The sequence below is a fragment of the Malania oleifera genome, chromosome 7, assembly GCF_029873635.1.
Source record: "Malania oleifera isolate guangnan ecotype guangnan chromosome 7, ASM2987363v1, whole genome shotgun sequence".
NCBI classification, from domain to species: Eukaryota; Viridiplantae; Streptophyta; class Magnoliopsida; order Santalales; family Ximeniaceae; genus Malania; species Malania oleifera.
The window spans coordinates 97,200,427-97,272,515 of record NC_080423.1 but is presented as its reverse complement, the minus strand read 5'-3'; the positions used below and the strand labels follow the sequence as shown (position 1 = coordinate 97,272,515).

The 72,089-nt window shown below is 34.9% G+C and overlaps 2 protein-coding genes and 1 long non-coding RNA gene across 3 annotated transcripts in view; 2 read left to right on the top strand and 1 right to left on the bottom strand.

The window, feature by feature from the left end:
* The window catches only part of LOC131159268 (uncharacterized), a 21,013-nt gene extending 18,182 nt beyond the window's left edge, over nt 1-2,831 (bottom strand). Inside the window, exon 1 of the long non-coding RNA XR_009137766.1 lies at nt 2,663-2,831. This is a non-coding gene — a long non-coding RNA (uncharacterized LOC131159268). The remainder of the gene's footprint in view (nt 1-2,662) is intronic.
* A 30,081-nt stretch (nt 2,832-32,912) lies between these two features.
* Nucleotides 32,913-41,966, top strand: LOC131160949 (probable glutathione S-transferase). The gene is made up of 2 exons (XM_058116819.1): nt 32,913-33,248; nt 41,537-41,966. The coding sequence occupies exons 1-2, from the start codon at nt 32,913-32,915 to the stop codon at nt 41,918-41,920; spliced, it is 720 nt and encodes a 239-aa protein (XP_057972802.1). The 3' UTR covers nt 41,921-41,966.
* An 8,484-nt stretch (nt 41,967-50,450) lies between these two features.
* LOC131159265 (probable glutathione S-transferase) lies at nt 50,451-55,217 on the top strand. The gene is made up of 2 exons (XM_058114012.1): nt 50,451-50,957; nt 54,597-55,217. Exons 1-2 carry the CDS (start codon nt 50,556-50,558, stop codon nt 54,978-54,980), a joined length of 786 nt encoding a protein of 261 aa, XP_057969995.1. The 5' UTR covers nt 50,451-50,555; the 3' UTR covers nt 54,981-55,217.
* Nucleotides 55,218-72,089: the final 16,872 nt, after the last annotated feature.

Below are 72,089 nucleotides of genomic sequence, written 5' to 3'. Positions count from 1 at the left end.
TACCTCTGAGCTTTCGATCTTTGCTTCTTCCTTGTCTCTCACTATTAGCTACCAAAGCTTGCTCATGAGACGTCACAATCGGCTTTCTTAATGTCTCAGAATCTTGAAGTGATGTCATCACATCATACAACTTTAAGGTATCCTTCCCCACGAGCAATGCAGTTATCAGACTATCAAATGAAGCTGGTAGAGACGACAAAAGTAGAAGCGCCTTATCCTCTTCATCAATTTTTACACCAAGGTTCAACAATTGGGTTAAAATCTTGTTGTAATCATTTATGTGATCAAAAAGACTGCTTCCCTCGTTCATTCGAAGTTGATAAAGTTTCTTCTTCAAAAACAATTTATTGGTAAGGGACTTCGACATATACCTTTGCTCCAATTTCTTCCAGAACTTTGTCTAACACCGAATATTTGACTTCATTTTCCAGACACAATCGGATTGTGCTAACCGTCTTCATCTCCAATTCGATCCAATCATCATCTTTGAAATCATCTAGCTTCTTCCCGATCAATGGCTTGATCAAGTCTTGATGAACCAAAAAATCCTTTATCGTGCTCTGCCACAAACTGAAGTTGTTCCGCCCATCAAACTTCTCCACCTCAAACTTTGAAGTGCCAACACCTGCCATTCTACTCCGAATCTCACAAAACAGACACCGTCAATCGCTCCGAAATGGCCAAAAACCTTAGAGATGGTTCAAGAAAAACCGACCCGAAATGGCTCCGAAAAGCCTGGTCAAACTTTAGGTCAAACCAGTCAAAAACAGTCAACTCTCTGTTAACTTTAACGAAATATTCCCTCCCTTAACGGAATATTCCTGACGGCATTAACGACCACTGATGTCGTTACTGATGTCGCCTGCTGACGTGGCACCGTGGGGCCCACCTTTTGTGGGGTTCACTTGCTGACGTGTCATGTGGGGCCCACCATGGGTCCCTCCTGATGACGTGACATTGTATGGCTGCTGATGTATGTGGGGCCCATGCTGACGTGGCTGCTAACTGTACAGCAGGCTCAGCTCTGACGTGGCTTGACATTTGCTGACGTAGGCGCTGACTCAGCGCTTACATGGTCGCTGACGTTAGCGTCTTCAACCTCCGAACGTGCGCCAGTGCGTGGTAGCGCGTGACGCTCTTTCCCAATCAGCTACCGACGCGTGAGGGCACGAGGCAATGCGGTCTTTCTGCCGTTGGTGAGTGTGCGCGCGTGCGGTCTCTTCTAAGCTTCATTCGAGCTCTGGTTACCGCCGTTGACTTCGTCTCGACGAGAGGAATGTTTTGGTGGCTCATTTTGCTTTGATCCGGCGATTTTGCTCCAACGTCACTCTAATACCATTTGTTGGGAAGTGATCTACGAGCAACAATCGCACAAGCAAAATACACGCAACCACAAGACCAGATTTACGTGGTTCGGTCCACTGTGACCTACATCCACGGAAGCATACACAATCTACTATAATCAATAGAATTACAAGGAGGAGGAGGAGGAGGCTACTGCCCTCCACTCTCTCTCTCTCTCTCTACAAAGATTCACTGCCTCACACAACACAGCCACGCCTTTTACAACACACACAGCTCTCAGCCCACGCACACAACTCCCTGCTGCACACACACACAGCTCTTTGCTACACACACACAGCCACGCAACTCACCACACATGCCACACACAATTACACACATATATATACACATATGGGAGGAGGATAGTCAAACAAGGCAGCTGCAAAGTCAACATGGTAGGGCAGCTGTTTGGTGGCCGTTGGTTTCCAGCGTCAACGATCGCGGCTGGGTGGTGCGGCTATCGACACCAATACGAGCCACACCCTAACAACCCCTTCTACCCTAAGGTCACATTTGGTTCACAGAATGCCTATTCCTATGAATAGAGTAGTAGTTATAAAAGATTAGTTACATTTAGTTATACAAGAAATGGTTAGTTACAATTAGTTATACAAGAAATGGTGTTATTAGTATAAAACAAATAATAATGTGAAACTCTTTATAAATCTATAACAATAAATAGACAAGGAACAACTATTTTCAAATTTCTCCCCGGGATCCCTTCTTATCATATGTTGAATGAAATAATGAAGAATATACGAAGGATAGCTATTTCCTCAATTCCCTAATTTTAAAGATTCCATCTTATTCCAAGGAATAGCTATTCCACCAAACCAAACGACTCAGGTGCCATTATGCACAAACTACTAATGCTGCCACATTTATGAAACACATATAATTTCCCATCCAAGAAAGCTAATTTTCTTAATTACTGAATCATTGTTGAGAAGCCCAATTCCTATATAAACCTATATTTATATGCCACTGCATCATTGAGGATTGAGGACAGTTTCCACTTTCCACTCTTTCACCCCTAAAAAATATGCATTTGAAAAGAACAATCAACAATTTAAAAGTTACAGTGATTAGTACATGCACATTCCACATAATCTCGAGTCTTTACTGAACGTCATCATCATCAGCATAACACCACTACAATATTACTTGGGCAAAACTAAATTCAGAAGAAAAAACTATATTTGTTTCCGCAACAAGTGGGTGGGATGTGAGGAAATGCAAGAGGGGATAGATTATAGATGTAAATTCAAGTTGAATCCTAAGAGCAGTTTCAAATACTAAAAGAAAATCTAAAACCAACCATTCCATCCGCCCGGGGGGGGGGGGGTGGCAAGGGAAGGGGAGTGTGGAGAGAGGATAAGAAACCCTGAAAGAACTAACCTCTCACAGTCGCTCCACTCATTTTTCGCCTCTCCCACCATTGAGAAAACAGAGACGTGCATTCAAACAAGGTTTCTTCTTTCTCCGTTGGGATTTTTCTCGTGAAAAATGGCTTAACTACGGGCATTTTTTGTTAGGCTTTGTTTGGCATGTGTGACTTTTCAAAAGAACTTTTAATAAAAAATAATTTTGATATTATTTTAAAAATATATTACTCCATATTAAAAAAAGTTAATGTTGAATGGTTGATTCTCCTACGAGAAATGAGTTATTATTAGAAAGGAAAAAAATGACTTTGAGCCGGTGTTTGGTAAAAAAGTTGAGGGTGTTTAAAATATTTAAAATGATTAAAATATATATGTAATTTTAAAAAATATATAATTAATGATTTGATATTTTTGTAATATTTGAAAATAATTATGGATAAAAATGGAATAAAATAATTATTAGAGAAAAAACTACCTTTTAATTTTTAAAAATTTCAAATCTATGAGTTTTAAAAGCTTCCCAAAAAGATAAAAATTGACTTTTAAAAGTTAGAAAAATTGATTATTAAACACATTAAACCTAGTTTTTACTTTAAAAAGGGAGAAATTGAGGCAAAAAAGAAGGGTCAAACTCACTATTTAAAAAAAAAAAAAAAAAAAAGGAGGTAGCCTGGTGCACAAAGCTCTCGTATGTGTAGGGTCCAGTGAAGGGACAGATCACGATAGGTCTATAACACTTAACCTTACCTTCAATTTTTACAAGAGACTATTTCCACATTCTGAACATGTGATCTCCAAGCCACACAGTGCCAAATTTATCGTTGTACCTAAACTCCCCTTTAAACTCACCCTTAAAAGCTCATAAAAAAAAAAAAATGTTGACTTATAAAAAATTGAAAAAGTTGTTTACTAAATTTGTTCGATTCAACCTTTAAAATTAAAAAATAAAAAGAAAAATAAAAAAAAAAAGAGGCCAAACTCACCCTTACCTATAACTCTATCATGGTTTCTTGTATAATAATATAACTACTAAAGTAAGTATTGGTTTTTTGAGTCCGATCCCTATTTTGATGCTGACAAACTACCAGTATCTTATGTGTGCATTTAGTGTGTGAATAGGTTTTCATTTCAGTACGGACATAAGATACGAGAAAATAGAAGCCTAATGGACTTAAAAATTATGTCTTTCAGGCGAATTCCATATAGAAGAGTAAAGAAGAAAGAAAACATTTGTTCATTTCAATTGTAATTGCATTTAGTTTTTTATCTTTAATATGTAATAATGCATGCATCTGCATGATATGGATTGAATGCTCAGATGACCATAGACTGACCTTAGGGCACCTACACTTCATACAAAACCTTTTCATAAAAAGATAAAATCTTTCAAAGTTTTTAATATAACTTTGGGGTCAAATTACGGCTTACAAAGACTTCAGTCGCCCAAAGGTCAACTAGCGTTGGGTTTTTAGGCTTAATTAAAAGCCTCAGGTGACCGAACATTTTATGTGTTATAGCCCTCGGTTGACCGAACTCACTGTTGGCTAAAAATTTAAATAGTTGACTAAAGCCTCGGGCGATCGAACTAAAAATGAACATAGCTTCTACGATTGACCAAACCCTGGTCTCTAATTTTTCCACTGTCCCCGGGCAATTGAACCTCTAGTTCAAAATAATCCCAAGTGATCGAATAGCCAAAACCAACAACCCGAACCAAGCACCGGGCACCCAAACCTACGAAGGTTGGGAAATCGCCTTGGCTTCAGCCCACCGGTCATTGCCCACGGGCAACCGAACCCGAAAAATCACTTTTACTCTTTGTTAGTGTTTGGGTGACTCACCTTAGGCACTGGGCAACCGAACCTCTCAGGTTGGGTTTATTTCCAGCGCCTAAATATGCTTAATTTTTAATTAAATATTTTTAAAAATACTGAACTTGTCCCTAACTGTAACGACCTGCCTATTTTACCATAAATTTTTTTTTCACAATAACATAATAAATCTGGTAAAACATAATCAACTCGGACTCATGAATACCAGGGATATACTTGAAATATAACGTTGATACCTAAGCAGCGGGAAACGTAAAATTATATACATATCAAATCATCCATCCAACACAATACCAAAATTTTACTACAATTGTTATATGCATACACACATCCCAAAATCCAAAAAGTGTCCTAGGGTCGCCACCCATAAATCTGTCGACCCTAGCAAAATGACTTACCCTTTAGACAGGGTAGAACAGTAGAACTCTAACATTGCAGAGCTCTACCCGCTCTTCTATTTGGGGATCCTGAAATGTTTATATAGCTGGGGTAAAACACCTCTCAGTAAGGGAAATAAACTAATATCAATATGTGGTAACATGAGTATTTTTGTGTTATACATATAACAGTACATAAACCATATCTAATCAAGTCGTCTGTTTCATATCTGTTTAAAACATAATTTATCATAACATGATATAATATACTGAGTTTCTATACATGAAATCATCATATATAATTGTACATGAAATAACACCCTGGATGGATAGTTGGTTGGTGTCATGTCTTACCCTCACATGATTAGGTTGTGCGGCCCGAAGACGAGACCTAGCAATGGCTGGCCCACCACGCTAGATCAACATAAGTTTGTCAGTACGATGGGTATGCCCCTCTTGGTCCAGACACCAATGGGATGCATGCACTACCTTAAAACCACATCGACTGTCAATCTCCCACTACCCCTTACTACAAGTGGTAGCACTAACATAAACATGATCGTGATCATATAGCTACGGTACCGTGCTTCATGAAAGCCTAAACCAAACCATCTGGGTTCTGATAACATATAGTAAATCTCAAATAATGATACATAATAGTTTCATAATAATATCAGTCAAGATAATATTTTCATGAATTTTACATATCATAACATAAAAATCACGGCCCTTATACCAGCAATTTGTATCTTATAAATCACGGCCCTTACGCCGCCATAGTAAAACATAAAATCCACGGCCTTTATGCCGGCATAGCATATCATATGGAAATCACAGCCCTAAAGTCGACATGTCATATTAAACCACTGCCCCTAGGCTGGCATATATTTGAATATACATAGTTTGAAATCTCTGTACTGTTTCAATACCATACTTAAAACATAATTCCCTTATCGTTTTTAATATCTTCTTGAAAACAGTAATAACATGCTGATTCTGAAAACATAATATTCTGATATTACGTAAAATCATATAATTTTATACCCATGCCAGACAAAAGTAAATATTGTTCTATTCATAAATATGTATATAATCATATTTCCTGCTGAACTGTATTAAAATCATATTTCTATTAACAGCAGTATTTCCAAACTTAGTTCTATAACATACATAATTTCCTGGAAAATAAAAGCTGAATATTAATAAATAATTTCATGAAAATACTGACTTAATTCATCCCCGTACCTTACTTATGAAAAAGCCCACAAATTACTCCAAAATTACACTCATGTGTTCCCCAGTTCAACACCTTGAAATTGCATTTCCCCCAACAAAATCTCAGTATAAACTCATCTAATATTTTCCTCAACCTAAAAATACCAAATACCTTAATAAATATTAAAATAATCAACTTACCCAAATTTTGGGATGATTCTCAAGTTAGCTTAACCCACAAATCACTCCAACATATTTGTAGAGAATCTTCACAGGAGTGACGTGGTGGCTTCCGATCGTCAAACTGACGGAGAACGGGGCCGAATTTCTAGAGAGAAAGGGGAGAGAGTCGTAGGAGAGAGAGAGAGAGAGAGATTCTGTAATTTTTCCCCGCTGAAAAATGGGTTCTTGGGCTTATATAGAAAACTTGTCCACGTGACCTCCTCAGCGAGTCACATTTCCTCATCGACGAGTCAATGAAGGGAGCTTGTAGACGAACACCTTCTCCTCGTCAACAAGTTTCAGGGTCCGGAAACAGTCTTTTCAGTAACTTCTCGTTGACGAGACGTATGTCCCCCTCGATGAGCCCAAGACCCCTGCTCGTCGACGAGAACTTCTTCACTCGTTGACGAGACCCTGTTGAAATCCTTAAGAAAATTTTTTTTTCTCTCTTTCTCTTATTATTTGATTACTATAATTCTTCGAGTCTCTACATTCTCCCCTCCTTATAAAAATTTCGTCCTCGAAATTTACTATCTGTATTGACACCGTCCTTTAAAAGAAAATGGACTACTTATTTTATTACTTACCCTCACTTGTGGCGAAGGAATACCGTGGTTACATTCTGGGTCCTGGGAGATTACATACACATAAAATAAAATTCTCCCACAACCAAAATACTATCTACTACCTATTCTATAACCTACAATACCACTCATACATGTCTCATCTTGTTTTTCATAAAATTAAATCATACTACATTTACATTACCCATATACCTAGTCCTGATCTCCACTGAATAAGTGCAGGCATTTCTGTCGTATCTGCTCCTCGAGCTCCCATAAGGCTTCTTCTATCACATGATTTCGCCATAGGACTTTCACTAATAGAATCCTCTTATTGCGCAATTCATGTTCCTTTCTATCCATAATCTGCACAGGAGTTTCTTCATAAGCCAAAGTGTCACTGAGTTCTTACTCGGCATAACTGATGACATAGGAGGGGTCTAGGACGTATTTCCTCAACATGGAAACATGGAATACGTTGTGAATTCTAGATAAAGTTGATGGTAAAGTTAGCCAATAAGCCACTATTCCACTCTTTCAAATATCTCGAAAGGGCTAATGAACCTAGGGCTCAACTTACCCTTCCTCCCAAACCCCTTAATTCCCTTTAAAGGCGTTATCTTCAAAAATACATGGTCCCCAACTTCAAATTCCAACTTCCGGTGGCGAGTGTCAATGTAGCTCTTCTGATAGCTCTGAACTGCACTGATCCTGTCTCTAATGAGCCAAACTTTGTCATATGCCTGCTGCACTAACTCTAGCCCCACAATTTGCCGCTCACCTATCTCATCCCAGTATGGAGGAGAACAACATCTCCTACCATAGAGCGCCTCATAAGGTGTCATGTCGATGCTGGCCTGATAACTGTTATTGTATGCAAATTCTACGAGCGGCATATACTGGGTCCAACTACCCCCAAAATCCAACACGCTCGCTCGCAACATATCTTCTAATATCTGAATCACCCACTTAGTCTGGCCGTCCGTCTGAGGATGAAATGTCATGCTAATCCAGAGCCTCCTAAAAGCTCCTCCAAAATCGTGATGTGAAAAGTGGGTCTTAGTCTGACACTATAGACACTGGCACACCATGAAAACGGATTATCTCCTAATCATAAATCTCTGCCAGCCTATCCATGAAATAGTTGACCTTAATAGGAATAAAGTGAGCGGCCTTTGTCAATCTATCAACGACCACCCAAATAGCATTCTAACCATGTAGTTCCGATGGCAAACCCATCACAAAGTCCATAGATACATGATCCCACTTCCACTCTAGGCTGTAAAGTGGCTGCAACTGGCCCGTCGGCCTCTGGTGCTTAACCTTTACTTGTTCGCACGTCAAACACTGTTGTACGAACTTGGCGATTTCCCTCTTCATGCCGCTTCACTAGTAAGACTCTTGCAGATCCTTATACATCTTAGTACTACCTGAGTGAACCATGTACAAGGACTTGTGAGCCTCCTTTAAAATCGTCCTTCTAATATCAGCGTCTGCAGGCATGCATAACCTGGAACAGAACCTCAAGGACCCGTCATCAGAAATACTAAATTCATCTTCTTGTTCGTCCTGCACCTCAGCTATCAACTCTACTAATTCTGCATCATCTCTCTGAGCCATCTTAATCATTTCCTGTAGAGTAGGCTGCACCACCAGGCTAGCGATAAATGCCTGAGGATCACTCTCTACCAACTTTACACCAAGTCTCTTTAGGTCTATTTGGATCGGATGCTGAACCTCTAGAGCTGCCAGTGCTGGTCCTACTGATTTTCTGCTCAGAGCATCAACTACCACATTTTCTTTCCCTAAGTGGTAACTAATAGTGCAGTCATAATCTTTAATAAGTTCTAACTATCGTCTCTGTCTCATGTTTAGCTCCTTTTGAGTGAAGAAGTACTTCAAAATTTTGTGATCGGAGAATATCTCGTATCTCTCACCATACAAGTAATGCCTCCAAATCTTCAACGCATGCACCACTACAGCTAATTCTAGATCGTGGGTAGGGTAGTTCTTTTCATACTCTTTCAACTATCGAAAGGCATTAGCTACAACCCTACCATGCTGCATTAATACACAGTCGAGCCCTTTCAAAGACGCATTACTGTAAATTACGTAACCATCACCCCCTAACAGAATGATCAAAACCGGTGCAATGACAAGCCTCTGTTTCAATTCCTGGAAGCTTTGCTCACAATCCTTATGTAATGCCCCGAAGAATAATGATATTTAAATAATAAAGAAAGAGGGAAATGAAAATAGAAACAGAAGGAAGCAGTAGCTTTCATCGACGACATTACATTTTGGATGGAATAACCCGGAAGTAACACATAGGGCCTTGTCGACAAACTCCCTGTCGACGAACACAGGGAGTTCGTCGACAAGCGCATAAGGGGACCTCGTCGACGAAGCCACACCATGCCTCGTCGATGAGAAGATACCGAGAAGAGTTTTTGGATAGTCTGAAATTCGTCGATGAGAAAGGAAGTTCGTCGACAAAATTATTAAAGGACTCGTCAACAAATCCGACTCTATAAATAGTGAAAACCCAAATTTCACTACAAAAAAGAAGGTTATTAGTGACGGTTTTAAATCGTCACTAATACTCACAAAACCGTCACTACTAGTATTAGTGACGGTTTTCTAAGTATTAGGGACGATTTTCAATTAGTCGCTATACCTGCCGTTACTAATACTTATTAGTGACGAAATTTTTAAACCGTCACTAATAATAGAGTATTAGTGACGGATTAAAACTGTCACTAAAAGCTTAAGCCCGTCACCATAGATTCTATACCGGATCGACCAAAAATCGTCACTATTGCTCCATTATTAGTGACGATTTTAAAACCATCACTAATGCTCTATTATTAGTGACGGTTCTAAAACCGTCACTATTGCTCTATTATTAGTGACGGTTTTAAAACCGTTACTAATGTTCTATTATTAGTGACGGTTTTAGAACCGTCACTATTGCTCTGCAGAACCATCACTAAAAACATAGTATTAGTGACGATTTTGAAACCGTCACTAATACTTAAATTGGATAATTATTAGTGAATTTAATTTTTTTCCAATTATTAATTCCTGTAAAAAATTATAATTAAATTACATTTTCTTATACATAACATTAAACCATAATTGCAATAAAATTCATAAATTATTTAAAATTGTAATTCAAATTTAAATACAAATATATTATACAAATTCAAATTCAAATTCAAATACATTTATACAAATTCAAATTTAAATACAAATACATTATGCAAATTCAAATACATCTCATCTGTTCAGATAACAAAAAAAGTGAAAAGATGCATCCGTAGCGCACGACATCGTCCTGACGTTGTCACAGTTGCAAACCCTACAAATTAAGAAAGTTAAAAAAATTAGTATACGTTTTTTAAAAAATTTTGATAGCATTTCTCCTGTAAATATGACATTTTCCATAGAGATATGCTCCAAACCTAGGTGTTTATAATAAACAGTTTACAATAATCCAACTAGTAATGAATTTTGCGAGTGCACAAGACCTTCATATAATAAGCATTAAATAATGTAACAATCATATATTCGTGACATATGAATTATGTGACAAAAAGTAAATCAACGAACTATTTTAAAACTCGTTCGACCTTCTATCATGTAGGCTTGTAACTCTACAATCACCCCCCTATATGTAATTACTAAAATTAAAATAATATTGATTTATTGTTGTGTTGATTAGTATTCATGGACCTTAAAATTAATAGATACACTATATTTTGGATTATCTGAATCCAGCAAGCTTATTGCGGTGCTTGACAACACCCAGTGGATTATACAACTACAAAGAAGACCCTTCAATATATTTAAGTTCTAAAAACCAGAAAATTTTTCTGTCCTAAGAGTTTGACAAGGCTAAAATTGCAGCCAAGCCAGACCCATGTTGAAAATACAGGAAAGGCAAGACCAAATAAAAACCAAGCAAGGCTTAGTTTGACAAGGACTATTTTTTCCCAAGCCAAACACATTATATGCTATATTGACATACCCAATTGGCAAATATTTTCTGGACAATAAAGATGATTCAAATAAAATAAGAGTATTAATGATCATACCTCAAAGACAACAGGTTCATTTTTTGAGCTGGGCATAATGCACAGCGGCTGGGATCAATAAGCATTTACAGTTTCAACATACCTCTTGATTTGAATCTAACTCATATCCATTCTTTGCAGCCAATGCTTTAGCAATTCCAACAGATTCCTTTGAGTTCCAAAAGTAATGGTTCATCAAAAATCAACTTCACAAATTTAATTTAAAAAAAAATAAAAATCATAATGGCCAACCTAACTTCTCTTACCAATATAGCAACACCAGTATTAAGCATTGCGGTAGGAATCAAAGACTTTGCATAACTAAAATTTTTGGGGACAAAAAATTTTGGGAGGCCCTCAGGCATATCTCCAACCTAAAACAACAACCCAACATTTACTAACCTTTATATTAAACTTCAATTAAAATGAAATTCCAGAACAAGTTTGTATGATAAAATTTAACTGAGACAAAAACAGTAAAGACACATATGAACAAATAAATAAATAAACAATGAAATAACAAATGAACTAAAACTACACAAGGCTGGTTTGAAAGTCTGCCAGGGGGCACAGAGTTGGTAAGGCCACATGTAACAATTAGAATAAGCCACATAAATATATGTATTTTTACTATAAGCAAAGATAGGGCTTAAAAACTAGTCGTTGAATTGGTATCTACATATATCCCCTGAGTGGGTGGTGTATGAAAAAGAAGATTAGAGAACGGACCACTTGTTGGCAGCAATAGCCACCATTTCAGTAAAAGAATCATATCAGCTTAACTTATAACAAGCACAAATTATTTGTATCTTGATATATGAACATCTTTTATATTTAAATCTGGAAATCTTAACTTATATGATTAATTGACTATTCAGGTTTTTTTTAATAGAAAATTGACTATTCATGTTGTTGTCACTTTTGCAATTTATACCTTATTGTTAAATTGAATACCCAATAGTTTAAAATGAGTTAGATTCATGCTATTCTCACCAAAGAAATGGAAGATGGATGAAATATTTTCACAAAAGTTGTACCCAAAGCAACAGCTGTAAGGGGACCGGTTGCTCACAGGAATCGTAAATGCTTCCTTGATTTTCCCCGAACATAAACTTCAAAATTAAAATTAAATAAAAAATTAACAAGTACTTAGTTTATAAAAAAATACAATCATCTCATACCAAGTGCTTCATAATCAAAAGTACTGCAAGAATGACAGATCCCATCACAAAAGGGGGCCATGAGAACTACAAAAGGAAAAACACATGTGGTTAAATAAGGAATAAATGAGTGGAACCCCAGTGAAGGCACGTCTTATAAAAAATAAAAAGATATGCAAATGATAGAAGAAAGATTAAATCCACAAACTAGAATATGAACTAAAAAGTGCAAGCACACATCATGTGTACCACACCTACAAGCTACAGCTTCAATTACTGTATGAAGAGACACAAGGCTTTTTAACAATGTGTATAGTCAAGGTTCTAAGGGTTTTATGATCCCCACAAACAAAGTGCAGTTTCCATAACATTAATAGAAATGCCACCTAGTAACATTTAGATGCACTGGCAGAGTTTGTTATAACCATATTCCTTGTAGGTAGCCTATTTATGCATTAGTTTGCGTATTTGTAAACCCTAGCATGGATTAGTTCATCTATGTACAAGGAATCAACCCTTTAGTTAGACAATTTCTCACACTTATTCATAAGTAGGGCTGATTTTTTGGGCAACTATTTTAGAAACCGGTTTAAAAAAGTTTTACCTAAACCTCGTTCATCTCAAAAAAATAAAATAAAAATAATAAATAATATTATTTTAGGGTGCCCGAAGTTTGACCTCTATAAAGGAAATGTCCCTAAGCTTAGTTACGAGCTACAAAATTTAACAACCAACTCCTTTTCTGACCATTATTTTTCTTTATCTTAAATGTCATTAATAAATATGCTTATTAAAGTATTGTCACACTTAAAGCTATATATTCACTTGATAGTCATTTACTTTTTGTCTCATTAAATCATGATAATAGTTGAAATTGTCAGACTCCTTAAGTTACTTTACGGATTATTCATTGTTCGTAATAACTTCATTAAAAGAAGATTGTCATAATCCAATAACAATTATTTATATTACAAATGATATCAATACTCTCAGAATAAATATATTAACAATTATCTGGAGTATCTATTAAAACTTGAAAATGTAAAGACCTACGGACTTGTGACATCACAAGCTCTGACTTTTAACATTACTCATTCAAACCATTTTTACAAACTAGACGCACTAGAGAAACAATCGCCCTAAGTGCATTATACTTTGCAACCTAATTGACATTTTCAAGGATGTTGCTTCAATTATAAGGACTTTCTTTTTGACTCGTGCCTCTCAAGGTGAAATTTTTCAAGACATTTATACCATATTAGGCGTTCTAGTTAAATTATTTGAAAGCCTTATTTTCAAATTATCTCAATTTGTGCTTATTGATCAACTTGTGGGCCCAAATGTCAACCATCACTAGAAGAAAATTTTTAAAAAATAAAAATAGATTTGAGTCCCGAAACCAATAAACTGGCCAAAATGGAAATTAAAATCTACAAAAGCTGAGACTTTTAGAAGGACAAGATCCATACCTAGAAGAAATCATGTGCGTGGAGATCTGGAATTGAGTGTCGCACCATTCTCTCTCTCTCTCTCTCTCTCTCTCTCTCTCTCTCTCACGGTATAAACTCTTATGACTGACGACCGAGGAAGGTGGATTTTCAAATCTTCCATGTTGTTGAAATCAAAAGAATCCAAACATCTAACGATATGCAAACATGTAACACAGAATAATCAAAAATCTAAAATCTAAAAGCGATACAAAATAGAGGCAGGGACACACAAACACAGACAAACCTTTGCTGATACCGTTGACATTAACCGTAAATGCACACCTTTGTTGCACCTAAACAAATCATTTGGAAAAGACCCTTCTACCTGCGCAGATCATGCAACATTCTCACCCCAAAAATTATATTATTGAATCTTTTTTAAATTCATAAATTTAAATTCAAGTCATGAAATTTATGTTTCTAAATATTATCTATTAGTATGAGTGTATTGTATTGATGGAAGCCTTTAATCCAGGACTTGGATTTCCACAACTGGTGCAAAAAATTGAGACCAAATTAAAGGGGGGGGGGGCAATGAGGCAATTTATTAATTCTACAATGGTTCAAACTGCAAAGCACACCACAAGGTGAACATAATTCTCAGTCATATAAATATAATCATTAATTCAGATGAATATTTAGGCATAATTATAGAAGAAAAAAAAAATGATTACAACAGGGCTTGCGGGGTTGCGTCCACTGTGGAAGGTAAGACGCAGTCCGGTTTGCTCAAAGTACATTGATATGTTTTAGTTTTCATGATCAACTAATTTCTGAAGAATAGCCTTCCAACACAAACAAATTAATTTAGAAAATATTGAAAGCACCTCCAAGTATTTAAACATGACCATTTGGGCTAACCCAACACCCATTTTAAAACCCCATGAGTCCAATTTCAAAATATCCCAAGGCCTAGCTCTTACCCCAAAACCCATTCTCAAACCAGCTCTGCCTACTGTTTTAAAATGAAACAAGCCAACTCAAGGTCGTGGGTAGGGTAGTTCTTTTCGTACTCTTTCAACTGTCTAAATGCATATGCCACTACCCTACCATACTGCATCAACACACAGCCAAGTCTCTTCAAGGACGCATCACTGTAAATAGTGTAACCCTCACCCCCAGATGGGATGATCAATACCGGTACTGTGACTAATCTCTACTTCAGCTCCTGAAAGCTCTGCTCACAGCTGTCGTCCCACTCAAATCTGGCATTCTTCCTGGTCAGTCGTGTCAAAGGCATTGATAAGGCTGAGAACCCCTCGACAAAACGACGGTAATATTCGACTAACCCCAAGAAACTCCTGATCTCCTAGACGTTCCTCGGTCTAGCCCAATTCACCACCGCCTCAATCTTACTGGGATCTACAGAAGTACCATCTCCAGAAATAACATGCCCTAAGAACACGACCTTCTCAAGCCAAATTTCACATTTACTGAATTTGGCGTATAACTTCTTCTCCCGAAGTGTTTGCAAAACCTGCCTCAGGTGCATCTCATGCTCCTCATAACCCCTTGAATAGACCAATACATCATCAATAAACACAACAACAAACTGATCTAGGTATCGATGGAAGACTCTGTTCATCAAGTCCATAAATACCGTAGGAGCATTCGTCAAACCAAATGACATAACAAGAAACTCGTAATGCCCGTACCTGGTCCTGAAGGCCATCTTTGAGATGTCTTCTGCTTTCACCTTCACCTGATGGTAGCAAGATCTGAGGTCAATTTTCGAATACACTCGTGTACCCTGGAGCTGGTCAAACAAATCATCAATACGGGGTAGAGGATATTTGTTCTTAATGGTCACTTCATTAATCTCCCTGTAATCTATACACATCCTCATAGTCCCGTCCTTCTTCTTCATAAATAGAACATTAGCTCCCCATGGAGATACACTAGGCCGTATGAAGCCTTTATCTAACAAATCCTGCAACTGATCCTTCAGTTCGGCCAACTCTGCCGGCGCCATTTGGTACGATGTTTTAGAAATCGGCGTTGTATCTAGAAGTAGATCAATAGGGAAATCTACCTCACGATCAGGCGGCAAACCTGGTAATTCATTTGGAAATACATCTATAAATTCTTTCACCACAGGCGTATTAATGAGCTTTAATTCATTTTCTGACATTTCTTTTACAAAAGCCACGAATCCCAAACAGCCATTCTAAAGCAGTCTCTTCGCCTGAACAGCTGAGACTATCTGAGGTAAAGACTGCACTCGTGACCCTGTAAATCTAAATTCTAGTTTCCCTGGAGGTCTGAATATCACTTCTCTAGCACGACAGTCTATAATAGCAGAATTAGCCACTAGCCAATCCATGCCAAAAATAATGTCAAACTCGTGCATATCTAATGCCACCAAATCAGCATATAGATCTTCCCCCTAAACATCAACTGGACATCCACTAAGTACCCAACTACATCTCACTGCTGACCCAGTCAGTGTAGCCACTAACAACTCAACATCTAATGATTGCATTTCCACCCTACATAATTTAGCACACCCCAAGGACACAAACGAATGTGTGGCACCAGAATCGAAAAGTGCAATAACTTGAAATGAAAACAACAATACTTGTCACCACATCGCCGACCGCCTCAGTGTCGCCTGGCGTCAAAGCAAAAACTCTGGCTGCGGCCGTATTCCTCTGCTGGCCTCCTCATGGCGCCTGGTAACCTCCTTGTGCACGTCTAGGAGCAGGAGCCGTACCAGTCTGTGTAGGACACTCTCTCATCATATGCCCTGACTCCCCACACCTGTAGTAGACACTTTGCCCAGCACGACACTCCCCCAGGTGTTTCTTCCCACAATATGGGCAAACTGGAGATGCCTGTGCACCCTGGAAACCGCGATTCCCGGTCTCCTGCCTCTGGCCTTTATAATAGCCACCTCTCTTCCATGTACCACGTCCACCCCCCCTGCTGGGAACCAGAAGGTATGGATCTCTTCTTCTGTCTCTGCTCCTCAGCCTTTAACCGATCACCAATCTCTGCTATAGTGGCTCTATCCACTAGCTCAGCGAAGTCCTACAACTTCATTATCGATACCTGCTTGTATATTTCTCTCCTCATGCCTCTTTCAAACTGTCGTACCTTCTTTACCTCATCTAATATGATATACGTGGCGAAGCGGGATAACTCAATAAACCTCACCGCGTATTGCTGTACCGACAGCTGTCCTTGCTTCAGATTCAGGAACTCTGCAATCTTAGCCTCCTTGGAAGAGGCTGGAAAATACCTGTCAAAGAAAATCTCCTTAAACCGTTCCCACGTAATCTCTACAGGAATAGTCCTCTGCTGCTCTAAAAGTTTCACTGCCGACCACCATCTCTCGGCCTCTCCAGTCAGTCTGTAGGGGCAAACAGCACCTTTTGCTCCTCTGAGCACTGCAGCACTGCGAATATCTTCTCCATCTCCTACACCCAGTTCTCAGCAACTGCAGGATCTGTTCCTCTTGAGAAAGTTAGAGGACTCATCTTAATAAACTTCTCTATCGAGCTACCGTGGCCTACAAAAAGACCACCATGTTCCTTCGAACTCCTGGCAATTTCTGCCATAACTTGCTGTGTTACGCTGCGTAAAACTGCATCTGAATCACTACCCGCAGCGCCTGAGGGTCCAACACCCTCACTCCCACTGGCGTGGGCACTATTGCCACCAAGGTCCATCCTGAAAAACAGGTAACTTAACTCAAAACCTCTTTCCCTACGTGTATCACTCAACTCATATAGTATATTTCTCCTAATTAACCCATCTCTCTTAATCTCAATTCAAGGTTCAATCTTGCAACCTAGATACCCAACCCGACGATAGTTTACAATGAATTTCCTGAAATTATCACCCCAGGAAAATCATACAAACCACCACGGAAGTCCTACATCTAGCCTACAAAACCAGACCTCAAATTCCCTTATCCTATACTCTGGTATTATTACTGCTGCACTCTAGAGTCTACAGAACCTATTATCCTAAGCTCTGATACCAAATGTAACGTCCCTCATTAAAATATAACAAAATACAACATAATAAATCAAATGGTCAACCCGAACCCGTGGGTAACGGGGACACTTGTCATACACAGCGGAATTCCTAATAGCAGTAAACATAAAAATCCATACATCCATCCACAAAACATAATACCAGAGCTTTTATAACATTATGATACTGTACTACTATACATTCTTATATACATCAGAATATCTCTAGGGTCAAACACAAAATAATTCTAACCCTAGTACAAAATCTTACCCTCCTCACGGGGTAATCTCACTAATCTCAATGGCGGCCTTGACCCGCCAGTCTCTCAGGGGCTCCTGAAAAATTTAATAATGTTGGGGATGAGACACTTCTTAGTAAGGGAAAATAAACTAAATACAGCTGTGTGGCAACATGAATATTTAGTGCAATTATACATATACTGTACATTTCATAAGTCGGAAAACATTCATCATATCATTCGAAATAATCATACATTTTCATATATGCCAATAACTCGTAAGGTATATAAACATCTGGTATAACTGTGATACTGAAAAATCAACCCATGATGAATAGCTAGCTAATGTCATGTATTACCCCTATGACAGGTTGTGTAACCCGAATGCAGGACCTGACAATGGCTGGCTGACCACTGTCGAATCAAATATGTCTGTAAGTGCAATGAGCTCGCCACACCCTGGTCCGGACTGCCAGGTGGACGTCCACACTCTACTAAAAGCCACATCGACTATCCATCTCCCATCCCCTCATGGGATGGTTAGCACTAATATGGTCTCGTGCCAAAATCTACCCATAGCTACGGTACCGAGCTCCTGGTCTGAACTAAACTAACATCATGGTTACAATAACATATAATACATGAACATACGTAACATCAACACGGCCTCGTTCCGAAAACATAGATACGGCCTCGCACCGATAGCATAATAAATACGGCCTCGCGCCGATAACATAAATACGGCCTCGTGCTGATAACATAATAATACGGCCTCGCGCCGATAGCATAATAAATACAGCCTCGCGCCAATAACATAAATACTGCCTCGTGCCGATAACATAATAATACGGCCACGCGCCGATAGCATAATAAATACGGCCTCGCGCCGATAACATAAATACGGCCTCGTGCCAATAACATAATAATACGGCCTCGCGCCGATAGCATGATAAATATGGCCTCGCGCCGATAACATAAATACAGCCTCGTGTCGATAACATAATAATATGGCCTCGTGCCGATAGCATAATAAATACGGCCTCGCGCCGATAACATAAATACGGCCTCGTACCGAATCGTTTCAGGTATTTACCTTCTAAAAATAACTCTTTTATCATATATTCCTCAAACTCAATGTAGCATAACTCGTCTTTTCAAAATACCTAAAAATGTGTTTTATACGTAAAAGCATACATATCATATCTCATTTCTCGTAAAATAATATTCATGCCACACATGCTTTGTTAAAAGTCATACTTCATATTCTAAAATCGTGCTTTTCTATCATCTCATACATACATATACGTTTAATCATAATAGCAGTATTTCCTAAATGTACATTTCATCTATAATATACAGGTATATCATATGCTTTTCTGAAAATAAATTTACTTATAATCAATAATAGTTTGCATGGAAAAGAACTACTTTAGTTTACTCCCTTACCTAGCTACTGAAAAAGCCCCCAAAATATCCTAGGCTAACCCCCGTATGACTTCCTGATCAACACCCTGAAACTCAAAACCCCCAGTACTAAACATCAGTATTTTCATGCGTACATCAATTTCTATAACTACCATAAAGTCTAGTTTGGCTTAAAAAGCCTTACCTCAACCCAGGGATGATTTCCAACTTCGTTTTCCCAACGATCCGCTCCGGCAAACTCGTAGGGAATTTCTCCAAGAGTGTCATGGTAGCCTCAAATCTTCGATCCGGCGTAAAACCAGCCCAAAATTGAAGAGAGAGAGTGAGAGAGCCGAAAAGGAGAGAGAGAGAGTGTGGAGAGGAGGCTTGCAATTGAAGATAAAATCGGATTTTTCATGTTTATAGGCGGCGGAATTCGTCGACGAGCCCAACCTTCGTCGACAAGTTCTTCACAGATTTCGTCAACGAAATCCAGTCTTCATCGACAAAATGCAATCGGCTCCAGAATCCCTCTCGGTAATTCTTCGTCGACGAAGCCCTGTGTTCGTCGACGAAATCCTTGAAGCCTTCGTCGACGAAACCCTGTGTTTGTCAACGAAGCTTTTCAGCTTCCCTCTTTATTTTTGTTTCCATTCCCCTTTCTTTATTAGTTAAATTTCATTTAAAAATTCGGGTTGTTACAGTATATTATAGTTTTACTCAGATCAGTATATTACAGCTTTATTCAGAACAGTATATACAGTGTTTATAGTTTGTCATGTTTCCTATTACCATAACATATAGAGTATACAGATAAATATACAGAGATAGCATCAAGATGCTACTGATACAAAATATAGAAATTACAGAGTTTACAGTACAGAAAGATAGCGTTATGGTAATTTTGGAAACATGATGAAAATAGTAAAAGAGTATAGATATAGTATCAGATTCCTGAGGAATGATTACAAAAAGATACAGATAAAGAATACAGAGCACGGTACCGTTGCTATATACATAATAGAGTGCAACCACATATCTCAGATAGTGTGTGGGTACCGTCAAACTGTGCTAGGAGAGGATGCAGCTCCCCAGTTCATTGGGTTGAGGGGGCCAGTTTGACGACGTAGAAGCAAGTCCCGCGCCTAGGAGAGTACGCAGTTTGGCCAGGCTGAGGTAGTGTAGAGTATATTGACTTATCTGGAGGGCCGACCAGATTAAGTCTCGCCTACAGGCCACACAACGCTATCATGAGGGATCATATCATAACATAAAGAATTCTAGGGATAAAGTACGGTTCTGTATATGTATACAGTTTTATAGTATATGATGAGTATAATATGATATTAGCAGTATGAAAAGTAGAAAATTCAGATGATATAGTTATATTTTAAATTGTGAAAATGATAGACATGTTTTACGGATTTACTATTTAATTACAGTTCAGTTGTTATTTTAACAGTGCGCAACTTAGTCGCCACACACTAGTAATACCATATTTCCACTTACTGAGCGTCGACTCACCCCATGACTTTAACATTTTTTAAGAGAGCCAGCTAAGCGAGCAGATCAGGCTCGCGGATAGGGAGTTCATTGATTACCCTGGTTTAGAGGGTAAGTTTGTGCAGGGTTTTCTATTTTGGGACAGATATTTTTTGAGAGAAATCTATTATATAGTTATGGTTTGGAAATACAGATTTATGGTATTGTATGATGTGTATGGATGTATGGTTTACGTTTCTGCTGCATAGGTATGATTTTATATTCAGATTTACCCCAGTGCCTTCTGAGGCTCGAGTTTCATAGCAGGGGGTATCAGAGTAGTTCATATAATAATAATAATAATAATAATAATAATAATAATAATATTAATAATGTCTTAATTTTGAGGTCGTTACACCTTATCCCATTCAAACCTAACATTCTTTCTGGTCAGACGCGTGAGAGGTCTTGATAAAGTTGAAAACTCTTCTACAAACTGACGCCAATAACGCACCAGTCCCAAGAAACTTCTAATTTCCTAGACCTAATTCAACACTATCTCAATCTTGCTGGGATCCACTAAATTACCATCCCCTAAAATAACATGCCCCGGAAACAACACTTTCTCTAGCCAGAATTCACATTTACTAAACTTAGCATACAATTTCTTTTCTTTGAACATCTGAAGTACCAGTCGTAAATGCGTCTCATGCTCTACAAAACTCTTTAAGTATACCAATATATCATCAATATAAACTACAACAAACTGGTCCAAATATTGGTGAAATACTCTATTCATCAAGTCCATGAACACAGCAGGAGCATTCATCAAACCAAAAGGCATAATGAGGAATTCATAATGCCTATATCTGGTCCTAAAGGCTATCTTCGAGACGTCTTCTACTTTTACCTTCACCTGATGATAGCTTATCTGAGGTTAATCTTGGAATAGACCCACATACCCTAAAGCTGATAAAATAAATCGTCTATACAGGGTAGAGGATACTTGTTCTTGATTGTCACCTTATTAATTTCCCTATAGTCTATACACATCCTTATGGACCCGTCCTTCTTTTTTACAAATAACACTAGAGCACCCCACGGTAACACACTGGGCCGAATAAAACCCTTATCCAGCAAGCCTTGCAGTTGATCCTTTAGCTCTCCCAACTCTACTAGAGTCATTCTGTAATGAGCTTTAGAAATCGGTGCCATCCTCGAAAGTATATCAATAGCAAAATCGACCTTGCGATTAGAAGGCAACCCAGGTAGCTCATCTGGGAAGACATCTAAAAACTCCTTCACTACTGGCGTATTAGCAAGCTTTAATTCATTTTCTGACATTTCCTTTACAAATGCCACGAACCTTTGACAACCGTCTAGAAGTAGTCTGCTCGCCTGTATGGTTGATACTAACTGAGGCAAGGATTGCACACGCGACCCTATAAGCCTGAATACTGGTCTCCCCGGAGGTCTGAATATTACTTCTTTCAAATGACAATCTATATTGGTGTAATTAGCTGTCAACCAGTCCATACTAAAAATTACATCGAACTCATGCATATCCAATACTATCAAATCAGCTGGCAAGACTTTCCCCTTAATATCAATTGGACAGCCTTAGAGTACTCTACTACACCTCATTACTAACCCTGTTGGTGTAGTTACTAACAGTTCAGTGTCTAACAACTGTGTTTCTGCCCCACATAATCTAATACATCCCATAGACATAAACGAGTGTGTGACTCATGAATCAAATAATACAATAACTTTAAATGAAATCATGTTAATCATACTTGTCACCACATCGCTGGCTATCTCATCATCTACAAGTATCAAAGCATAGACTCTCGCTGGAGCTATATTCCTCTACTGGCCTCCAAGGGGCACCTGATAGCCTCCCCGGTATGGTATGGGAGTAGGAGCGGAATCAGGTGGTGTGGGGCAATCTCACACTAGATGTCCTTGCCTATCGCAGTGATAGTAGATGGCTCTCCCCACTCAACACTCTCCCAAGTGTCTCTTTCCACAAGTTTGATAGACAAGAAAATTTTGCACCGTCTGAACTCACAACCTCCAGCCTCCTGCCTCTGTCCTCTGCCATAGTTTCCTCTCTTCCACTGACCCTGCCTAGCTCCCTACTAGAAGCCTGAAGGTGTAGATCTCTTCTTCTGTTCCTGCTCCTCTGCATCCATGCGCTTACTAGCCTCAGCTAACGTTGCTCTATCAACCAACTCAACAAAATCCTGTATCTTTAACACTACCTCCAGCTTATATATTCCTCACCTCAATCCTCTTTCAAACTGTCTTGCCTTCTTTACTTTATCAAGAACAATATACGGGGTGAAGCGAGATAGTTCTATAAACCGCACCGCATACTGTTGGACCGACTACTGTCCCTGCTTCAAATTCAGGAATTCTTCCACTTTAACTTCCCTGATAGTGGCTGGGAAATATCTGTCAAAGAATAGTTCTTCAAATCGGTTTCATGTCATAACTATCGGCGTCGTCCTCTACTGCTCTAGAAGTTTCACAGCAGTCCACCACCCCTCAGCCTCCCCTGTCAGTTTATAGGTGGCGAAGAAGACCCTTTGCTCCTCCATACACTGTAATACCGACAAAACTTTCTCGATCTCCTACATCCAATTCTTGGTGGCTCCAAGATTCAACTCCTCCTGAAAATGCCGGAGGATTCATCTTGGTAAACTTCTCCATCGTGCACCCATGGCCTGCAGACGGGCCTCCTTGCTCTCTGGAGCTCCTAGCGATCTCAACCATAACCTACTGAGCCACATTGCATAGTACTGCATCTGAATCAGCTTCACCTGCACTCGAGGGCCTTGCACCCTCACTACCACTCATATAGGCACTACCTCCTCCAGGGTCCATCCTAAAAAGACAATAAACATGGCTCAAGGACCCTATTCTTATAATTTACACATCTAACTAAAATCTCATATCATCCCTTTACCTTGACATCCCTATCCTCATTCAAGATTTAGTCCCACACTTTAGAAACACAACACGACAGTAGTTTACTATGGTTTTCTTGAAATCATCACCTTAGGAAAAACACAAAAAACACCACGGAAGTCCTGTCTCTAATCTGCAGAACAAAACCTCAAATCCTGTCTAATACTCTTGTATCATTTCCGCTGCACTCTAAAGTCTACAAAACCTACCAACCTAAGTTTTAATACCAAATTGCAACGACCTACCTATTTTACCATAAATTTTTTTTCCACAATAACATAATAAACCTGGAAAAACATAATCAACCCGGATTCATGGGTACCAGGGATATACCTAAAATACAATACTAATACCTAAGTAGCAGGAAACATAAAATCATATACATATCAAATCATCCATCCAACACAATACCAAAGTTTTACTACAACTTTCATATGCATAAACACATCCAAAAATATCAAAAAAGTGTCCTAGGGTGGCCACCCAAAAATCCGTTTGATCCTAGTAAAATGATTTACCCTTCAGACAGGGTAGAACAATCAAACTCTAACGCTGCAGAACTTTATCCGCTCTTCTATTTGGGGCTCCTGAAATGTTTATATAGCTGGGGTGAGACATCTCTCAGTAAGGAAAATAAACTAATATCAGTATGTGGCAACATGAGTATTTTTGTGTCATACATATAAAAGTACATAAACATATCTAATCAAACCATTTGTTTCATATCTGTTTAAAACATAATTTATCATAATATGATATAATATACTGAGTTTCTATACATGAAATAACACTCTGGATGGATAGCTGGCTGGTATCATGTCTTACTCCCACATGACTAGGTTGTGTGGCCCGAAGGCGGGACCTAGTAATGGCTGGCCGACCACGCTAGATCAACATAAGTCTGTAAGTACGATGGGTTTGGCCCTCTTAGTTTGGACACCAGTGGGACGCCTGCACTACCATAAAACCACATCGACTGCCGATCACCCACTGCCTCTTACGACAAGTGGTAGCACTAGCATAAACATGATCGTGATCATATAACTACGGTACTTTGTTTCGTGAAAGCCTAAACCAAACCATCCAGGTTCTGATAACATATAGTAAATCTCAAATAATGATCCATAATTGTTTCATAATAATATCAGTCTAGATAATATTTTCATGAATTTTACATATCATAACATAAAAATCATGGCCCTTACGCCGACAATTTGTATCTTATAAATCACGGTCCTTATGCCGCCATAGTAAAACATAAAATCCACGGCCCTTACGCTGGCATAGCATATCATATGAAAATCATGGCTCTTATGCTGTCATTTCATATTAAACCATGGCCCTTACGCCGGCATATCATATCATGAAAAATAACGGCCCTTACGCCGACATATATTTGAACATACATAGTTTGAAATCTCTGTACTATTTCAATACCATACTTAAAACATAGTTCCTTTATCATTTTTAATACCTTCCTGAAAACAGTAATAACATGCTGATTCTGAAAACATAATATTCTAATATTATGTAAAATCATATAATTTTATACTCATGCCACACAAAAGCGAATATTGTTCTATTCATAAAATCTGTACATAATCATATTTCCTACTGAATTGCATTAAAATCATATTTCTATTAATAACAGTATTTCCAAACTCAGTTCTATAACATACATAATTTCCTTGAAAATAAAAGTTGAATATTAATAAATAATTTCTTGAAAATACTGACTTAGTTTATCCCCTTACCCGACTTATGGAAAAGCTTACAAATTACTCCAAAATTACACTTGCGTGTTCCCCAACTCAACACCCTAAAATTGCATTTCCCTTAGCAAAACTTCAGTAAAAACTCATTTAATACTTTCCTCATCCTAAAAATACCAAATACCTTAATAAATATTAAAATAATCAACTTACCCAAAATTTGGGATGGTTTCCAAGTAGCCTAACTGACGAATCACTCCAACAGATTTGTAGAGAATCTTCCCAAGAGTGACGTGGCGGCTTCCGATCGTTGAACCGAAGGAGAATGGGGCCGGATTTCTAGAGAGAAGGGGGGGAGAGTCGTAGGAGAGAGAGAGAGAGAGAGAGAGAGAGAGAGAGAGAGAGAGAGAGAGAGAGAGAGAGAGAGAGATTCTGTAATTTTTCCCCGCTAAAAAATGGGTTCTTGGGCTTATATAGAAAACTTGTCCACGTGGCCTCGCCAATGAACACCTTCTCCTCATCGACGAGTTTTAAGGTCAGGAAACAGTCCTTTCAGTAACTTCTCATTGACGAGATGCATGTCCTTGTCGACAAGCCCAAGACCTCGGCTCATTGATGAGAACTTCTTCACTCGTCGATGAGACACTATTGAAATCCTTAAGAAAATTCTTTTTTCTCTCTCTTTCTCTTATTATTTGATTGTTATAATTCTTTGGGTCTCTACACTAATAGTCATATTTTCTTGAAAATCTATATATACCCCCTCATTACTCCATATTAGTAACTTTGATTAAATTTAAAATTCTCTCAAATATTTTTTAATCAAAGTTCCTCCATTTCAATTTCTATTTCAAAAATCTTTTATTGGGTAAATTTTATACTCTCCTAACTCTATTATTCTTTAAAAAATCTTTTCAAAGAGAGCATATATTTTGTTTGGCCATTTTGTTTTTCCAAATCACTTACTCTCTCAAGCCTACACTTTTGAAAAACAATCTTTGAGAGTAATATTAAATCTTCTTCACATTGTTTTTGCTTTGATAGATATTTTTGTGGAAAATTTTTTATTTGAGTTTAAATCTTTGTTGTGCACATCATATATATTATTTTTCAAAGATTGAAAATGTTATTTTGAGAAAAACACTCATACTCTACTGAACATATTTCATATCATTAGAGAGTGCATTTTGAGCTTTAATGTTGTACAATTTTACTTGTATTTAGAAACATTATTTTATACAAAAATGATTTTATTATATCGGTTAGGTTCAGTCCGGAATTGAACTATGAAGACTCAGCCTCGTAAGTGAGATTGGTTCGGTTCGGCCTAGAAATTGAACTGGAGAGCCTCAGTCCCGTAAGTGAGACAAGTTGAGCTCAGCATTGTAATTGAGGTGGGGTTTACCTCGCCCCATAAGGAGAGGTTGTAACGGCTTCTACTTCGCCCTTTTAAGTGAGCAAGGATAATGTAATCGATGGGGGGTATGCCCAAGGCAGGGACGTAGGCTGGTTTAGCCGAACCTCGATAACAAATATTGTGTCGCTCTTTCTCTATCTCATTTAATTACTAAACTTTAATTTCTGCACGTGTATGCTTGTTTATTCATAGTTTTAATAATTTGCATACACATCTTTATTTAAATGAGATATGTTTATTTAAATGAGATATGTTGCACGTGTATGTTCACACTTATAACATAATCATTTTACATATACGATCATAATTAAAATGAGATATGATATGTGGTGAATCGACAAAACGTTTAAATTAGCCGAAAAGTTTTAAAACTCAATTCACCTCCCTCTTTGGATCACACCAATTCCAATAGTAAGAAATGAGTATATACGCAAAATTTTGGTATAACACCGATTGAAAACAAGATAAGAGATAGACAACTTAAATGGTTTGAGCATTTGAAACATGGAACATAGCACATGTGAGGAAGAGTGAGTTAGTTATAATTTCTAGCATAAAAAGAGGTAGGGTAGGCCTAAAATAGTTTGGAATGAGGTAATGAGGAATGATTCAATAGCCCTTAATCTAATAAGGAAACGCTTTAGATCCGGTGGATTGACATGAAAGGATTCATGTAGCCAATCTCACCAAGTGGGATTTAAGACTTGTTATTGTTGTTTGTTATATGCTTGGTAGATAGAAATGAAATAGAATCATGAAAAATCAAATATAATTTATTACTTATTATATTATGTAAATAATTCCTATTTAAAATTTCTTTACATTCCGTAAATCAAATATAATGTAATAATTTTCATTCAACTTAATTGAGCCTATTCTATGTTTGTATGACCAAGATTTTCACTGTACGAAGAATTGTGAAAATTGTGACTGTATTCTGTATATTATCTTTGATAGCCAATTTCAATTAGGTATCATTCACTTTATCTCTCACAATTTTACCTCCAAAAAGACGTCTCATATTAGTAAATTTCAACACTTTTCCTATTTATTATTTATTATCAACACCTATTAAATTCAATACTTTTTCTAAAACGTACTTTTATTTAAATGGTTCCAAAAGATCCCTAAAATAATTTTTAAAATAATTATAAAAAAACAAGTCATGTTATGCTTTAATTTTCCTATATGTATATAAGAAAGTCAGAAAATAATAGAAAGATATTTTCTAATATTTTTATACAAATGCTGAAAAATTTTAAAGATAAAGCGTCATTTTATAACTATTAAAAATTAAAAATAAATAAATTTACGATTGCTTAAACCATAAACAATTTTTTATGGAGGTGTTCTATAAAATTAGGTGTTTTCTAAATATTGAATTTAAATATGATTTTGTAAATTAATTTTGAAATTAACTTGAATTGATCATTAAGTGTTTAATACTAAATGCAATTCTGAATTAAATTCAAATTAAGCATTAGGTGCTTAATATTAAATGCAATTCTAAATCTGTGAATTGGGTTATGAATATATGAAGAGTTTGCCTTTGAATATGAATGCTAGATTTTTCTAATTGTTTGGTAACGGAGATCCGAACATTAGTATTTTTCCTATTTTAACCCTCTAAGTTATTAAGAGAAAAATTATTTGTTAAAGATAAGAGACATTTTAAGAAATTGTAATTTTTTTTTTGTTCCAAAAATAGTATCTTTCAAATATAAAACATAAAAAATATTTTAACTGCATTTTTTCCCCTTAATTTTAACTTTTTTAACTATCAAGGGCATAACTATTTGATAAAATTAGCATGCAATTATATAAACTTTTAATTCAATAAAAGTAATATTTTCTTGTCTTCTATTTAATCAATAATTGTAAACTAAAATATAATATAATATATTTATTAGACAAAAATAAAATTTATTAATTTAATTTAATTGTGTGAGTGTTTACTTTTTTTATTATTTTATTTTTCATACTGGATAAAAATGGAAAAGAGATTTTTAAATATCAAACTTACCGAATATGACATAAAAACATATTTGATTCAGTAAGACAAATTTTAAGAAATTGAAAACGATTACCATAACACTCTAATGTATGACCAGTTCACTTATTTAGTTGAAGCAAATTCAGATAAACTGTATTCAAAAGTCATGATATTAGTAAGGCCAAAAGACACTTATCACTCATAAGATTTGGTAAGAAGACAAAAATCTTTCCTAAAATATAAAAAATGTCACAAACCTCTCCTGAGGTTCAACAAAAAGGCATAGACCTTCCTAGGGGTGAGCATTCGGTCGATGTGGTGAATTCGGTCAATTAATTGAATTAACAAAAAAAAAAATTGATTAAAAAATCTCATTAACCGAACTGATTGAAATTCCATATTTAACCGAGCTCAAAATCGACTGAACCGAATTTCGGTTAAATCGACTAACCTATTTTAACCAATTTAATATTTATATATATATAAAATATAAATAATATATATAATTTAAATATATATAATACATAAAAATAATTAAAATTTTAATACACAGTATATAATTATTTATTATTAATTTATACTATTCGGCTAATTCAGTTAACCGAATTAATCGAACCTAAAAATCGAATCGAAAATCGAAAATCGAAAATCGAAAATCGAAAATTGAAATTCAACGAAAATGAAAACCAAACCGAACCGACCGAATTATACTCACCCCTACACTTCCCCTAAAAAATTTATCTTTTTACAAAATACAATGGGAAGTTTGTATCTTTTTAACAAATATCAAGAGGTTCATGAAATTCTTGAAATTTCAAGCGAGTTTTCTGAAATTTTTGAAACCTTTGGAAGTTTCATTGCATTTTTACTAAATCTTAATAGAAGTAAGTGTCTTTTGCCCTATTAATAAATGCTTTTTATAAGTAAATTCTAGTACTTCATCAAGTTAATTACATTAGCTGACATTAGTATTGTTGAATATTTTTTAAATTGTTATGCTCTATAATTTCCTTAAAATTTGTTATTTTTTATCACCGAATTCACTTCTTAGAATACGTCTTATCTTACATTATAATATAAAATTTTAAATAATTTAATAAAGTTAAGCAATCCTATAAAACTAAAATATTTAAGAACTATTATGGTATAAAGCTCGGAGCCTTTTGCTACTTTGTAGCCGATTCTTGCACGCAGTATCCTAAGGAGGATCTTATGAATTAATAAACAAACAAACAAATAAATAAATAAGGATGAAATTTTGCGTATGTAGGGCAAACTAAATTTAATATGAAAAAAAGTAAAAATTTTCTTCTAGGTTTAGGAAAAATAATTGATTAGGCGAGCACCAATTGTAGAAGTCATGTGTTTTTTAAATGCGTTTGTCGTAAAAGGTACTACAAACTTTTGACTTTTTCAATAGAAAAAGTCATACATTGAAAATTTTTACGGCAAACGCAAAAAGTCATACATTGAAAACTTTTATAAAATGAAAAAAGAAAGAAAAGGATGCATATGAACATATTTATTAAATATAATCTTATATGATATTTTTAATTTTGTATCTCTTTAATGTTTCATATGATCATGCCCTTTTAGAATTTATCCATATCGATCTTAACATTTATTTTGTATCATAGTATTATTTTGTGTCTGTTTATATTTTTTTTTTGTAGTTCCAAAATAAAACAAATACTTATAAATAACTAGCTTCTTGTACTTTTATTTATAAACATGAGTACGATAGTAAATTATTGCTTTATTTTGAAATATATTTAAATTATTAAATTTAAATTATCTTAATATATATATAAATATATATATATATATATATATATATATATGTTGCTCCAATTTATTCACTTTTAATTACATGCATCTCACATGACATAGATTTTGATCAACTAGTACTTGAAAAAAAAAAAGTTTTTCTGAATTGCTGAATTAGCAGAAAAGGTTGAAACGTTCCAATCTTATAAAAACATTATTCTAGAAACTTCATATATTTCATCAAAATCAAAGAAATCTCATTTCTTCGCTTTTGACAATTTGATCTAGGTAGATTTATGTGGCCCTTTAATATTAGTCAAGTTACTATAGTCTTTTATTATTGCATTAGTTGTCAGTACTTTAAAATGAATGAATCAAGTTCTTTGTATTAATGCATAATAACGAATCAATCTTGTAAGAGAGACAATGTATTGAAAGTTACTTTTGATATTGTCAAATTAAGCCTTCCTGGTGTATTAGCACCAACTATAATATGAATATGAATTTTGACTATCGAACCTAACAATAAAATATTTCTTTAATAGAATTTCGTAAATTAACAACTGATTGACATTAAGGAAAATGTTTTTTGTCACAGACCTATAATATCATGAACCTACATAGTAGTGAGTGAATAGATAAGAACAATTGGTGGGTTTGTGTGACTTATAACATCATGGACCCATATAACAATAAGTAAATAGATAAAAATGACTAGTGGTTGGTGTATCCACCACTTCCCTATTGCCACATTGACTCATGATGTGTATCATAGTCCATCATGGCATGTGGGGAAAGGAGGAGAGCTATGTGCCCCTACCACTCTCCTCTTCCTGTGTAACGCACAGAGCCATGATGGGCATACATCAGGAGTCATGTGCATTATATATGATTACATGTTAATAATATTATGTAAATAAAGTTTATATTTTTTTAAAAAATTAATAATATATTCTCATAATTCAGTTAATAATATTAAAGTACGAATATTCAAAAAATTATATTTATAAAAAAATATTTTTTATTCAAAATTATAAAATGCAAACATTTTAATGAGATATTATTATGAAATCATATAATAAAGAATCTTATTACATGACTTCCTCCATGAAAATATTAATAAATTTATTGCAAAATTTATTACAATTTTAAAATTTTTATTTGCTACCTAAAATATTTATTATTATTATTATTATTATTATTATTATTATTATTATTATTATTATTATTATTATTATTATTATGTTGTTGTTGTTAATAATCAATTAATGAGTTTTTTTCCCTGAATTTCAAATAAATATTTGGGAGTGCTTTAGGTCAATAATTTTATTTTTATAATTTAATTTTTAGAAGTTATATTATTATTATTATTATTATTATTATTATTATTATTATTATTATTATTATTATTATCTATCTAAATGATCTTAAATACTTCAACATATTGTAGATGATAGCAAAAGAAATTCTCTATTTTATTTTGAGATATATCTTTTATTTAGTATCAACAATACTATTATATTTATTTTATTTCTTAATTGAATAGATTTTACATGTACTATTTAAAATAAACTTTTTAAATTTATATCTATCTATTTTTTCTTGAATTTTGTTTTTCTAGTAATTCCTTAGCTTATTTTTTTAGAAATAAAAATATTTTTTCCTTACAAAATTATTAACACTATTCCTATATATATTGCAAGTTTAATTATTTTTTAGCCAAATGAAGTGCTTTTTTATTTACACATTTTAATTATCTAAAATATATTTTATATATAATTTTATCTAATTTTGATTAAATTACTTTCTTTTAGAAATATTATCTTGTTCCTAAAAGATAAATATATTTTTTTCACAAAATTATTGGAAAATATTAGTCAAGTTACACCATTAATTTAAAATGAATGATTCAAGTTCTTTATATCAATAAATAACAACGAATCAATTTTGTAAAAGGCACTGCCATGTGTAATTTGAATACAAAGTTTGATCATCTAACCTAACAATAAAATATTTCTTCAATAGAATTTTAATAAATTAACATTTGGTTAATATTTAAGTAAGGAAAATGCTTTTTGTCATAGGCCAGTAGCATTAAAGACCTATATAGTTAACAAATGAATGTAGAAGAATGATAGGCCTCCTTAGACCTTGAAAAAATGACATTGAACTCCTCCCCCACCAAAAAATATAAAGCACCCCTAGCTGCCACCACAAGATGGGCGGAGCACAACAGAGCTTTCATTGCATTAAAACCAGAGAGAGAGAGAGAGAGAGAAAGATGGGAAGTACTGCAGGAGGTGGGGATGATGAGGAGGCGAAGCTGTTGGGGACAGTGTGGAGTCCTTTTGTAAGGAAGGTGGAATGGGTTTTGAGGCTGAAGGGAGTGAAGTATGAATTTGTGGAAGAAGATCCGAGGAACAAGAGCTCTCTGCTCCTCACCCACAACCCTATCCACAAGAAAGTCCCTGTGTTTTTTCACAATGGCAAACCCATTGTTGAGTCCCTCATCATCATCCAATACATTGATGAGACCTGGACACACAACCCTTTGCTCCCACGGGACCCTCTCCAAAAAGCCACTGCACTCTTTTGGGCCAAGTTTGCTGAAGAAAAGGTATACTCCAACAAACATGCTTCTCTCTCTCTCACACACACGCACATTTAATGTATAGGAAATCAAACTCTATACATTCGTCGTAAGAAAATTCGATCGAGAATTTTTGGCAGATGATGTGAAAAGAATTTATTTACTAAAAGGTGAACTAATTACCCATGATCAAATTGGGGAAACTCATTCTTGTGATAGTCATCTTATGGAGAATAAATAGCAAAAATCAATCTGCTTTGTATATCAATTGGGGAAACTCATTCTTTTATATTAATGGTGTCTTGGCAAACCTCTAGGTTTATGGGTCAGTTCCCTGATTTACTCCTTTCCACTTAAATATGGAGATACATAACCCATAGTTAAGACTAGAATCCTTCCTTCTTCCATCTCTACTTTCATCTAACGAATATATGTGCATGTCTGTCTATGTTTATATTAGAATATTACACATATACCTATTTGCTCTTTTTTTTTTTTTTTTACAAATATTTTTATGAGATTGAACTTTCAAAATCGTCCATTTTAGATCAAGTTTGTATGTGATTTTCATACCTAGATTCATAAATGTCTGCATTTTTTTTAGTAAAAGAAGTGTAAGTAGATTGCTAGACTAAAAATGAGAATTGACATTTGAAAAGACTTGTCATATATTAAGGTGGTGTGCATACATTAAGGCAATGCTTGTGAACACTAAATGTTTTACTTGTAGTATGTTCCATTGTAGCTTAGTGTGCCAACTACCCATTTTCTACTTTCCACTCACAAGTATAGAAATTGAATGTATCCACATAGTGCAAACTTTTTAACTACATTTGCATGATAGATATTTCATTAATTACTAATTAGAGTGAAATTTTTTTAAGTACATTTGAAATGATAAACATTTCATTAATTAATAATTAAAGTATGTAAATTTTATATTTAGAGTCTCAAATTTTAATTTTAAAAGAGATAAAAAAAATTTCCAAGCCAAACAACATAATTTCAAAATCATTATGATTTTTTTAGTAGAAAGAAGATAAAATAGAATTAGTACAAGAAATTATTTAATCTACTAATTATATATGATACAAAATTAGAAAGATGATTGTGTGTTTCTATCATAAAATACATTTTTACTTTTCACGTTTTTCATTTCACTTTATGTCTTATTAAACATAGACTTACGATTTCATTTAACCTTTTATCACATGTTACACATTCTATTGTAGGGGACAAGGCTAATTTTTTTTTTCTTTTCTCTTTTGATCTAGTGAAACAAAAAGGAGACAAGTTTCAAGTAAATAAATAGATAATAACAAAAGATTGCCTTCATTTAAAATTTTAGGATTCTCTCTAGTTGGACTTTGGGGGATATGGTCAAGGCTCACACATATTGTATCATTTTATTTAAGACAAAAGTTTTAAGATGTTAGTAAAATTCATTATATATTGCTACTAAGCCATAACATTGAGCCTAAAAAAATGATGCATTTCAAGTGTGAACATATTTTATTCAAAACGAAATTTTATAGGTGGTATTCATTACTTTTAGCCTTTAAATTAACTGAAGGTAGGTGGTGGGTTTGTTAAATGCATCCAATAGAATGCTACAATTAGAGTATTTGATTTCTATGTCTTGTGGGAGTAACTTGTGGGATCCCCTAATTGTCATAATTAATTGATTGTAGCCTCAAAGTTTTTTTTTTAAAATAAGAATAAAGTTTTTACCTATTGTCTAAGAATGTCGAGCATCATTTTTTGCATACATATTTATATGACATGTTTCCATCAAGAGCAATGAATGACCAAAGAAAATAATAAATCATATGCATTTGTACGATAGCAATAGATATAATTTATCATTAATTATCTCATTACTTATGATAGATACATGTCCTATGAATATGCATGCAGAGGATGGTCCTTTTCACCTTTTGCTAATAAGAGAATCCTCTAAATCACATTTATAGGTATTATATGAATATAATTTTAATATTGATTATTGGATCGCTCATTATAGATGCGTGACATAATATTAAATCTCCAATATTATAGTTGTTGTGAAATAAGGGTCTTTTCCAACAATGCGCAGCGGAATAAACATTGTATAAAGAATCATACATATATACTTGAAACAAAGTAAATGGTGAACATAGAATTACTCTGCAACCATAGCAATGTAAAGAGAGTAAAGATATGAGCAACGACACCATGAATTACGTGGTTTGACACAACCTACATCTATGGGAGTAATCGGCAAGAGATTTCGCTATGAAAATCAAAGATATACACTCAATGGTCTTCTCTCCTTCTCTCACCCCTCTCTTACTCTTTTACTTGTTAAAATATGCTCAAAAGAACATATATAACAAGCCCTCGAAGGTTTCCTTCTGAATCCCCAACCGTCACACTGTTCAAATAACTTCTCGCAGCCCAAGTGCACTCGTCAACGAGTACAGGGGATTCGTCGATGAGTCTTCTGCTTTGAGATTTCCTGGCACTTGATATTTACTCGTCGATGAGCATAGGGCACTTTTCGACGAGTCTTCTGCTCCCAGCACAAGAAGACTTCTCTCATATGTTTTCCTTCATTTGTTTGTGATCCCACTAAGTATAAGAGCCACAAACAAATATAAAAATATCTACCTTGGCAATTATATGCCCCTTAAGAGAACCTGAAAACATGACTAATTTCTCCACCTTGAACTTCAAACGCTTGGTTGGGATCGTATCCCTTCTAGCACTTGGAGACATGTACCAAGTCCAAGCAATGCCGCTTAAACTTGCCAATGGCAGCTTCAGCATCTACCATCAATCCCGATCCAGTTGTAGATGCAACACCTAAAAACTTCACCCTAAGCTTCAATAAGACCTTCCCAAAATAGGAAACACAAAAACTACTGCAAGCCTTATATCACCAAAGCCCCCTGCATAGTCCTCAACAAAACTAACAACTAATAGTCCACTTTATTGCCTACTGAAACGCTCCATTACACAATCACAGAGGATCTTTGACATATCCCGGACATCATAGTCTGTTCTTGGGTACCAAGCGGTAGCCATTCCATATTGATTCTCCACAGAACCCCCTTGAGACGGCAAAAAAAGTCTCCCTACGGTTCCATCCATAAAGCCACCCTTAGATAACACCAATCTCCCTGTAGCCTTGTTCACAAAACCACCCTAAGATAATACTAATCTCCCTGCAGTTTTGTCCATGTGAATCAACAAACCAAGACCCATTTTGGTCGTACCCAACACATTCATGTCAAAACCTTTCAACAGAGTTCCCAACTGATTAGCCTCAGTTTAAGCATTTCTAGCCAATAACATGTTATTCACATACAATAGATACATCACTTCATACATCACTATCACCCTCTTCCCAACTAGAAGTCTCACCAATTTATACTTGAATGGTGGTTTGATAGTACACATGGGCCCATCGTGTTCATGTTGGTCTCTCGAGCTGAAAACTCCCTGCAATATGAACTACATCATCTCTGCCCTAAGTCTATTACTCCACCTGCATCACTTGCCCATTCATACCGTGATACTGTTGACGCAAGATAAAACTCCTCGCATTTTTGCCTAAAGTCCCTAACTCCATCTGAATAACATGATTGCTGCTACTTCAATTTTTTGGCATTAGTTTCTCTTCCTTTACTTGAGTACGCTACCCTATGACTCTATCACCAAAAGTCATGTCCTCGATCACCCCTTTGTTTGCCATAGGATCACCCAGCTTGCACCCACCTTTATTATACAATAGAAAAATGTATAGTCTGAACATAACACCAAGCCTAGATCCTCCATCACTAGAATAGTGCACCAGTGAACATCCACTCGCAACCGAGTAGTCTACCACAAAACCTACCCACATTCACCTGCAACTTTCCCATCTAGCGTTACCTTTGGTGATCTGACACACGAGAAATGCGTCATACTTACTGACTTTACCAAGAAGTACCCTGCAAGTCCTGCATATAACCTGCCCTGCTCACAAAACTCTTTGAACAAAACAAGCGTACTCAGCCCCAATGTTTGACTTGAGAATCTCTTTTCCGGTTTGGTTCTTCCCCTCAGCCACTATATGAAGTACACCAAGACCCTTTGTAATGCCCCGAACCCGCCAAGTGGGGCCCAAGGTGTTATGTATTCCATTCACCAATCTCTGATACCATAAATATCACTCATGCAGCGAAAAATTATTAAACTACCTCAAATAAATACCAGAGTACAATATTATACAACCAAAAAGAGTTTCCACCTGTCCATATTACATAACCAACATTTAAAACAAAAACTTATATGTTCCAATATCTTACATTCATTCACAGTCACAAAAACTAAACCCTGCATAGGCTTTCAAGCCCGATCTCTAGAAGAACCTAAAAAGTTAATAAATCGTTAAGATGAGACACTTCTTAGTAAGGATGAAATAAACTATATTAGTGTGTGGCAGATGAGTTTTAGTGTATATAAAATATAATTGTTTGTTAATCAACATCAACTGAGAAGACACATGCAGACTGTACTCATACATACGTAATCATTTATATGTGAGAGTTCCTGAGGATTGAAGAGATTACACGTCCATACATGTAACACCCATTTGCTCTTATACCGCTTGTAACCTTACCCTTTTTAATTTGGGTGAGGCTACAACTGATACTTATCAGGGTACTCACCTTACTCAGTAAACCCTCAGGTGGGGAGTTTTACTTCGCCATATTCATTCATGCATTTAAATTCACATACATGTACTCACACACATTCAAAATCAATCATACCACAAAATCTGTATACACATACAACACAACACATCCATATTTACAATATATTTCATTCACATTCACACAGGATACTGCACAAGTACTTCACTTTTCATGGTTCTTAGGGCACCCCTCTTCATCGTTCCCAGCACGTATTTCACAACTGACATCCACTGTTACACTTTCAAAATGACTTAGTAATTCAATAAAATGAACTCCTCAGGCCTGCCAAATGTTTGACCCCCATTTATATAAATGATAATATAACAAACTCCTCAGGCCTGCCAACGTTATATTGTGAAATACCCGAAAAACCACACAAAACAAATCACCCAAACATATCAATTCATTTACCACAGTAATCCCAACCAGTTTGTGAAGAATTAATCTCATAACACACGGTTTGAATGTCATATCATACCCTAATAATTTGACTAGAGAAATTATATCACATAATACTCAGTTTCAATCGGTTGGATTTTGAAAATACAACTAGCATAACATTTCTAAAATCATAAATTTAAGTTTAATCGGTTCAAATTTAATAAAAAGTTGGCATAATTTATTCCCCTTACTTGATCTTAATAAAATGCCTAAAATGATTGGGAGATGAAGATCCTAGCTTTACGAAACTGCCGCAGAAACTGATCCGACAACCCGAGAGAGATGAGAAAGACGTTTGGGGAGTGAGAGCGGCTTCGGGTGAGCGTAGAAGTGAGAGAGAGTCACGTGAGGGATGTGTGTGTGTGTGTGTGTGTGAGAGAGAGAGAGAGAGAGAGAGAGAGAGAGAGAGAGAGAGAGATTCAGAGCTGAGAGAGAGAGAGAGAGATAACTAATTTTTCAAAAAAAAAATTATCTAATGTCTATTTATAGGCAAGTTGTCCCCACACAAAACTATCGAAGGTTTTCTAAAACCGTCAACGGTGATTTGCCAAACCAAAAATGCCCTTATATGCTCTCGGTAGTTTGCCCTACAGGAAAACGATTGACGATTATTCTGAGTCCCACCAAACTGTCAACGGTTTGGTCCTAACCAAACTCTTTTCCTTTTTTTTCTTATTTTTCCTTTCCTTTATATATTTTCCTTTTCTTTCATTTATTTTTCTTTTATTTTTTGGGTTTGGGTCTCTTCACCCTTTGTGATAAACACACGAAATACATATGTCTATCCCCTTATGCTATCATCATTTGTTCCTAAGTATTTGAACACATGTAGTCACTCATATGCTTTAACCATACTGCCATAGGATAATTGACTCAGATTCAATAGTTGCAACTCCACCTACAACTGTAACACCCTGCAGTGCATAGATATTTTTTGCTACTTTTTCCCTTTCATCACTATCAAGTTATCCTCACACACTTTCATTTCTCCACATTCAGACTCGTAACAATATCCATTACAGTCTAAATTTTCAAATGAAAAACCTTTCTTCCTTAGACCTGATTCATGCTTTACATCATATATGACTTTTACAACACCATCACGCATTTTGATTTTGACATTTCCAATAACAAACATTTTACATGGAATATCATTTTTCATCAAAATACAACCAGTATAAACTGACATGTAGATGTCAAACCATTTTCTAGGATAAAAGCATCTGGTGACTAAGATCCAAGAATTACCCATGAGGCACTTCGAACCCGATGAAACACGTAGTAAATCTCCATCACTACATTCCGAGTCTTCCTCCATTACACTTGCAGATTTTGACAAACCCTTAGACATATATCGGCATTCCCGTTTTCACCAAACTAATGTCGGAGAATTCTCATCCACGACGTGATACAACATGTCTCTAGTCAAACAAAATTGAATGATTGCTCCCAATTCATTCCAAGTAGTTACATCCATGCTATCTGGTTGAATTCTGTATAAACCATCACCATGCCTTGTTACACCATGAGATCCTTAAATTCAGAGGCCATAAAATACGCTCTGATGCTAATTGTTGTGAAATAAGGGTCTCTTCTAACAATGCGTAGTGGAATAAACATTGTATAAAGAATCACACATACATACTTGCAACAAAGTAAATGGTGAATAAAGAATTATTCCGCAACCATGGCAATGTAAAGAGAGTAAAGATAAGAGCAACTTCACCAGGAATTATGTGGTTCGGCAAATCCTACATCCACGGGAGCAATCGGTAAGAGATTTCACTATGAAAATCAAAGATATGCACTCAATGATCTTCTCTCCTTCTCTCACCCCTCTCTTACTCTCTTACTTGTTAAAATATGCTTAGAAGAACATATATAACAAGCTCTCAAAGGTTTCCCTCTGAATCCCCAACCATCACACTGTTCAAATTCAAAATTCAAATAACTTCTTGCAGCCCAGGCGCACTCGTCCACGAGTACAGGGGATTCATCTACGAGACAAAGAAGCCCACTTGTTGATGAGTCTATACTCTCGTCAATGAGTCTTTTACTCTGAGATTTTCCAACTCTCAGTATTTACTCGTCGACGAGCACAGGGCACTCGTCGACGAGTCTTCTGCTGCCAGCACAAGAAGACTTTTCTTACATGTTTTCCTTTGTTTGTTTGTGATGCCACTAAGTATAAGAACCACACACAAATATAACAATAGTGAAAGACATGATTAGAATAGGAAAAATGTTTTTCTCCTAATTTTTTTTGAAGAAAATTCAATTTATTTATGGAGAAGTGTTTGAATACCACTTCAGTAATGTTACTATCTTTTAAGAAACATCATAATAATTGAAGCTCGATATTCATATTAATGGAGGTCTCAAGTTTGAATTATGGGTAAAGAGAGTTCATTGGATGCTTTGATTGGTTCTCAGCTACATAGACAATATGAGACATAGCAACTTGACAATCATCAAATATAAGTCAGGAATCTAAAAAGCAAATAAATGTGCATTGAACTTGACCAATCTAACATTCAAAATCATAGATATGTGACTAGAAAAAAAAATTTTAAATAAATGTGAAAGAGACTTTTTAAGAAGATTAAGACTTTTAAATAATTTTGTATATATCTAATCATTTTATAAACAAGCTACACAAATATTTTGTGTTATGCATGAGAATCTTTTATAGAAAAACAATTCAAGTTATAAAGCATAGCCTCAAGACTAATATAGATTTTCTCCCATTTATTCACACCTGTAGACTCATTTTTCTTGATATATATACTAGCCATGCCAATAGGTCATACAATTAAGCGTGATTCTTAAGCAAAAATAATGTGGCTTATTGAATTTTTGTATGCATTGATACTAGGCAGTGCTTGAACAAGATAAAAAAAAATAATACTAAATACCAACAAAATGGAATGCTTGACCAACTAATAACTCATACAAGAGGAGTTGTCATGAAAAAATTTAAAAGATGTATGTAAATTAAAACAGGCTTGATTTATTAAAGAAAAATAAAAAAGAATATATCAACTATGAAAACAATTTCATATATTTATGTTCATGTTAAAAAAAAAAAAACCTATGTTCATTTTAATTTTATGACTGTAAATAATTTGAATTTCATTAATAATGCATGTTTAGTTGGGCGAGGTTGCGGGGAAAATCTTGCATAGCAAGGAAGAGCAGCAAGAGGAGGCAGTGACGCAAGCAAAGCATGCATTAGAGATTCTTGAAGGAGAGCTCAAGGGCAAGAAGTTCTTTGGGGGCAGCACAATAGGGTTAGTGGACATGGTGTTGGGTTGGATGCCTACTTGGCTGGAAGTTATTGAGGCAGCTTCATCTGTCAAAGTATTTGACTCTGAAAAATACCCTTTAATAGACCAGTGGATGAAAGCGTTTTCAGAATTACCAATCATCAAAGAATCTGAGGTACCATCCAAGGAGGAGCTGTTGCCAACTTTCCGAATCATACGCCAAATTCATCTGCCTAAAGACAACAATGGAGCCATTGCTAACTCCCAATAAGCTGGCGTGATATATATATATATATGGTAATAGAGTGCAAAATATGGTACTTAAATAAGTAAAATTGGTTTGGGAGGTCTCTCGATCTCAGTCTATCTCCTTTCAAAATCCATGTTGGGTCTTTTGTTTGACTCAGTGTTGTTCGTTCTGGATTTCGCGGAAGTATGAGACTTGGATGCTTTATTAGTATGTGGAAAAAATTACAGAAGATTTGCTTTTCAAATTCTTTCCCTTAATTGCCTTATTGTTTTCTCTTAGTCGATAAAAGTTATGTCCACATTCCTAAAGTTAAACAAACAGTATTTGCTAACTTTGACAAATTGGTAGAGTATGTGAATATTTTGAGAGTGTGGTTCTCTGGGCAGGTCCGAGACATCGCGACATACTGTATTCAAAAGTCATGATATTAGTAAGGCCAAAAGACACTTATCACTCATAAGATTTGGTAAGAAGACAAATCTTTCCTAAAATATCAAAAATGTCACAAACCTCTCCTGGGGTTCAACAAAAAGGCACAGACCTTCTTAGGGGTGAGCATTTGGTCGGTTTGGTGAATTCGGTTAATTAATTGAATTAACAAAAAAAAATTGATTAAAAAATCTCATTAACCAAACTGATCGAAATTCCATATTTAACCGAGCTCAAAACTGACTGAACCGAATTTCAGTTAAATCGGTTAACCAATTTTAACCAATTTAATATTTATATATATATATAATATAAATAATATATATAAAATTTTAATATATGTATATAATACATAAAAATAATTAAAATTTTAATATACAATATATAATTATTTATTATTAATTTATACTATTCTGTTAATTTGGTTAACCGAATTAATCGAACCTAAAAATCGAATCAAAAATCGAAAATCGAAAATTGAAATTCAACGAAAATGAAAACCAAACCGAACCTACCGAATTTACTTGTTTAATTCGGTTAATTTGGTTTTAACCGAATTATGCTCACCCCTAGACTTTCCCTAACAAATTTATCTTTTTACAAAATACAAGAGGAAGTTTGTATCTTTTTAACAAATATCAAGAGAGGTTCATGAAATCCTTGAAATCTCAAGCGAGTTTTTTGAAATTTTTGAAACCTTTGGAAGTGTCATTGCATTTTTATTAAATCTTAAGAGAAGTTAGTGTCTTTTGCCCTATTAATAAATGTTTTCTATAAGTTAAATTGTTATGCTCTCTAAGTTCCTTAAAATTTGTTACTTTTTATCACCAAATTCACTTCTTAGAAAATGTCTTATCTTACATTATAATATATAATTTTAAATAATTTAATAAAATTAAGCAATCCTACAAAACTAAAATATTTAAGAATTATTATGGTGTATAGCTAGGAGCCTTTTGCTACTTTGTAGGGGCAGTATCCCAAGGAAATTTTGCATGTGTAGGGCAAACTAAATTAAATATGAAAAAAAGTAAAAACTTTCTACTAGGTTAGGCAAAATAATTGATTAGGCTAGCACTAATGTTGAAATGCGTTTGTCGCAAAGAGCATTACAAACTTTTGACTTTTTCAAAAAAATTACAATAAGATCATTCCAACATTCGATAGAAAAAGCCATACATTGAAAACTTTTATAAAATAAAAAAAAAGAAAAAAAAAAAAGAAAATGATGCATATGAACATATTATTAAATATAATCTTATATGATATTTTCAATTTTATATCTCTTTAATGTTTCATATGATCATGTCCTTTTAAAATTTATCCATATCGATCATAACATTTATTTTGTATGATAGTATTATTTTGTGTCTGTTTATATTTTTTTTTTTGTAGTTCCAAAATGAAACAAATACTTATAAATAACTAGCTACTTGTACTTTTATTTATAAACTTGAGTACGATAGTAAATTATTGCTTTATTTTGAAATATATTTAAATTATTAAATTTAAATTATCTTAATATATATGTTGCTCCGATTTTCGTCAACTAGTACTTGAAAAAAAATGTTTTTTTGAATTGTTGAATTAGTAGAAAAGGTTGAAACATTACAATCTTATAAAAACATTATTCTAGAAACTTGATACATTTCATCAAATTCAAAGCAATCTTATTTCTTCCCTTTTGACAATTTTATCTAGGTAGATTTATATGACCCTTCAATATTAGTCAAGTTACTATAGTCTTTTATTATTGCATTAATTGTCAGTACTTTAAAATGAGTGAATCAAGTTCTTTGTATCAATGTATAATAACGAATCAATCTTGTAAGAGACAATGTATTGAAAGTTACTTTTCATTCATCTTCCGAGGGAAGGGGTATTGTCAAATTAAGCCTTCCTGGTCTATTAGCACAAACTATAATATGAATCTGAATTTTGACTATCGAACCTAACAATAAAATATTTCTTTAATAGAATTTCGTAAATTAACAACTGATTGACATTAAGGAAAATGTTTTTTGTCACAGACCTATAATATCATGGACCTACATAGTAGTGAGTGAATAGATAAGAACGATTGGTGGGTTTGTGTGACTTATAACATCATAGACCTACATAACAGTAAGTAAATAGATAAAAATGACTAGTGAGTTTGTGTATCCACCACTTCCCTATTGCCACATTGACTCGTGTGCATCACAGTCCAAGATGGCATGTGGGGAAAGGAGCAGAACTATGTAACGATCCAAAAAATAATGGTATTTAAATAATAAAGAGAGAGGGAAATGAAATCAGTAACAAAAGGAGGTAGTCGACTTCGCGCTTGTCGACGACATTGCATTTTGGAGGTGATAATTCCAAGAAATTTCCCCAGGTCTCGTCGACGAATACAGGGGTTTCGTCGACAAGGGTTCTTTAGGACCTCGTCGACGAGAAGATACCAAGAGAGGTTGTTGGGATAGATTGGAATTCGTCGACAAAGGAGGAAGTTCGTCGACGAAATTATTGAAGGACTCGTCGATGAGGTGACGTGGCTTGTCAACGAATCCCATAGTATAAATAGTGCAAAACTTCGGATTAATTCCGAAATACAGCGTTGCACTCTCTCCTACGACCCCTCTTCTATCTCTCTTCGATTTCGATCTTGTCAATTGCCGGATCGACTATCTGAAGCCACCACGACGCTCTTGGCGAAGTTCTCTTCATGTCTATCGGAGCGGTTTGTCGGTGGAGCGAAATTGGGATTCATCCCAAATCCAGGGTAAGGTCTTTTATTCGGAATTTGAGTTTCCAACAGTTGCAAGAAATGTAATAGACGTAGAAATAGTAATGTTTTTTTTTAGATTTATAGTTTTCAGGGTATTGAGTGGAGAACCCTGCGGGTGTTGGACCCATTATAGTAGGGGATTTTAGCAAGAAACAGGTAAGGGAAATATGCTATGCTAGGTTATTTGAGTATGATTTCAGTATAAAATTATGAATGTTCTACCAGAGTATTATTCACAGTAGAGATTTATATAGTTTATCAAGTATGATTAATATGTTTAAGAATTATTGTGTGGCTTGAGAATATAGATATAATACATAAATATGTTTTACAGTATTTTCCTGAGTTATGTTTTACAGAATATACAGACAGTGAATATATTTTATAGCAATTACAGAAATACCATGATTATACAGTTTTACAGTACCCTGACATACAGATTTACAGTTAATTGCAGAAACACAGTTGATATAGATTCAATTTTTCACAGCGTCATGATTTATATAGTTATTACAGAATCATGGTAAGACAGATAGTTGTATATAGAGATGTATTATATAATATCATACCCTGTTGGACCATACAGTTTACAGAACATGGTACCATAGCTACATACAGTATATAGAGTGCAACCACCTATTCAGATAATACGTGGTATAAATGTCGATCACATAGAGCCCATGAGTGGACAGGCTCCCCATCAGATATGGGTTGAGGAGGGCTGATCAGACTATGGAGTATAGTGATTTATTCTTGGTTGGCCAGTCAGGGTAAATCCCGCCTACGGGCCGCACAATGCTGTCATGAGGGGTTAAATCATGATACACAGTTATTCACAGGAAAGTTTACAGTTATTACTATGCTTATACAGGTTTATAGAAACAGAAATATATATATATATATATATATATATATATATATATATATTAGCAGTATTTTGAGTAGAAACCTAAAGTACAGAAATGTTAAGCAATGGGTAAAAAATGAAGATTATATTACTAATATTGTACTTTACAGATTCAGTGATACATGTATATATAGTAATAGATTTTCACAGTATTGTAACTCATTTTCCACACACTAGTAATAACATATTTCGTCTTACTGAGCGTTGGCTCATCCCAATTATTTTAACATTTTTCAGGTGATCCAGGTAAACGAGCAGATCAGGCTCATAGATAGAGCCCTGACAGTAGTGTTAGTATTTTCGGAAGTATTTTTTTATAGCCCTAGCCAGTTGAGGGTATTTTGGAAAACAGATATATATGTATATTTTGGGAAACACTTTAGCACTCTGGTATTGTATATAATTACGTATGGTTATGTTTATTTGATTTCTGCTTCCTGCTGTTTGAGTTGATGATTGGGTTTAATCCAATTTGGTATCAGAGCATTTCAAATGTTATAGTATATATATAACCCATTTAAATAGCAGGTCATTACAATGTGCCCCTACCACTCTCCTCTTCCTGTGTAACGCACATGGCCATGATGGTCACATATCACTTTATCCTAAAGTACTGCACATGTGTGTGTATGTGTAACGACCTCAAATTCCTTAATATAAAGTGTAGCATAATAAATAGAAAAGTCAACCTGAACCCGTGGGTAACAGGGACACCTGTCAATCACAACGAAAACCTAAGCAGCAGTAAATATAAAATCTCAATCATCCAACCATAAAACATAATACCAGAGTTATCTACATTCCCTTAATACTGTATTTATTTACATTCTTCCAAAATTTTCAAAATATATCTAGGATCTCATAACCAAAACAATTCTGATCCTAGTACGTTGCTTACCCTCCTAACGGGGTAATATATCACTGACTCAACGGCGGTCACGACCCGCCAGTCTCTTAGGGACTCCTGAAAAATTAATTTAGTTCTGGGATGAGACACTTCTCACTAAAGGAAAATAAACTAAATACAGTTGTGTGACAACATGAACATTTAAGGCAATTATACATATACAGTACATTTCATATTTTTATAAACGTTCATCATATCGTACTGAATAATCACATGCTTTCATATTTACTAATAAGTCATATCATACATGAAACATTTGTTATAACTGATAATACTGAAAATATACTCAAAATGAATAGCTAGCTAATATCATGTATTACCCCCCATGACGGGTTGTGCAACCTGAAGGCGGGACCCAACAATTGCTGGTCAACCACTGTCGAGTCAAAAATGTCTGTAAGTACGATGGACCCACCACACCCTGGTCCGGACTACCAGGTGGACGTCCACACTCTATTGAAAGCCACATCAACTATCCATCTCCCACCCCCTTGTGGGGTGGTTAGCACTAATCTGATCATAGATATCTGATCTATAAGCTACAATACCATGCTCCTGAACTGAACTAAACTAACATCAGGGTTCTGATAACATATAATACTTAATATTATAGCATCTTTCATAATTTCATAAATACGGCCTTGTGCTGAACATTTCATAAATACGGCCTCGTGCCGATCGTCTCATAAATACGGCCTTGCGCCAAAATCATACATTAATATGGCCTCGCACCGAAATCATTTCAAATATGTATATCATTTTGAAAATAATCAATTTATCATGTATTTTCAACATCATAATGTACTGTATTCTTTTATAATTTCTCAAAACATATTCCATTCGTATCATTGTCATATCATGATATTTCTCCACGTAAAATAATATTCATGCCACACATTTACTGTATAAAACCATACATTGTATTCTAAAAATCATAATTTCTGACATCTCATACATATATATATATATATATATATATATATTTCAACATAGTAGCAGTATTTTTCTCAAACATACATTTCCTTTGTAATCTACAGATATAATATATGCTTTCCAGAAAATAACTTTTCTCATAAATAATAATAGTTTGCATGAAAATAACTGCTTTAGTTTATCCCATTACCTAATTACTGAGAAAAGCCCCTATAATCTCTGGTCTTACACCTGTGGGATTTCTTAATCAATACCCTGAAAATGAAAATTCTTAATATTAAATTTCAGTATTTTCACTCGTATATCATTTCCTATAACTGCTGTAAGCCCAAATTTAGCTTAAAATGTCTTACCTCAACTCAGGGATGAATTCCAACTTACTTCCACCAACGATCCGCTCCTGCAAAAATGGAAAGAATTTCTCCAGGAGCGTCGTGGTGGCTTCAGATTGTCGAACCAATTTAAATCCGGCCCAAAATCGAAGAGAGAGAGAGAGAGAGAGAGAGAGAGAGAGAGAGAGAGAGAGAGAGAGAGAGAGAGAACCGAAGGGAGGAGAGAGAGGATGAGAGTTTACTTAATCTTGAAGTTAAAATCTGGATTTTTCATATTTATAGGACTGGATTCGTTGACGAGCCACGTCATTCGTCGACGAGCCCTTTAATAATTTCATCGAAGAAATCCACTTCTCGTCGACGAAATTCAGTCTGTTCAAAAACCTCTCTCGGTATTTTCTCGTTGACGAATCCTGTCTTCGTCGACGAATTCTCTTTATACCCTCGTAGACGAATCCCCTGTATTCATCAACGAAGTTGACCTCCTCCTTCTATTACTGTTTTCTATTTTTATTCGAGTTGTCACAATACGTATAAGCGCAAGTAAATGAATCTTGTGCATTATATTTGATTTCATGTCAATAATATTATGTAAAATATTTGTGTAAATAAAGTTTAGATTTTTTAAAAAAAATTAATAATATATTCTCATAATTCAGTTAATAATATTAAAGCATGAATATTCAAACAAATTTATTTATAAAAAAATATTTTTTATTCAAAATTATGAAATGCAAACATTTTAATGAGATATTATTATGAAATCATATAATAAAGAATCTTATTATATGACTTCCTCCAATGAAAATATTAATAAATTTATTGCAAAATTTATTACAATTTTAAAATTTTTATTTGCTACCTAAAATATTTATTATTATTATTATTATTATTATTATTATTATTATTATTATTATTATTATTATTATTATTATTATTATTATTATGTTGTTGTTGTTGTTGTTGTTGTTGTTGTTGTTGTGCTTAATAATCAATTAATGAGTTTTTTTTTTCCTAAATTTCAAATAAATATTTGGGAGTGCTTTAGGTCAATAATTTTATTTTTATAATTTAATTTTTAGAAGTTATATTATTATTATTATTATCTATCTAAATGATCTTAAGTACTTCAACATATTGTAGATGATAGCAAAAGAAATTCCCTATTTTATTTTGAGATATATCTTTTATTTAGTATCAACAATACTATTATATTTATTTTATTTCTTAATTGAATAGATTTTACCTGTACTATTTAAAATAAACTTTTTAAATCTATATCAATCTATTTTTTCTCAAATTTTGTTTTTCTGATAATTCCTTAGCTTATTTTTTTTAAAAAATAATAATATTTTTTCCTTACAAAATTATTAACACTATTCGTATAGTTATATATTGCAAGTTTAGTTATTTTTTAGCCAAATGAAGTGCTTTTTATTTAAACATTTTAATTATCTAAAATATATTTTATATATAATTTTATCTAATTTTGGTTAAGTTACTTTCTTTTAGAAATATTATCTTGTTCCTAAAACACAAATATTTTTTTTCACAAAATTATTGGTCAAATGGTACTTAAAAAAAAAAAAAAAAGATCTTCTGAATCATTGAATGAATAAAAAGGTTGAACCAACTCTAGTCTTACAAAAATATTATTCCAAGAACTTAATATATTTCATCAAAACGAGGCAATCTCATTTCTTGACTTTTGGAAAATATTAGTCCAGTTACATCATTAATTTAAAATAAATGAATCAAGTTCTTTATATCAGTAAATAACAACGAATCAATTTTGTAAGGGGCACCACCTTGTGTAATTTGAATATTTCTTCAATAGAATTTTAATAAAGATTCCCCAATCTGAATCGTAGATGGGTTCCCTTCATAGAATGAAATGACAAATTTGTCCCTCTTTCTCTCTCTTTTGTTGCATTGTCACTTTGTACGGTAAAAAATTAAAGGGTAAATTTGTCATTTAGTATATTAAAAAATAAAAATAGAGGACGAGTGGCAAGTAGGCCACGCTCCTTCTAAATTCAAAATTAATAAATATAAAAACTACTCCGCATATTCCACATCGAAAAAACAAACACATGAACACGGAAATGGGACAAATTTCTGCATATTCTCTCCAATAGCACTGCCCAAATAAAATTTAAAGCCCTTATTCTACTTTCAAACAACACTTTAAAGACATGCACGTGGTATAATTTTATTTTATTTTATTTTTAAAAAAAAGCTGATATAAGAAGTGGGGTGGCACTCTGCTTTTTGTGCAGGTAGATTTGATACGCCACCTTAGACCTCGAAAAAATGGCATTAATGTTGGACTCCTAGCTACCACCACAATATAAAGCACCCCTAGCTACCACCGTAGGATGGGCGGAGCCCAACAGAGCTTTCATTGCATTAAAACCACAGAAGGAGAGAGAGAGAGAGAGAGAGAGATGGAAACTGCAGGAGGTGGGGATGATGAGGAGGTGAAGCTGTTGGGGACAGTGTGGAGTCCTTTTGTAAGGAAGGTGGAATGGGTTTTGAGGCTGAAGGGAGTGAAGTATGAATTTGTGGAAGAAGATCTGAGGAACAAGAGCCCTCTGCTCCTCACCCACAACCCTATCCACAAGAAGGTCCCTGTGCTTTTTCACAATGGCAAACCCATTGTTGAGTCCCTCATCATCATCCAATACATTGATGAGACCTGGACGCACAACCCCTTGCTCCCACGGGACCCTCTCCAAAAAGCCACTGCACTCTTTTGGGCCAAGTTTGCTGAAGAAAAGGTATACATCTCAAGCAAACATGCTTCTCTCTTTCTCTCACACACACATTTAATGTGTAGGAAATCAAACTCTACACATTCGTCGTAAGAAAATTCTATCGAGAATTTTTGGCAGATGATGTGAAAAGAATTTATTTACTAAAAGGTGAACTAATTACCCATGATCAATTGGGGAAACTCATTCTTGTATATTAATGGTGTCTTGGCAAACCTCTAGGTTTATGGGTCAGTTCCCTGATTTACTCCTTTCCACATACATAACCCATAGTTAAGACTAGAATCCTCCCTTCCTCCATCTATACTTTCATCTAACCAATATATGTGCATGTCTGTCTATGTTTATATTAGAATATTACACATATGCCTACTTGTTCTTTGCTTTTTTTTTTTTTTTATATTAGAATATTGCACATATGCCTACTTGCTCTTTGCTTCTTCTTTTAAAAAAAATATATATATTTTTATGAGATTGAACCTTCAAAATGATTCAAAATCGTTCATTTTAGATCAATTTTGTATGTGATATTCATGCCTAGATTTATAAATGTCCGCATTTTTTTAGTAAAAGAAGTGTACGTAGATTGCTCGGCTAACAAAGAAAATGACCTTTGAAAAGACTTGACGTAATGACCTTCCATGTGCATACATTAAGGCAATGCTTGTGAACACTAAATGTTTTACTTGTAGTATGTCCCACTTAGCTTAATGTGCCAACCATTCATTTTTTCCAATGCTTTTGTTGTTCTTTTCTTCCATTTTCTACTTTCCATTCACGAGTATAGAAATTGAATGTATTGACATTTCCACATAGTGGAAACTTTTTAACTACATTTTGCATGATAGATATTTCATTAATTAATAATTAGAGTGAAAAAAACTTTTAAGTACATTTCTAATGATAAACATTTCATTAATTAATAATTAGAGTATGAAAATTTTATATTTAGAGTGAAATTTTAATTTTAAAAGAGATAAATTTTTTTTCCCAAGCCAAACAACATAATTTCAAAATCTTTATGATTTTTTTGTTAGAAAGAAGATAAAATAGAATTAGTACAAGAAATTATTTATTCTACTAATTATTTATAATACAAAATTAGAAAGATGATTGTGTTTTTCTATCATAAAATACATTTTTATTTTTCACATTTTCCATTTCACTTTATGTCTTATCAAACATTGACTTATGATTTCATTTAACCTTTTATCACAAGTTACATAGTGGGGACAAGGCTAATTTTTTTTTTTCTTTTCTCCTTTGATCTAGTGAAACAAAAAGGAGACAAGTTTCAAGTAAATAAGCAGATAATAACAAAAGATTGCTTTCATTTAAAATTTTAGGATTGTCTCTATTTGGACTTTGGGGGATATGGTCAAGGCTCACACATATTGTATCATTTTATTTAAGACAAAAGTTTTAAGATGTTAGTAAAATTCATTATATATTGCTACTAAGCCATAACATTGAGCCTAAAAAAATGATGCATTTCAAGTGTGAAAATATTTTATTCAAAACAAAATTTTATAGGTGGTATTCATTACTTTTAGCCTTTAAATTAACTAAAGGTAGGTGGCGGGTTTGTTAAATGCATCCAATAGAATGCTACAATTAGAGTATTTGATTTCTATGTCTTGTGGGAGTAACTGGTGGGATCCCTGATTGTCATAATTAATTGATTGTAGCCTCAAAGTCTTTTTTTTTTTTTTTTAAATAAGAATAAAGATTTTACCTATTGTCTAAGAATACAGAGCATCATTTTTTGCATACATATTTATATGACATGTTTCCATCAAGAGCAATGAATGACCAAATAAAATAATAAATCATATGCATTTGTACGATAGCAATAATTTATCATTAATTATTTCATTACTTATGATAGACACGTGTCCTACGAATATGCATGCAGAGGACGGTCTTTTTCGCCTTTTGCTAATAAGAGAATCCTCTAAATCACTTTTATAGGTATTATATGAATATAATTTTAATATTGATTATTGGATCGCTCATTATAGATGCGTGACATAATATTAAATCTCAAATATTATAGTTGTTGTGAAATAAGGGTCTTTTCCAACAATGCGTAGCAGAATAAATATTGTATAAAGAATCACACATACATACTTGAAACACAGTAAATGGTGAATACCGAATTATTCCGCAACCATAGCAATGTAAAGAGAGTAAAGATAAGAGCAACGACACCAGGAATTACGTGGTTCGGTAAAACCTACATCCACAGGGGCAATCGGTAAGATATTTCGCTATGAAAATCAAAGATATGCACTCAATGGTCTTCTCTTCTTCCCTCACCCCTCTCTTACTCTCTTATTTGTTAAAATATGCTCAGAAGAACATATATAACAAGCCCTCGGAGGTTTCCCTTAGAATTCCCAACTGTCACACTATTCAAATTCAAATAACTTCTCGCAGCTCAGGCGCACTCGTCGACGAGTACAGGAGATTTGTTGACGAGACAAAAAAGCCCACTCATCGAGGAGTTTATACTCTCATCGATGAGTCTTCTAGTCTGAGATTTTCTAACTCTCAGTATCTACTCGTCGACGAGCACAGAGCACTCGTCGACGAGTCTTTTGCTTCCAGCACAAGAAGACTTCTTTCACATGTTTTCCTTTGTTTGTTTGTGATCCTTCTAAGTATAAGAGCCACACACAAATATAATAATAGTGAAAGACATGATTAGAATAGGAAAAATGTTTTTCTCCTAATTTTTCTTAAAAAAATTCAATTTATTTATGGAGAAGTGTTTGAATGCCACTTCAGTAATGTTACTATCTTTTAAGAAACATCATAATAATTGAAGCTCGATATTCATATTAATGGAGGTCTCAAGTTTGAATCATGGGAAAAGAGAGTTCATTGGATGCTTTAATTGGTTCTCAGCTACATAGACAATGCGACATAGCAACTTGACTATCATCAAATATAACTCAGGAATCTAAAAAGCAAATTAATGTGCATTGAATTTAACCAGTCTAACATTCAAAATCATAGATATGTGACTAGAAAAAAAAATTTTAAAAATGTGAAATAGACTTTTTAAGAAGATAAGACTTAAATAATTTTTTATATATCTAATCATTCTATAAACAAGCTACCCAAAAATTTTGTGTTATGCATGAGAATCTTTTATAGAAAAACAATTCAAGTTATAAAGCTTAGCCTCAGGACTAATATAGATTTTCTCCCATTTATTCACACCTCTAGACTCATTTTTCTTGATATATATACTTGTCATGCCAATAGGTCATACCATTAAGCATGATTCTTAAGCAAAAATATTGTGGCTTATTGAATTTTTGTATGCATTGATACTAGGCAGTGCTTGAACAAGATAAAAAAAAATAATACTAAATGCCTACTAAATGGAATGCTTGACCAACTAATAACTCATACAAGAGGAGTTGTCATGAAAAAATTTAAAAGATGTATGTAAATTAAAACAGGCTTGATTTATTAAAGAAAAATAAATAAATAAATATATATATATATATATATATATATCAATTATGAAAACAATTTCATATATTTATGTTCATGTTAGAAAAAAAAACCTATGATCATTTTAATTTTATGACTATGTAAATAATTTGAATTTCATTAATAATGCTTGTTTAGTTGGGCGAGGTTGCGAGGAAAATCTTGCATAGCAAGGAAGAGCAGCAAGAGGAGGCAGTGGCGCAAGCAAAGCATGCATTAGAGATTCTTGAAGGAGAGCTCAAGGGCAAGAAGTTCTTTGGGGGCAGCACAATAGGGTTAGTGGACATGGTGTTGGGTTGGATGCCTACTTGGCTGGAAGTTATTGAGGCAGCTTCATCTGTCAAAGTATTTGACTCTGAAAAATACCCTTTGATAGACCAGTGGATGAAAGCGTTTTCAGAATTGCCAATCATCAAAGAATCTGAGGTACCATCCAAGGAGGAGCTGTTGCCAGCTTTTCGAATCATACGCCAAATTCATCTGCCTAAAGACAACAATGGAGCCATTGCTAACTCCCAATAAGCTGGCGTGATATATATATATATATATATGGTAATAGAGTGCAAAATATGGTACTTAAATAAGTAAAATTGGTTCGGGAGGTCTCTCGATCTCAGTGATCTATCTCCTTTCAAAATCTATGTTGGGTCTTTTGTTTGACTCAGTGTTGTTCGTTCTTGGTTTCCCGGAAGTATGAGACTTTGATGCTTTATTTTCTTGCCATTAAGGCATTAAATATGATGATGTTTGTTGTTCTTATGATAACGGGGGGATACGGGCTAAGTTTGAGTTTGCTTTGGCATCTATGTAGACAAACTTAATTCAAGTCCTCAACAAGCCTAAATTTTATACACTTGACACAAAAAACAATTATATATATGCGCACACACAACACACACACATATTAGTATGTGGAAAAAATTACAAAAAATTTGCTTTTCGAATTCTTTTCCTTAATTACCTCATTGTTTTCTCTTAGTCGATAACAGTTAATGTCCACATTCCTAAAGTTAAACAAACAGTATTTGCTTACTTTGACAAATTGGCAGAGTATGGTAATTAAGTGCAAAATGTGAAATCTTAAGTTCAAATATTGGTGGCGTGAAAAGGATATGAAATGGGAGACGAGCTATTATGCACTCCTTGCGTAGCCCGGATCAATGCGAGCTTTGGATGATATTATTCTTCTTGTGATTAAGGCTACCTTATTGATCTATTTGGGTTAGGAGCTCAGTTTGAGTTTGGTTTGGCATATAGGCATGCCTAATTCTCTTGAAGCTTAAATTTTACGGCTTGATAAGTAGAATTCTTTTCGTTTTGGTAATCCATACAATGCGAGTAAAAATATGTTAGCATTGGCATTACAAATGGATGGAAATGATTTGCTTGAATCTTTAAACCCATAGAAAAAGTATAAAATGGCAAAGTGCAATTCCCCCTACCTTCACTACAATAAGTTTGTTTTTTTTTTTTTTCTTGTATGACCAAAACACAAACGATTTCATTTATTGGAAGGATATAGGCAACTACTAGAATGTAAGAGAGGAAGAGAAGAGAAAGCTGATTGTGTTTAAACTTCTTGGAAGAGTCCAAGCTACCCTATTTATTGGCAGCATAGAGGAGTAACCTCCGACTATGGGTTATTAGATTGGAGACGACACAATGCAAGTTAGAGACCACGAGAGGGGAGCTGCCTTATGCAGATCGATCTAGAGAAAAAGACACTAGAGGAGAATATATGAAAATCACAAAATTGCCACCAAACTTCATTATTGTTTGAATATATGTTAGAATATTTTGATATTATGTTTATTTTATTCTATTTTGATTCTTTGTATTTATTATCTTTCTATTATTATTTGGTTTCATTCGCATATAAATTGACCCTCCATTGTACAGCTTATATATACATAAATATATAGAATTTGTAAAGACCCCAAAAATAATATGCATGGAAGTGTAAAATAAATAAATAATATTAATTAATTAATTAATTAAATGATCATAATTATTAATTAAATAATATAATATAATAATATAAGCTAACCTAAAGCTTCATCTTGGCTATTTTCCTGCCAAATCAAAAAACGAAGATCATATCCGGGTCCCAGCTCCGCTCCTGAATATTTTAACCAGAGTGGATTCGTCATCGGAACGTCGTAGGCACCAGTCCAGGGCTAAGGTAAGAGGAATAGATTATGTCATATTTATTTTAAAAATATTTCCTAATTAAATTAGATTTTTTGAAATATTTTGGATATAAGTTAAACTGTAAGGACCTGATTAAATTAGATTTTTAGGAATATTTTGGAATTAAGTTAAACTGCAGGGATTTGATTAAATTAAATTTTTAGGAATATTTTGAAATTAATTATATTTATATCGGGTTTTCTTAGAATATTTTGAAATTAAATTAAATAGGTGAAATTGATCATACCCTAGTTTTCAGAAAAATATATATTTTCCTCGGACAGTTTATTATAGTATGATTTATCAGTCAAATCACGTGGCATGAAAACAATTATTATTGTATGATTAAACATGATGGTTTTTATATAATTATGAAATGACAGTTCAGCCGGTTTTATGCTCAGTTCAATGGCTTTATGCCGAAATCAGTATTAAATGACAGTTCAACCGAATTTATGCCGAGTTCAGACGGTTTCATACCCAGTTATGAAATGACAATTTTATACAGAGATATGATATGACAGATTTTATACAAAATCATGAACATGTCAGGTTTTATACAAACTTATGAACATGAGATCAAGTTATAGTTTTATTATATATGTACAGTATTATATGGTATAGGAATCCTAATGGAGTAATTATATTCAGAACATGATACCGTAGCTGCAGGGTCGGCTCACTGTATAGGTCATTGAATATCTTGCCTAGGGCCCCAAAATTTTGGGGGCCCCATAATTATATATATTTTATATTAAGTTGGTTTGGATTATTTAATATATTTTGTAAATCTTAAAAGATAGCAAATCTCTTAGTTATTTAATTTTCAAAAAACATCCCACAAAAACCTCACATTCTCGCGGCAAATTACAAATTTCCCTCTTCACATTTAATTCCCAACACACACAACCCATGTCCTCTTTATTCTCTCCTATTCCCCATGCATTTTCTCTCTTCTCTCTTTAACTCTTTCTCATTAATCTCCCCAATTTCCAATTATGTAACGAAATTTCTCACCTCTCTCTCTCCCACTCTATCAAATGCAATAAAAATCTCAATAATTCCCACCGCATCTCACTTTTTCTACCTCTCCATCTCTCAAAAAATCTCTCCATCTCTCACATTCTCTCTTACTCTCATCTCTCGGCCTCTCTGTGATTTTTGCTCCGACTCTTGCATTCATCGTCTCGGGGCCTCCGACTCTTTGTAATTTTCATCAACTCTAATTTTGATTTTAGTGTTTGTGCATTATTTTTTTCTATTGTTTTCACTCTGAATTTTTTTTCTATTTTTTCTTAGATTTTGGAAGCTTTGAGGCTGTAGCGTTGTATCCGGCAAGAATATGATATCTCTAAAGTCTCGCTCACCAATCGATTTGCAATAATAATAATAATCAGGTTATATTATTTCAATCTATTATTTTTATAGATTTATTAAATTTATTTTTATTTGTTTACGTAATTTGTCAATTTATAGTTAGTGTTAATTTTAAAATTTAATTATGTCAACGAGAAAATATGAATCTAGATATGAAAAACAAAGAAATAAAAAGAAAATAAAAGAATTAGTGTCATCTCAAAAGGGAGCTCTTGATAAATTTATTACTAGTTCAAAACAAAATATAAATGAGCAAGATGAAAATCTTCCAAGAGACGAGCAATCAATTCCATAGATGGAATTAGAATCTAATAATAACAATAAAAATAATAATAATAAAGATAACATTGATATACAAGAAATGCTAACTAATGATGTTTCTTTTGAAAGACATTTTAAAAATATAGAAGAATAAAAAATAAATAATGATGATAATATTTATGATCCAAAATATTGGGAAAATATAGATACCAAATTACGAAATTTATTAGTTGAAAAATGTCTTATTAGGGATAATGATTTAATTTTTCCAAAAGATGAAAATTCAAGACATTTTTCAAATATATATTATATTCGAAAATTATTAGATGGAGAAAAACATAATAGAAAATGACTTATATATTCTAAAGATTTAGATAGAATTTTTTGTTTTTATTGTAAGTTATTTGGCTAAAAATTAAATAACCAACAACTAATTAATGAAGGGTGTAAAGATTGGAAAAATCTTGGTACTAAGTTTAAAACTCACGAAATTAGTGAATAACATATTTTTAATATGAATAAATGGGCTGATTTAGAGTTAAAATTGTCAAAAAATACAACAATTGATAAAAATATGGAAAAACAAATTAACAAAGAAAAAGAACATTGGAAAAAAGTATTATTGAAAATTTTTTTTGCTATGAAAACTCTTGCTAAAAATAATTTGGCATTTTGTGGGAAAAATGAACGAATTTATTAAGAGAATAATGAGATTTTTTTAAGTTTGATTGAAATTATAGTAGAATTTGATCCAATAATGAAAGAACATATTCGTCGTTTCGACATGGTGAAATTCATAATCATTATCGTGGTCATAATATGCAAAATGAATTGATAAATTTGTTAACTCTTAATATTAAAAAGAAAATTATGAAGCAAATCAATGAAGCAAAATATTATTCAATCATACTCGATTGCATCCCGGATGTAAGTCATCAAGAACAAATGTCTTTAATAATACGATATTTGAATCTTTCTACAAGTCCAATTAAAATAGAACAACATTTTATAGAATTTCTAAAAATAGATGATACGTCATGAGAATGACTTTTTAATGAATTAATAAATGTCATACAAAAATTAGAACTTGGTATTGAGAATATAAGAGGGCAAGGATATGATAATGGATCTAATATGAAAGGAAAACAACAAGGTGTACAAAAAAGACTACTAGATATAAATCATAGAGCATTTTACACTCTGTGTGGTTGTCACAGTCTTAATCTAGTACTTTGTAATATGATTAATTGTTGTTCTAAAATTATAACTTTTTTTGAAGTAGTTCAACGAATATAAACATTATTTTCTTCGTCTATGAAACGATGAAAAATTTTAACCTATTATGTACCAAATTTAACTATAAAACCATTATCACAAACATGTTGGAAAAATCAAATAAAGAGTGTTAAGGCAATAAGATTTCAAGTTTATCAAATTAGAGGTGTTTTACTTCAATTAGAAAAAAACTAGTGATGATCCAAACAAAAAGTGAATCTTATTATATAGCAACTTATGAGATGGAAAATTTTGAATTTTTACTAGGAATGATTATTTGGTATGACATACTATTTGCTGTTAATTGTGTTAGTAAAAATTTACAATCAAAAGATATGCGTATTGATGTTGCCATTAATCAATTAAAGGTCTTATTGTTTTTTCTAAAAAATTATAGGGAGAATGGATTTATATCTTCTATAATTTCAGTAAAAGAGATTGCACTTGAAATGAATATTGAACTTGTATTTTGTAAAAAAACGTGTAATTAGTAGGAAAAAACAGTTTGGTGAGAATGCTAATGATGATCCAACACACTCAGCTGATGAATCTTTTAGGATTAATTTTTTCTTATATATAATAGATCAAGCTATTATTTCACTTGAGAGAACATTTTAACAATTTCAAACATATGAGAATATTTTTAATTTTTTATATGATTTAAACATATTAAAATCATTAGATGAGAATAATTTGAAACAAAAATATTTGACACTTGAGAATATTTGAAAAAGTGGAACAAAATCAGATATTAATGGTTTTGATTTATTTTCAGAATTGAGAATTTTATAAGTAAGTTTCGAAAAAACGAGTACATCAATTGAAATATTGAACTTTATAAAAAAGATAGATTGCTTTCCAAATGCATTTATTGCTTATATAATTTTACTAACGATACCTATGATAGTAGCTTCTGCAGAGAGAAGTTTTTCAAAACTTGAACTTGTAAAAAATTATTTGCGATCAACTATGTCACAAGAAAGATTAAATGAATTGCCTATGTTATCAATAGAAAAAGAAATACTTAAAAATATTGAATATAAAACTTTAATTAGTGATTTTGCATATCAAAAAGTTAAAAAAATTAATTTTAAATAAAAATAAAAATTAAACAAAATGATAATGACACTTAATTAAACCATTCGCCTAGGGGCCCCTATTATGAAGAGCTGGCCCTACGTAGCTAGCCAGATCAATCAGTGCCACCACACTACTCAGATAGAGTGTTGGTGTATGGATAGTCGATTGTGCCTAGAGAAGAGTAGTGTACCCCCCCGGCAGTCCGGACTAGGTTGGGTAGGCCAACTGTACTTACAGACGCGTTATGTTTGGTTTAGCGTGGTAGGCCAACCATTGCTAAGTCCCGCTTATGGGTCACACAACCCGATCATGTGGGGTTATTACATGATATTATGTAATTAGCCATCGATGAAAATTATTTTATGTATATATATTAGATGATTTACGTATTCAGAGAAACTTATTTCAACAAAGTATGTATTTTCTAGATATATAGGTGTGAGTACAGATTTACGTGATATTATCAATTAAACTTAATTATTTAAAAGTTATATTTATGCTACACCACAACTCATATTGCCACACATTGATAATAATCTATTTCGCCTTACTAAGAGGTGTCTCACGCCATCATTATCAAATATTTTTTAGATGTCATGAGGAACACAGCAGTAATTAGAGTAGCGCAGTGGAAGAGTGTAGTGATCCAAAGAATAATAACATTTTAGTAATAAAAAGAGGGAGAGAAATAGAACCAGAAACAGAAGGAGGCCGTAGACTTCGTTGACGACATTACATTTTGGAGATAATATTAAACAATCCAAAATTTCAAAAAATTGCCAAGCTTCGTCGACGAAGGCCTTAAGGATTTCGTCGACGAACACAGGGCTTCGTCGACAAATTTTATGAAAGACTTGTCGACGAGGTGACGTGTCTCATCGACGAATCTGGCAGTATATAAGGAGGAAAATTAGGATATTTCTCATTTCTCTCGCCGCATTCTCTCTCCTCTCTCCCTCCTACGACTCTCTCTCCCTTCTCTCTTTGTTTCCGGCCCCACCAGTCGCCGAATCGACGATCCGAAGCTACCACGACTCTCTTGGAGGAGTTCTTTGTAAGACTGCCAGAGCGGATCATTAGGAAAACGAAGTTGGATTTCATCCCAAATTTAGGGTAAGGACTTTTATCCAATTTTTGACTTCCTAACAGTTATAGGAAATGATGTAGGGAGAAAAATACTGATGTTTAGTTCTGACAAATATCGTTTTCAGGGTGTTGTATAGGAGGCCCTGAGGGTATCAGGCTAGAGTATAGTAGGGGCTTTTCAGAGTTAAGGTAAGGGAAATATGTTATGTTAGGAAATTTCTGAATATTATACAGTGTATTTATTTACGAAAATTATGTATTAATTAGGGTGTGGCTTGTGAATATGTATGTAGTACAGGGATATGTTTTATGAGTTGTAGTTTCATGATTTTTATGAATTTCAGTACCATGATTTTACGGATTTAAGTACTATGATTATGTGAATCTCAGTACCATGATTATACGAATTCCAGTATTATGAATATGCAGTTCTATGTTATGATTATTCAGATTTCAATATGTTTTGCAGCATCACGGTTATTATGATTACTTCAGAATCATGGTAAATCAGATAAATATGTATAGAAAAATATTATATGATATCAGACTCTGTTGGACTTGCAGCTACAGAGCACGGTACTGTTGTTACAAATACTATGTTACTTTATGAGTGCAACCACCTATTCAGATAATACGTGGTACGGTCGACCACCTAGGCCCTTGAAGAGGTTAGGATCCCCATCCAGATATGAGTTGAGGTGGGCAGGTCGACTGACGGAATTCAGTGATTTATTCCTAGTTGGCCAGCTAGGGTAAATCCAGCCTACGGGCCACACAACCTCGTCATGAGAGGCATGTCATGACACAGATAGCCACAGGGAACAGTTTCAGTTATTATTACTTACGTATTGACTTACAGAAACGGGGATCTTACTTATATACATTAGAAGTATTTTGAATTATAACCATAATACTGATATGTCAAGCAATAGGGAAAAGGGGTGTTGTACTTTATTATTTGTGCTGTACTTTTGTACTCAGTTATTCATGTTTATATAAAACAAATTTCATGATATATATATATATATATATATATATATATATATATAGTAGCTCATTTGCCACACACTAGTAATAGCATATTTCTTCTTACTGAGCGTTGGCTCATCCCAGTGTTGAAATATTTTTCAGGTGATTCAGGTAGGCGAGCAGACCAGGCTCGCAAATAGAGGGGCGTTTGTAGTGCCCCGTCAGAGAGTGAGTATCATTTTGGGAACGTTTTTGTAATTTTTGGGAAACAAATACATGTACATATTTTGGAAACATGTAGTACTCTGGTATTATGTGGTACTGTATATAATGGTTTATGGTTGTGTTCGTATGATTTCTGCTTCTTGCTGCTTAGGTTAATACTATGGTATCAGATTATGTTATTTGCTATTAAAAATAAAAAAAATCAATTTAATAAGCAGGTCGTTACAAAGAGTGGATGGGAAAGAAGGTTTAATTTAGAATGGATATTTAATTAAATTATGTTTTTGATGTATTTAGACTATTCTTTTAGGGATATGTAAATTGTGATGTTGGAAATGATATTGTTGTGTTATTGAGATAATTTAGTACTATGGTAATTATTATGAAGGTCTTCCACTGTCTGTTTAAGTGATTATTATAATATGAAATATTCAGCTTATTACAAGTGGTATCAAAGAAATTTAAGCGAAATTTTTCGGGTCCCTACAAAATTTCTCTCCATAGTTTCTTTTTTTATTTGCTCATGGTATTAGAGCTACAGACTTGTGGCCTGTAGGATTTTTCTGGCATTCTTCCAATGAATTTTCGGCATTCTTTTGGAGAATTTTCGATGCTCTTTCTTGTGACGGTAGCCGCTGTTTGGAGTTCTTTTCAGCCTTTTTGCTGTCCAATCTCGGACAATTAGTCCAGAAACATATTCACAAGGTACAAGACTTCCCTCTCGTAACAGAAGCTCTACCATTACCTGCCTCATGAGCCACCGCTTCTCTCTGCCTTTCTCGACTTCGCACTATTCTGGTCACTATTCTACCAATGTGCCACCATCGTTGGAAAGCCCGTTTAGAGAGGAGTTCAACGCCGCTAAAATCTAAGCCATCCGACACCACATGCGTCCCCATGTGCCGCCTGAAGATTCTGGTGCGCCGCTCATGCGCTCACATGTGAAGCTTCACACGCTGCCACATGTCTCATTCTGCACGCAACACATCAGCCCTAGCTGCTATGTCAACCGCCATGTCAACACTGACTGTTGCCCGATGGATTGTGACCATTGACTTTGACTAAGTTGACCATGGACTTTTATTGAGTTGATCATTGACTTTGACCATTGAAATGTTGACTTTTGGAATTCAGGTGTTTTCTACCTAATTTTTCATCCTAATTTAATTTTTGCAGTCTAATTTTGCATTTGAAGCTTCAATATGTCTCAATATGCATCGAATCTTGATTCAATTGTCCATCCTATTGATGTGATATTGGATGGATCCAATTATAGTATGTGGGCTTAGAATATGGAGGTTTTCTTGAATGGATGCCGATTGTGGCATTATGTGACCAGAGCAGTTCTTAAACCATTACAAAAGGACGGTGAGAAGGAAGAGGCATTTGCATCCCATCTAGAAGAATGGGATAGTATTAACTACAAGATTCTGTCTTGGTTCATCAATACTTCCATTCCATCCATCAATAGTCTTCTTCCAAGACTTGGGAATGCTAAGGTGGCTTGTGATTTTCTGGCCAAAAGATACAACTGTACCTGTGATGCTTCCTTGGAGTTTCAATTGGAAGCTAAACTTTATCAGATGTGTCAAGAACTGGGTCAGTCTACTGCTAATTTTTATTCTTAGACTAATCATCTTTGGGAACAATTATCTGCCACAGATCCGAAGTTGGAATGTTCTAAAGACATTCAAACGTTTGCTACTTGGCTTGATTGACGGAAATTTATGCACTTTATGATGGCTCTTCGGGATGATTTTGAATATACTCGAGCCTCTCTTCTTCATTGTCAACCACTTCTAACTTTAGATGCTACAGTTTCTGAACTCATCTCTAAAGAAACTGGTCGTTCCACTATGAAGATGAAATCGTCTGATATGGTCCATGCCACTGCTTCTCGTGGTACTCCACAGTCTTCTACTGGCCGTTCATCATCCCAATCCACCTACAAGACTAGTTTTTATAAGTGGTGTAAATGCAATGGCCATACCATCAATGAATGTCGCAAGTTCCAATATTCTAAGCAGCAACAAGCTTCCCAACAGATAGCTGTGCATTAGATTCCTCTACACCTGAGACTCCATCTCAATCCACTTCTCTCACTGCAACTAACGTGAAGGACTTAATTCACCAGGTTTTGTCCCAATCCTCCACTTCCTTGTCTGCCACCCCAGGGGATGATCTCTTTAGTATTCGCGATCTTCAGCACTTTTTGAGTCAGAATTTTGAGATGAATGACTTAGGGCAGCTTAACTACTTTCTTGGTCTTGAGGTTATTTCTAGTTTAGAAGGTTATTATCTCTCTCAGGCTAAGTATGCGTCTGACTTGCTTTCCAAAGCAGGCTTGATTGACAGCAAAACATGCACTTCTCCACTTGAGCCTAACATTAGACTTCTAACTACTGATGGTGAATCTCGTCCAAATGCTACTCTGTATAGACAACTAGTCGGTAGTCTCATCTATCTCATTGTAACACACCCAGGCATTTCCTATGTAGTTCACTTGGTTAGCTAGTTTATGAATGCACCTCGCTTTACTCATCTATCTCACCCCAACATTAAATCATTTTCAGGAAACCCAGAAAGACTGGCGGTTCGAGGCCGCCGTTGAGATAGTGTGATACTACCCTGCTAGGAGGGTAAGTTTTGATCTAGGAATAGGAGATTTGTGTTGTGGGTTCCTAGATATGTATATATTTTTATATTTTTGGAGATTGTATATAAACACAGTATTTTGGAATGTAGTTGACTCTAGTATTATGTATTTTATGGTTATGAGAATGTGATTTACATTTACTGCTGCTTAGGTTTCCGTTGTGAATATCATATGCGTCCCTGTTACCCATGGGTTTGGGTTGATTATATTAATAGATATATTTTACTATATGATAAGATAAGCAAGTTATTACAATTTGGTATCAGAGCCTAGGATACTAGGTTCTGTAGACTCTAGAATGCAACAGTAATTATACCAAAGTATACTATAAGGGAATTTGAGGTCTAGTTTTGTAGTCTAGATACAGGACCTCCATGGTGGTTTGTTTGATTTTCCTAGGGTGACGATTTTAGGAAAGCTATCTAGGTTAGGTATCTAGGTTGCAGGATTGAATTTTGAATTAAGATCAAAAGATATGAATTAATTAGGAATATATTATATTGGTTGGATGATATGTATAGTGAAGGGGTTCTAAGTTAAGCTATTTATTTTTTAGGATGGACCCTAGTGGCAGTAATGCCCATGCCAATGGAAATGAGGGAGCTAGACCCTTAGGCACTGCAGGTGGTGATTCAGATGTCGTATTGTGTAGTGTGGCACAGCAAGTCATGGCTAAAATTGCCAAGAGTTCTAGAGATTAGGGTGGTCCGTCGGTAGGCCACGGTAGTTCGATCAAAAAATTCATTAAGATGAATCCTTCGGCTCTCTTAGGAGGAACTGATCTTGCAGTCGCAAAAAACTGGGTGCAGGAGATTAAGAAAGTATTTGCAGTGATGTAGTGTATAGAGGAGCATAGGGTGTTTTTTGCTACATATATATTGATTGGAGAGGACGAGAGATGGTGGACAGCGGTGAAACTCCTAGTGCAGTAGAGGACAGTACTTGTGGAGATGACGTGGAAGCGGTTTAAGGAGATATTCTTTGACAAGTATTTTCCAGCTTCGTCTAGGGAAGCTAAGATTGAGGAGTTCCTAAATCTAAAAAGGGACAGAAGACGGTGCAGCAGTATGCAGCAAGGTTCATTGAACTATCTCGCTTCGCCCCGTACATTACTTCAAATGAGGCAAAAAAGGTATGACAGTTTCGAAGAAGTTCGAGGAGAGAAATATATAAGCAGGTGTCAATATTGAAGTTGCAGGATTTTGCTGAGTTGGTTGATAAGGCCATTATAGTAGAGGTTGGGGAGCGACTGGAGGCCGAGGAGTAGAGACAGAAGAAGAGATCCACACCTTCTAGTTCCTAACAGGGAGTCGATCGTGGTTCATGGAAGAGGGGTGGCTACTATAGAGGCTGGAAGTAAAAGACAAGGAATCATGATTTTTCGGGTCTGCAGCCACTTCCAGCTTGCTCGACTTGTGGAAAGAAACATCTCGGGGAGTGTTGTGCCGGGTGAGGTATTTGCTATCGGTGTGGGGAGCCAGGACATGTGATAAGAGATTGTCAGACACAGATTGGTGTTGCTCCTACTCCTAGACCTACTCGAGGAGGTTATCAAGCATCACATGGGGGCCAGTAGAGGAATATGGCTCCAGCCAGGGTTTTTGCTCTGACGCCAGGTGATGCTGAGACAACCGGTGATGTGGTGACAGGTATGGTTAATATGTTTATGTTTAAAGTTATTGCATTATTTGACTCAGGGGCCACACACTCGTTTGTGTCTTTGGGGTGTGTTAAATTATGTGGGGCAGACACACAAATATTGAATGTTGAACTGTTAGTGACTACACCGACTGGGTCAGCAGTGAGGTGTAGTAGGGTTATCTGTGGCTATCTAGTTGATGTTCAAGGGAGGATTGCTATCTGCCGATTTAATAGTGTTAGATATGCATGGGTTTGATGTCATATTCGGTATGGATTAGGCAGCAGCTAATTTTTCTAGTATTGATTGTCGTTCAAGAGAAGTGATATTCAGACCTCTAGGAAAACCAGAATTCATATTTACAGGGTCAAGAGTGCAATCTCTACCTCATATGGTTTCAGCTATTTAGGCGAGGATACTGCTCCAGAGTGGTTGCTAGGGAGTCGTGGCTTTTGTGAGGGAAATGTCAGAGAATGAAATAAAGCTTATTAATATGCCAGTAGTTAAAGAATTTACAGATGTGTTTCCATATGAATTACCAAGTCTGCCACCTGATCATGAAGTAGATTTTCCTATCGATCTACTTCCTAGCGCCGATTTCTAAAGCACCGTACTGAATGGTGCCGACAGAGTTAGCAGAACTAAAAGATCAGTTACAGGATTTACTTGATAAGGATTTTATACGACCTAGTGTATCCCCATGGGGAGCCCCAATTCTATTTGTGAAGAAGAAAGACGGTACTATGAGAATGTGTATAGATTATAGGGAAATTAATAAAGTGACAATCAAGAACAAGTATCCTCTACGCCGTATAGATGATTTGTTTACCCAGCTCCAGGGTACACAGGTGTATTCAAAGATCGACCTTAGATCAGACTATCATCAAGTAAAGGTAAGAGTGGAAGATGTATCGAAGACAGTTTTTAGGACCAGGTATGGGCATTACGAGTTTCTTGTTATGTAGTTTGGTCTGACGAACGCACTTGCAATATTTATGGATTTGATGAATAAAATTTTTCATCCATATTTAGATAAGTTTTTTGTTGTTTTTATTGATGATGTACTGGTCTATTCGAGAAGCTGTAAGGAGCATGAGATGCATTTGAGGCAGGTTTTACAAATGGTCATGGAGAAGAAGTTGTATGTCAAGTTTAGTAAATGTGTCTTCTGACTCGAGAAAGTTGTGTTTTTGGGGCATGTTATCTCAAAGGACGAAATTTTTTGGGATCCTAGTAAGATCGATGAGGTAGTGAATTGGGCTAGACTGAGGAACGTCTAGGAGATTAGGAATTTCTTAGGGTTAGCTGGCTATTATCGTCGTTTTGTTAATGGATTCTCAGCTTTATCAGGGTCTTTGACACGACTGACTAGGAAGAACGTCAGATTTGAATGGGATGATAGCTGTGAGCAGAGTTTTCAAGAATTGAAGCAGATGCTAGCCACACCACCAGTACTGATCATCCCGTTAAGGGGTGAGGGTTATGTCATTTACAGTGATACGTCCTTGAAGGGATTTGGTTATGTATTGATACAACATGGCAGGGTGGTGGCATATGCTTCCAGGCAGTTGAAAGAGTATGAAAAGAACTACCTGAATTGGCTGCAGTGGTACATGCATTAAAGATTTTCTGGCACCCTGGGTTATGTTTTGTATTATGGAGCTTAGACTTTATCTGTATAGACTTTGGTATGGTACTATGTATGTATAGAATGAACATTTTCGCTGTGTATATATCATGTATGTGAATGTTTATAGGGTGTATGGGAACCCCACGGGGTCAGACCCTCATTCATTATTGTATCATTTATGTTTTGTATGATACAGGGATAGGTTAGGTTACTACATCACACCTTGGGTCCCATTGCCGGGTTCGGGGCCTGACAGTTTGGTATCAGAGATAACCAATTGCTAGGTCTTGTAGACTTGGTTAGGCATAGTTATGTGTGCATACCAGAGTATAGGATGTAGGAAATGGGTAGAATAGGTCGAGGATTGTTTTGTTGCTAGATAGGGACTCATTGGCGGTGTTTTTTGTTTTTCCTAGAATGATGATTTTAGTAAAATCATGGCAAACCATTGATGGTTTCGTGTTGGTGTGATAAGACAGGCCTGGACCTGTGAGTTTGGTAGTTAGCATGATTAGATGTCAATAATTGCGTAAACTGCATATGACATAGGAATTCTAACCGGTTCCTATTCTATTTTTAGAATGGAGTCCTAGGATAACAACTTGGATAGTGGCTCCAAGGAGACTGCAAGCGATGAGTCTCCTTATGTGCCTCAAGGGTTGATGAGGCAAGTTATGCGGGAGATCGGGCGGAGTGTTAGGAGGCGTGAACAGTCTCCTACTGCTGCGGGGTGTACCATCAAGAGGTTCACACGTATGCACCCTCCGTCGTTCTCAAAAGGACCCGATCCAGTGATAGCAAAGGTGTAACGACCCAAAGAATAATGGTATTTAAATAATAAAAGAAAAGGAAATGGAAATTGGAAACAGAAGGAGGCAGTCGACTTCGTCGACGATATTGCATTTTGGAAGGAATAAACCGAGAGAAATTTTTAGGACCTCGTCGACGAACGCAGGGGATTTGTTGACGAGGGTATAAGAGGACCTCATCGACGAAGGCAAGATTCGTCGATGAGGAAATACCGAGAGAGGTTTTGGGCAGTCTAAATTTCATCGACGAAGAGTGGATTTCATTGACAAAATTATTAAAGGACTCGTCAACGAGGTGACGTGGCTCGTCGACGAATCCCGCAGTATAAATAGGGTTAAACGTGATTTTCAGTCATTTTTCCTGCATCGAATCCCTCTCTCTCTCTCCCCATACAGTTTCTCCTCCTTCTCACTAAGATTTTGGGCCGGATTTCCGCTGGTTCGAAGATCTGAAGTCACCACAACGCTCCTGGGAAAGTTCTCTGCAAGTCTGCTGGAGCAGATCGTCGGTGGGGCTGAAGTGGAAACCATCCCAAATCCAGGGTAAGACTTTCTACTTAATATTTGGATTTTTGACAGTTGTAGAAAGTGCTATACACTTAGACATACTGAACTTTAGTTCTGGGAAATGTTATTTTCAGGGTGTTGAGTTGGGAACACTGCGGGTGCGGGGCAAATTTTCTTAGAGACTTTTCAAGAATCAGGTAAGGGGATAAACTAAGTTAGTTCTTTTAAAGAAAATGTATGTATTTATAGCATTTGATTTCAGAAAAATAAATATATTTATATATGATTTATATTTGGGAAAATACTGTTAAAATGATGGTATGTTGAATATGTGAAAAACTTGTTAGTGTGGCATGAGTAAAAATTGTTTTGAAATACTATTTTCTGGAAATATGATTATGACACGAATTTTTATAATGGAAAACCGGCGTATGGCCCGAGATTTTTATATATATTTGCGGGCGTACGGGCCGAGTTATGTGTATGATTTGCCACCATACGAGCTGAGCTATGTATATGATTTTTTGGCGTACGGGCCGAGCTATGAAAAAATGTGAAATATCGGCATACGGGCTGATGATTTTCATGATATACATATATATATGCAAAATGATATGATTGGTCTGATAATTAATGATATGAGATATCCATGTATCATAGTTTCAGTATATGTTATATGATATTAGAACCTAGTTGGCTTGGTCTATGCTAACACTTGCACGGTACCGTTGCTATGTGTCCATAGTTTTCGTGATCATGATATTTGTGTTAACGTCGGTATACGGAGTGGTGTGAGATTGGATGGTTGATATGATTTTTAAGAAGTGTGTGAGCGCCCCTGGTGTACAGACCAGGTTTGGCAGAGCCATCAGATTTACAGACTGTACTTTTGACTTGGCAGTGATCGGCCAACCATTATCAGGTCTCGCCTTCGGGCCACACAACCCAATCATGAGGGGGTAATACATGACAATAGCCAGCTAACCTACCAGGAATGTTTTTGTGTTATTATTACTATATGAGATGAGATATATTTATGAAAATGCAGTATGTTCTGCTATGTTTTGATGATATATATGTTTTCCTAGATTTGACAAACTGTTACTGAATATATTCTGTATGGTGTATGTATAACACAAAATACTCATGTTGTCACACACTGATATTAGTTTATTTACCTTACTGAAAGGTGTCTCACCCCAAAATTTCATAAACTTTTCAAGAGCCCCTGATAGAAGAGTGGGTAAAGCCCCGCAGGTCTAGTATGGTAGAGCTGCCCTTCTAGAAGGGTAAGTATTTTGATAGGGTCGGATGTATTTTGTAAAAATGGCCCTAAGATATCTTTTTGGGTTTGAGTGTTGTGTATATATATATACAGTGATTGTAGTAACTCCGGTATATTGTGATGTATGGTATAATAAGATGTATATGAATGTTTGTTTCCTGCTGCTTAGGCTTCTGCTATGTGTTCTGACGTATCCCTAGTACCCACGAGTCTAGGTGGATTATGATCTGTTGAGTTGGGATTTATGATATTGATTTTATTATTATTAAAAAAAATGTGGAAAATTAAGCACGTCGTCACAAGAGGCCTGGGTTGAGAAGACCAAAAGGATTATGGAGGTCCTACACTGCACAGATAAGCAGAGAGTCCTTTACGCTACCTTCCAGCTGTCTAGGGAGGCTGGGCGATGGTGGACTGCGGTGAGTCTGCTGGAGAAGTAGAGAGTTGGTCCTATAAAGATGACATGGAGCCGCTTCAAAGAAGTATTCTTTGAGAGATACTTCTCAGCCTCCACACATGATGCTAAGGCAGATGAGTTCTCTACTCTGACACAGGGAGATATGACGGTGTAGGGGTATGCTGCTCATTATATAGAGCTATCCCGTTTCATGTCGTGCTTGATCTCGAACGAGTATAAGAAGG

Excerpts from the sequence above, each read along its gene's own strand:
- LOC131160949 (XM_058116819.1), top strand. The coding sequence starts at position 32,913 with ATGGGAAGTACTGCAGGAGGTGGGGATGATGAGGAGGCGAAGCTGTTG. Across the intron at positions 33,249-41,536 it reads CCAAGTTTGCTGAAGAAAAG|TTGGGCGAGGTTGCGGGGAA; the intron begins GTATACTCCAAC and ends ATGCATGTTTAG.
- LOC131159265 (XM_058114012.1), top strand. The coding sequence starts at position 50,556 with ATGGGCGGAGCCCAACAGAGCTTTCATTGCATTAAAACCACAGAAGGA. Across the intron at positions 50,958-54,596 it reads CCAAGTTTGCTGAAGAAAAG|TTGGGCGAGGTTGCGAGGAA; the intron begins GTATACATCTCA and ends ATGCTTGTTTAG.